This window comes from Indicator indicator, chromosome 5, assembly GCF_027791375.1.
Source record: "Indicator indicator isolate 239-I01 chromosome 5, UM_Iind_1.1, whole genome shotgun sequence".
Taxonomy (NCBI): domain Eukaryota; kingdom Metazoa; phylum Chordata; class Aves; order Piciformes; family Indicatoridae; genus Indicator; species Indicator indicator.
In genome coordinates, this window is record NC_072014.1 from 39,358,755 (window position 1) to 39,429,019 (window position 70,265).

Here is a 70,265-nt window from a genome sequence, read left to right on the forward strand (position 1 = left end):
CCCAGGTCATGGCTGGCTCTGGGCTGTGTTCACACATTGTTGGGTCATGTCCAACAAATTTTGGTCCACAGACAGCTTTAGATTCTATTTCAAGAGGAATGTGCAAGCATTCCTTAGTGGTACAAAGCACAGGATGGTGTTACCCTGCTATACTCCCACCAAACATCTACTCCAAGACCTTACATTTCTATTTTGTTCCCCAAACCTACTTCTGCCATGAGCAGCCATTTCTGGCTTGCATTTAGCAAGAGATCCCAGGCAGCAATTGCAGTCCTTCCATCTGCCAGGTGACAAAAGGGTTGCTCTGCAAGAGCATACTGAGAAATATGGGCACCTCACAGGCTGTGGGCAGCAACATGGGTGTCATTTTATAGAATGGTAGAAGGGTAGGGGTTAGAAGGGACCTCTGGAGAGCATCTTGTCCAGCTCCCATCTGAGGCACTGTTGTGCAGTCATGGTACTGGCATGGAAAGGCATCAGTGTTGTTCAGGTGTACCTCACTGGGCCACAAATGACATCATTTTCTCTGCCCTGCCAGTGCATATGCTTTGCTCAGCCATCACCTTCCTCTCTTGGAGCTGAGAGCCAAGCTTCTGCCAGCTAAATAGGGGACAAGAGAGAGGAAATCCTGAGTAGACAACATGTGATGTGACAGCAGTGTGTTGAATCTACATCCCAGAGACAGGATGGAGGGCCTGGTCAGCAGATCTCTGCAACCTCCCCAGTTCAAGGAGGACAAAAAACTACTGGAGAGAGTCCAGCAGAGGCTCCAAAGATACTGAGGGGCCTGGAGCATCTCTGTGAGGAGGAAAGGCTGAGAGCCCTGGGGCTGTGGAGCCTGCAGAAGAGCAGCCCCAGAGGGGAGCTGAGCAATGCTCAGCAAGAGCTAAAGACAGGGGGGCAGGAAGAGGCTGGGGCCAGACTCTGCTCAGTGGTGCCCAGGGACAGGACAAGGGGCAAGAGTCACAAACTGGAAGCCAGGAGGCTCCACCTGAAGATGAGGAGAAAGTTGTTTGGTGTGAGGGTGCTGGAGGCCTGGAGCAGGCTGCCCAGAGAGGTTGTGGAGTCTCCTTCTCTTCAGAGCTTCCAAACTCAGCTGGCCATTGTGCTGCTGGGCAAGCTGCTGTGGGTGCCCCTGGTGTAGCAGGGAGGTTGAACTGGATGATCTCCAGAGGTCCCTTCCAACCCTTTCTATGCTGCCATTTCCCGAACTGAGCTGTGAGGCAGAGCAGCATCATTAGAATACTTCTTTTTTCCACCCCCTCTGCAGATGCCAAACCTGGAGACCCACTTAAACACTCCCATAATCATAATGTTGGCACACTTAATAAAACCCACAATCAATTCCAGTCTCCAGAGCCTGCAAGCAGGACATTGGGCTGAAGGGGTGTCCCTAACACACATCCCCCCCACACCACCAGGGAGGGCTGTCCACAGGGGTAGTGGGGGGAGAGGGAGGAAGAGAAAAAAAGAAAAAAAAAAAAAAAACCCAGCCAAGAAATTGAAAAATCACTAATGGAATCTGGTGCAGTTTTGCTCCTGTTAGGAGCAGTCAGAAATCATCCCTAATGGAACAAGGTAGAAGTGAGAGCAGCTCACGCGAGAGAATTTAACCGCGAGGAAATGAGCTTTGAAGTGGTCCCCAGTGAGATGGGGCCCAGCTCCTAAGAGAATCCAGATGTATTCCAGAGCAGGCATTTGAAAACCACTTTCTAAAATTACACCCCCCACCCTCCCCATCATTATGGTGCATTATGGTGACACTCTCCAGTCAGGATTTTATGGGGGAAAATGACTTCTGAGTTGTATTTTTTTTTTCCCCTGTTAAATGCTTCCCCCTCCCCTTCCAGCCACCCTCTGGTATCTGAACCCCCACTTTGATGCCTTCAGGCATTTCATTACCTGATGTACACATTCCTTGGGTTTGTGTTGTAAAGAATCCCAAAATCATAGCATGGTGAGTGTTGGGAAGACCTCTGGAGATCATCCAGTCCAATCCCCCTGCTACACCAGGGGCACCCACAGCAGCTTGCCCAGCATCACAGTGTCCAGATGGGTTTGGAATCTCTCCAGAGAAGGAGACTTCACAACAAGAGGATACAGCCCCAGGTTGCACCAGGAGAGGTTTAGGTTGGACAGGACAAAGAATTTCTTGTCCAAAAGGATTGTCAATGCCTGGAACAGGCTGCCCAGAGAGGTGGTGGAGAGCTCATCCCCAGAGGGATGTGTAGATGAGGTGCTGAGGGATATGGTTTAGTGGTGACCTGGCACCGCTGGGTTAACATCTGGGCTCGATCTTAAAGGTCTCTTCCAACCTTAATTATTCTATGATTCTGTATAATGAACACCTGTAACCTTGCCCTACCATGGCAGGGCTGAAAGAGAGCCCTGCTGGCACCCCCAGGACTGCACTGAAGGCATCATAGAATCACAGAATTGTCAGGGTTGGAAGGGACCTCAAGGCTCAGCCAGTTCCAACCCCCCTGCCATGGGCAGGGACACCTCACACTACAGCAGGTTGCTCACAGCCACATCCAGCCTGGCTGCAAAAACCTCCAGGGATGAGGCTTCCACCACCTCCCTGGGCAACCTCTGCCAGTCTCTCACCACCCTCATGTTGTAAAACTTCTTCCTGACATCCAATATGAATCTACCCATTTCTAGTTTTGCTCCATTCCCCCCAGTCCTATCACACCCTCAAAAGTCCCTCCCCAGCTTTGTCATAGGCCCCCATCCACTCTGCAGCTCTGCAGGCTCTCTGCCCATCGAAGCAGCAGTGGCAGATCCTTCCCATGCCATCTGCAAGAGAAGCAATGCACTGGGCCCCCACATTTCCCAGAGGACAGGGGTCACAAGACCTTTTTCCTTCCTTCCTCTTTTTTTTTTAGCAGGTCTGACCTTCAGAAGGCTATTGATGGGTGACCCTAACAATAAGCAACTTCCCTCCCCTCCCCTCCTCTGCCTTAAGTGCAGGGAAAGCTATCAGGCAAAGAAAATTGATTCCCTTTCAGAGACAGACACAGACCTGGAGAGGGATTTTTTTTTTTTTTTATTTCCCTGTAAGGTTATTACACTCAACATCCCCATTATTTAAGGGGGTTTTGAATGGAGCTGTACTCTGTAACATCTCATTATGGAGTCAAATCAGCTTAATGATCTCTCTCTGCCAATACCCACGGCTCGCCGCCCTGCTTTCATTACCCTCGGAGATGCTCTCTGTCTGGGAGGGAGGTGCATCCATCACAGCAGCCTTGTGAGGATAGGAGGAAAAAGAAACAAACACAGGAGATCACAGTATCACAGTATCAGAGTATATCAGAGGTTGGAAGAGACCTCCAGAGATCATCAGGTCCAACCCTCCTGCCGGAGCAGCATCACTTAGGGGAGTCTGCACAGGAATGCATCCAGGTGGGGTTGGAAAGGCTCCAGAGAAGGAGACTCCACAACCCCCCTGGGCAGCCTGTTCCAGGGCTCTGTCACCCTCACTGCAAAGAAGTTTCTCCTCATGCTGAGCTGAAATCTTCTCTGGTCAAGTTTGACCCCATTGGTCCTTGTCTGATCACTGGGAACCACCCAAAAGAGCCTGGCCCCCTCCCCTTGACACCCACCCCTCAGCTATTGAGAGCCATTGATCAGATCCCCTCTCAGGCTTCTCTTCTCCAGACTAAACAGCCCCAGGGCTCTCAGTCTCTCATCACCATGCAGCAAGTGTTAGCCTTTCTCTCTGCAAAATCAGAATGGTAGGGGTTAGAAAAGACCTCCTGAGATCATCGAGTCCAACCCCTCTGCCAAAGCAGGAACACCTAGGGCAGGTCACACAGGAATGCATCCAGGTGGGTCTTGAAAGTCTTTAGAGAAGGAGACGCCACAGCCTCTCTGGGCAGCCTGCTCCAGGGCTCCATCACCCTCAAACACCCAAGTTTCTCCTGGGTTCCAGTTTGTATCCACTGACCCTTGTCCTATCACAGGACACCACTGAAAAGAGAGTAGCACCTCAACATGAGGGCCTGCCCTAGGTGACCCTGCTGTGGCAGAAGGATTGGACTTAAGGATCTCTGGAGGGGATCTGAGCAATGCTCAGCAAGAGCTAAAGGGCAGAACAAGAGGACAGTCTCAAGCTGTGCCAGGGGAGGTTTAGGCTGGAGGTGAGGAGAAAGTTCTTCACAGAAAGAGTAATTGGAAGAGTAATTGGCCATTGGAATGTGCTGCCCAGGGAGGTGGTGGAGTCACCATCCCTGGAGGTGTTCAAAATTCAAAAAAAGCATGGATGTGGCACTTGGAGCCATGGTTGAGTTGTCAGGAGGTATTAGGTAATAGGTTGGACTTGATGATCTCGAGGGTGGTTCTCCTCCCCCTATACTCTGCCCTGCTGATACCTCATCTTGAGTACTGTGTTGAGTTTTGGGCTCCCCAGTTTAGGAGGGACAGGGACCTGCTGGAGAGGGTCCATTGGAGGGCTATGAGGATGGTTAGGGGACTGGAGCACTGCCTTGTGAGGAGAGGCTGAGGGGCCTGGGGCTTTTTCATCTGGAAAAGAGAAGACTGAGAGGGGATTTAATAAATGTTTCTAAATAGCTGAGGGCTGGGGGTCAAGAGGGAGGGGACAGGCTCTGCTCACTTGCACCCTGGGATAGGACAGCAACGGATGTAAGTTGCAGCACAGGAGGTTCCACCTCAACATGAGGAGGAACTTCTTCAGTGTGAGGCTCACAGAGCACTGGAACAGGCTGCCCAGAGAGGTTGTGGAGTCTCTTCTCTGGAGACTTTCAAGTCTGGATGCATTCCTGTGTGACCTGAGCTAGATTCTATGGTCCTGCTCTGGCAGGGGGGTTGGACTGGATGATCTCTTTGATCCCTTCCAACCCCTGACATCCTGTGCTCCTGTGACCTCTGAGGTCTTTTCCAACCTGGTTGATGCTGTGAGATCCTTTGGCTTCTCGGCCATGAGGGCACATCGCCGTGCCGTGGAGCTCCAAAGCGGTACCGACGCCGCTCAAACCTGAGGGCTTCAGCGTTTTCCCACAGCTCTTTCTCAGCACAAGAAGCCTTCAGATTGCTCCAGACATGAACCATAAGCTCTGTGCTTCGGTCTGTTTGCACTTGGCTGTTTCCTTTCCATGTGGAACCCGTCAGGAGCTGCAAAGGGCTGGAGCTTGTGGTCATTTGTTTCCAGAGCGCATTACGAAGCGTCTCAGCAGCACTTATCACCCAGTAACACACCTGCAGGTCCACCTCTGTGGAACTAAAGGCAGTTCTACAAGAGAATAAGTAACACAGGACTCATGCAGCTTCTCTTAGCCTTAGCCAAGAAAGCTGTTTCAATAATCCTTTTCTTCTTTTTTCTTCCCCCCCTCCCCTTGAAAGAAGTCTTCCAACTTTGGGTTTTATAAAAATACTGCCTGGGAATGTTTGCATTTGCAGTGAAAGCTTCAAATCCTCTGAGCAAATGCTGCAAATTGTCAAAGTCTAACAGAGGAGGGGAAGAGATGCTTTGAGAGAAGGAAATCTCCAGAATTAAGTGTGGGGTTTGACCAAAAGCACCTGCAGCAAGAAGTCTTCCTTGGGAGGCAGGGGTGAAGAGGTGATGGCTTTAAACTAAAAGAGGGAGATTCAGACTAGAGAGATGGAAGGAATTTGTTACACTGAGGGTGGTGAGATACTCACCCAGGTTGCCCAGAGAAGTGGTAGATGCCATGGAGATGGAATGTCAGCTGCTTTGTCTCCAGTGTTTGGAGGAGTGGGGTATGAGCAAACAATGTCTATTGTCTGTTCATAATTGTGGTGCTTGGAATTGTGGCTGCAATTGTGAGCTGGGCTGGGCATAGGAGGTGCCAGCCTGGGTCTTTATGGGACTACAGCCATGCTGGTGCTGGTCCTCGCTCAGGGTTTGCAGGAGGATGTCACCCATGAACCCCTCTGCTGTGAGGCCAGGCTGAGAGAGTTCTTCAGCCTGGAGAAGGGAAGGCTCCAGAGAGACCTTGTGGTGGCCTTTCAGTGCTTAAAGGGCTGAGCAGAAAGCTGGGGACAGACTTTTGAGCAGGGCCTGGTGTGACAGGACAAGGGGTGATGGTTTGAACTAAAGAGGGAGATTCAGACTAGATAGATGGAAGACATTTTTAACACTGAGGACGGTGAGACCCTGTCCCATGTTGCCCAGAGAGGTGGTAGATGCAACCTATTCTAGCTGAAGATGCCCCTGCTGAAGATGATGCTGGACTAGATGACCTCTAAAGGCTCCCTCCAACCCAAACCATTTGATAATTCCATGCTTCCCAGGAATATTTTCTTTCCTACTTATTTACACTTCTCCACTTCACAACAATTTTACTTTAGAGCTTGTAAAACTACTGGAAGGAAAGCAAAGCAAAACAAAACAAAACAAAGCAAAGCAAAACAAAACAAAACAAAACAAAACAAAGCAAAACAGAACAAAACAAAGCAAAACAAAACAAAGAAAAGCAAATCATCTGGAGCCACAAATGGAAGGCTTTGGTAGGTTGAAAAGTCTCAAATCACTCAAAGAGCAACGTGAAATACATTTGGTAGAAGGAAAGGCTTAAACTCAATAAATTAATCTCCTCATGAAGGAAAAGATTAAGAGGTGACTTGGCCATAAAACCTTAACATATCTAACACATGGTGCTCTGCAGTATAACAGCAGAGTGCTGGGGAGCTGAGCAGGCAAAGCTCCATAGCTAGGAGTCAAAATTGAGTCTGGTGCAGCTTAAATTAGACAGATTAATTACTGACCTTCCACACACTTAATAAAGGGAGCGATTTACCCAGTGCAGCATGAATCAGGCATTAGGTCCAGGTCAGCATTCCCAAGGGCTTGCACAGGGGCCCTCTTCCCCTCTCCCAGCCTTTCCAACTGCAAAGAAGTCCTGGCTTTCTCAGCTTTTTTTTGCTTTCTTTCTTTCTTTTTGCTGCTAATTGAATCCTATTTCATGCAAGCCTGGCTGTATTTACAACAAACAGGGGAAACATTTCTGCACAGGCGCTGGTGCTCGCTAGAAATTTAGTCCTGCAACTCGGAACTCAAACGTGCCCCTTGCAAAGGTGTTTTACAGACCTCAGGAGGAGTAAATCCAGCACACCCTGACCCTAGAGCATCCTTAGCAGGTCATACCCCTAGCCCAGACACACAGAATGGGGGATCCCCCATCTTGAGCCCCCATAACCTGGCACTGTTCTTCCCCTCAGGGTTGTGCGTCCCCAGCGGCAGCGCAGAAATAAACTGCTCTGAAGCAGATTCATTCCTGCAGACACAGAGAGACTTTGGAACTCTTTTTTTTTTTTTTGGTAGAATCATAGAATTAGAGAAGCAGAGAAGCAGACAATCAGAGAAGCAGAGATGCAGAGAATCACAGAAGCAGAGAAGCAGAGAATCACAGAAGCAGAGAAACAGAGAAGCAGAGAATCACAGAATGAGAGAAGCAGAGAATGAGAGAAGCAGAGAATTAGAGAATCAGAGAATCACAGAATCATAGAATCACAGAATGAGAGAATCAGAGAATCACAGAATCATAGAATCACAGAATGAGAGAAGCAGAGAATCACAGAATCAGAGAAACAGAGAATCACAGAATCATGGAATCAGAGAAGCAGAGAAGCAGTCAGGGTTGGAAGGGACCACAAGGATCATCTAGTTCCACTTCCCCCCTGCCATGGGCAGGGACTCCTCACACTAGATCAGGCTGGCCAGAGCCTCACAGAATCACAGAATCATAGAACTGTTGAGGTTGGAAGAGACCTTTTCAGATCATCAACTCCAGGCACTCACCTAGAGCTCACGATCCCACTCCTACCGCTAAGCCTCTGCCACTAAACCACATCCCTCAGCACCATCTTTTAAACACCTTCAGGGATGCTGAATCCACCACCTCCCTGGGCAGCCTGTTCCAATGTTGGAGAACCCTTTCTGTGAAGAACTTTTTCCAACCTGAACCTCCCTTGGCACACCCTGAGGCTGTTTCCTCTTGTTCTGCCACTTGTTGCACGTGAGGAGAGACCAACCCCCACCTGGCTCCAACCTCCTCTGAGGTAGGTTGTAGCTATCAGGCAAAGAATCCCCCAGCAGTCTGCTGTTAGTGTGATTAATGGAAGGAGAGAAAAACTAAAAGGAGGAGAGAGGTGTCCTGTTCCTCCAAGAGCCAGCAGCCCACCCCTCTGAGTGGAGATGGATGAGGTTGCTGAATGTTGGGAAGAGGAGCCAAGCTGCAATCCCATCCCAAACCCACAGTTAATATTTATAGCTGGGCTGGAGCATCAGGAGGCTAAATCACACATGGGGTTTGAATTAGTTGTGAGTTTTCTCCACTCTGCCCTCTCCACCTCCATCAGCACTACCTCCACATGGAAGCATCCCATCTCCTCAGCCAGCCAGCTCTGCAGACAGAAAGCAATTTGCCAGTCAACACATGCATTAAACCAGGAAAAAAAAATAATAACAATAAAAATCCCCTCCCCGGGCAAAATTCCTGCATGAGGCTCCAATGAGCCACAGATAGACCTTAACAGAGTCCCCAAGCCCTCCAACAACTGGCTTTTAATAACTTTAATAACCAAAATACCATCAGCTAAAGTGAAAGATTTAGGTTTGTAGTTTTTATTGGCCTTATTTAGGTTCAGGAGTATTTGGAATAGCTTGGAAGCAGCTTTACTTGTTTTGCTTCTCAGCATGCTGGCCATGGGCTTTGCAGTTCAGTGCTCAGCTCAGTCCTCTTCAGTTCAACAACTTTTTTCCTTCTCCTAAGTGATTTAGTCCTTGAAACAGGCCTAAACTGCAAGTGGAAGAAGGAAACACAAAGGATTTGTGAGCATTTAAAGTTCCCAAGGAGGAAGGTTCCTTGAGGATCTTAAAGGTCTTTTCCAACCAAAATGATTCTATGTCCCTGTGGTTCCATGATTCTATGATTCCATGGGTCTCTGATTTTGTGATTCTATAATTCCATGATTCTAATCATAGAATTTAGGATTCTGATCATAGAATTGCCTGGTTGGGAAAGAGCTAAAGATCATTGAGTCCAAACATAAACTAACATCCCTCTGTAGACAACTCTCACACCATGTCCCCAAGCACTTTATCTTTTAGACACCTCCAGGGATGAGGACTCCACCACTTCCTCAATTCCATGATTCCATACACAGCCATAAGTTGAAGGCCACCAACAATGGTCCCCATCACCCTGCTCTGCTCTCAGGGAGCTGAGTCCAGACACCCATGAGCTGCCACCAGCAAACTCCATGCTTGTCACTGCCTCTTCATTTCCTAGGCTGCATTCAGAAGAGTGTGACCAGGGGGTCCAGGGAGGTTCAAGGAACCACAGAATCAACCAGGTTGGAAGAGACCTCCGAGATCATCAAGTCCAACCCATCACCCAACCCTATCTAATCAACCAGACGATGGCACTAAGTGCCTCATCCAGGCTCTTCTTAAACACCTCCAGGGATGTCAACCCCACCACCTCCCTGGGCAGCCCATCCCAATGGGCAATCTCTCTGTCGGTGAAGAACTTCTTTCTAAGATCCAAGCCCAAACTTCCCCCTGCACAACTTGAGACTGTGTCCTCTTGTTCTGTTGCTGGTTGCCTGGGAGAAGAGACCAATCTCCACCTGGCTGCAGCCTCCTTTCTGGTAGTTGTAGACAGCAATGAGGTCTCCCCTGAGCCTCCTCTTCTCCAAGCTAAAGAGAGGTTCTACTCCCCCTCTACTCTGCCCTAGTGTGGCCACAGCTAGAGTACTGGGTCCAGTTCTGGGCTCCCCAGTTTAAGAGAGACAGGGAACTGCTGGAGAGAGTCCAGCAGAGGCTACAAAGATGTTGAGGGCACCTGGAGCATCTCTGTGAGGAGGAAAGGCTGAGAGCCCTGGGGCTGTGGAGCCTGCAGAAGAGCAGCCCCAGAGGGGATCTGAGCAATGCTCAGCAAGAGCTAAAGGAGCTGTGGGGGGCAAGAGGCTGGGGCCAGACTCTTGTCAGTGGTGCCCAGGGACAGGACAAAGGGCAAAGGGCACAAACTGGAAGCCAGGAAGTTCCATCTGAAGATGAGGAGAAAGTTGTTTGGTGTGAGGGTGCTGGAGGCCTGGAGCAGGCTGCCCAGAGAGGTTGTGGAGTCTCCTTCTCTGGAGAGCTTCCAAAGCCACCTGCCCATTGTGATGCTGGGCAAGCTGCTGTTGCTCAGAGCCCCAAACAACCTGACCTGGAATGGCTCCAGGGATGAGGCATCTATAACCTCATCTAACCTACTCAATGTTATTAGCCTCAAAGGAATTCTATCACATGGCCATGCTGCACGCAGCAACAGGCAAAGCAAAAGCAAAACTGCAAATCCTCTCTTTTCTAACAGGAACATGTTGAGTCACAAGTTAATGAAGGGTGAGTTACAGGAGAAAACTCCATAATGAGTCTCCAGCTCTCTGAGTCAGACACCCACAGGTTGTAGGAGGGAAGAAAGAGGAGAAGAATGGCTTGGGAAAGGGTGTCCTGAGGAGCAGGACCAGAAGTAAGTGACTATCCTCCTGCCATCTGATTCTCAAGACAGAGTTATTTAGAGCATGATGAGAGATGTCAATACTTATAAAAAAAAACCCAAACACACACAAAAAAAGCCCAAAAACAACCAAAAATTGAAAGAAAGAAAATGCCAGAACTCTGCAAGCAGCCACTTGCCAGAAAAAGCAAAACAGCTGAGAAGGAGTAATCTGATCCACATTTTTTTCTCATTTTCTTCATTAATTTTAAATACCAAAACTTACTGGAACGCAAGCTCTTAAGAAAAAAAAAAATTAACTCTTTCTTTTCTGTGGAAATGAAAAAGCACAGAGGATGGCTCCCGAGGAGAGGAGAGGAGAGGAGAGGAGAGGAGAGGAGAGGAGAGGAGAGGAGAGGAGAGGAGAGGAGAGGAGAGGAGAGGAGAGGAGAGGAGAGGAGAGGAGAGGAGAGGAGAGGAGAGGAGAGGAGAGGAGAGGAGAGGAGAGGAGAGGAGAGGAGAGGAGGAATGGATTGGGTTGGGTTGGGTTGGGTTGGGTTGGGTTGGGTTGGGTTGGGTTGGGTTGGAAGGGACCTCCAAAGGTCATCCAGTCCAACCCACCCTGCAGTCAGCAGGGACACTCTCCATTAGTTCAGGCTGGTCAGAGCCTTGCCAAGCCTGAGCTTGAGCATCTCCAAGGATGGGGCAACCTGTTCCAGTGCTCCACCACCCTCATGGTGCAGAACTGTTCCTAACACCCAATCTAAATCTCCTCTTCTCTAATTTCAAACCATTGCTCCTCATCCTAGCACTACAGCCCTTTGTAAACAGTCCCTTTCCAGCCTTCTTGCAGAAGTAGGCAACTGTCACAAGGTGACTAAAGCTGAGAGCTGCACCAGCTTAGACCCCACCAGGGGCTCTAACCCAACACAGGCACATGCCTCTGGATGGAAAGATTTGGGGAAGCTTCCAAAGCATTGGACAGTTTTGTTTTCCTTTCATAGGGTGGTTTAGAGGTCAGTCTAGCTCTAAATTCCCTCCCACCACAGATATCAGGACCAGATGGTCTTCCTGAGATCTGTTCTCCACCTCTGAATGCCACAGAAATGAGTAATCTGCTATAAAGTGATTTATTCAGAGACTCTCCAGTGCAATCCAGCCTCTGTTTTGGTTTGGGACTGAGTGCAGAACCTGTCCTTCATCTGCTCACCATCTTCCTTTCCCTTCTCCTGTCTCTTCTCTTTACATAGTCAGAGGTCCCCACAGCTTGGCTAGAAACCAAATTATTGGGGTTTATTATTGGGGTTTATTCTGTTCTGCATTTCTGACAGATGCTGGAATAAGCTGGCCCTGGGGGATTTGCCACCTTTGCAGCAAGACTGGTATGAAACAAGATTATCATCCATCAGTGGAAACATCTTGCAGTAAAGATAAGGAAACTTGGATCACAGCAGAACCTGTGGCAACAAGCAACAGTCACCAGCAGTATCAGATATGCCTCAAAGGCCCCAAATCCATTGGGTGCACCAAAGCTGCAGCCTCCACCATACAGACAGGAGCTCCAGGTGCAAACAGTCATGCAAGTCCCAGACTCCCAGCCCCTTTCCAGCAAGGGAAAAAACCTCCCTGACCTTCTTATTGCCAAGAAGCTGCTTCACTGGGGACTTGCAGAGGCATTTCCTCCTCCCAGCAATAACCCCAACAAGCCCCTCCTTACCCTGTGCTTCTTGTGCAGGAGGATGGGCATGAAGATGAAACCCACATGCCTCAGCAGAAAGCAGCTGGCTTTCATCTTCCAGTGCTCAGCTCCTGTGTCTCCAACCTGTTTTAATCAGATTTCTCTTTGACCTGGCTTTTATTTCCATAAAGGTATGATGCTTCAGAGCCTATCTAAGTTTCTCTTCCATCTGAAACTCAAACCAGAGGTGCACCAAGTGAGTTGGTTAGGAGAAGTTTAAGAAACCACAACCTCTTTCCTTTCCACCTGGTGGCAAGACTTTGACCAAAGCCATGGTCACACAAATCACTTTGAGCAATGATTTCCCAAGTAGTTAGGAAGTGTCCTTACTCACTGCAGGGAGGTTGAACTAGATGGCTTTTGAAGGTCTCTTCCAACCCAAACTCAGTGATTCTATGACTATGATTCTGTGGCTCTGTGATTCTATAACTCTCTGACTCTCTGACTCTGTGACTGATTCTGTGACTCTGACTCTATGATTCTATAACTCTGTGAATGACTCTGATTCTGTGACTCTCTGACCATGATTCTAACAACTCTGTGACTGACTGTGACTGATTCTGTGACTCTGACTCTATGATTCTATAACTCTGTGACTCTATGACTCTGTGACTGTGACTATGATTCTATGACTGTCACTCTATGACCCTGTGACTCTGATTCTGTGACTCTATGATTCTATGACTCTCTGACTCTGTGACTCCATGACTCTGATCCTCTGACTCTACAATTCTATGACTCTATGACTCTGAGACTCTGATCCTATGACTCTATGATTCCATGATTCTGAGTCTCTGACTCTATGATTCTGTGACTCTGAGACTGATTCTGTAGCTCTGTGACTCTATGATTCTATGACTATGATTCTATGATTCTGTGACTCTGACTCTATGATGCTGTGACTCCGTGATTCTGACTCTGTGATTCTATGACTCTATAATTCTATGATTCTGAGTCTCTGACTATGATTCTGTGACTCTGAGACTCTGATTCTGTGGCTCTGTGACTCTAGGATTCTATGACTATGATTCTATGATTCTGTGACTGTGATTTTATGACTCTGATTCTATGACTCTGTGATTCTATGACTCTGATTCTATAACTCTGTGGTTCTATGACTCTGAATCTATAACTCTGTGGTTCTATGACTCTGTGATTCTATAACTATGTGATTCTATGACTCTATGACTCTGTGTTTCTATGACTCCTCTATGACTCTATGATTCTATGACTCCTCCACCACTCTATGATTCTATGATTCTGTGACTACAATCCTATGACTCTATGAAGTCAGAACAGAAGCTTTTGGAGTCCCTCTTTCCACATCACTCAATCCAAAAGAAAACAGAGGTGTGAGCAGTGAGGACCATTCCTGCTCTCACTGAAACACCTACTCCTCAGTGCTCTGAAGCTTGACTTTTCCCCACCCACAAAACCGCAAAGAGGAGAAAAAGGCAGGAAAGCACAATTCCTGCTCAGTATCTGTTTCCATAGAAACACCAAAATTAAGAGACTTTGAACATCCCCCAATCCATCCACCTGCCAGCACAGCAGGGAGCACCAGTCCTGGAGTTTCAAGAGCCAGCTCACACTGGAGGTGACAAAAAGGCTCTTCTGTGGCAATTTTATGGACTTACTGACCTGAGAGCCAGCCCAGACACAGCTCCACGTCACTGTGATTTGATCAGGGAGCAAACACTTCCTGTGAGCACCTCCCAAGGGAACTCCCAAGGGAAACAGTGACAGGCAGGAGACATCCTCCTGCTCGGTGCTTGCCTTGGGAGCTCGCAGATATATGGAGCTGACAAGACACATAAAAATCACTCCCTGAGCAAGGAGAGCAGGGGAGTTTATTTGGACAGGGTTAGCAGGTTTGTAGCATCCAGATGGAACACACAACTCTCCTCCAAGAATGTGAATATAATCTCTTTTTGCTGTTGTGGTTGGGTTTGGGGTGGGTTGTTTTGGTTTGGGGTTTGTTTTTTTGGAGCAAATCAATATGGGCCACGAGCCAGACTGTGTCAAGAGGAATGTTCACATAAGGGAAGCCACCACACTGCAGCCCTAAGTCACAGAACCACAGAAACATTCAGGCTGGAATGTGCTGCCCAGGGAGGTGGTGAAGTCACCATCCCTGGAGGTGTTCAGGAGGGGATTGGACGTGACACTTGGTGCCATGGTTTAGATAGTCATGAGGTCTTGGGTGACAGGTTGGACTTTGATGATCCTTGAGGTCTTTTCCAACCTTACTGATTCTGTGATTCTGTGACCCTCAGGATCATCAAGTCCAACCCAGCCCCCTGCTTCACCCCTCAACCATATCCCCAAGCACCACATCCAAACCCCTTTTAAATGCATCCAGGCTTGGTGACTCAAGCACCTCCCTGGGCAGCCTTGATAAACCATCTTTGCATTTCCCATTGCTGCTGGATTTCGTGGCAGAGCAAACAGACAAAGCAGGTTGGAGCTTTGCTGCTTGAATCCAAGGTCCAAGGATCCCTCTTTTGATTACCTCCAATCGATGGCCAGGAAGGAGGAATTTCACCTCCTCCTTTGCCTCCTCTCCTGTGAACACTTGGAAACGAAAACATCTGAACCAAAAAAACCCCAAAAAAACAACAAACCCCAAAAATCAACTCCCAAAGCATTAATGAAAACAGGATGCTACTTCTTGTTACTTTCTAAATCTGATGCATTACAGGAACAGCACTGGAAAAAAAAATGTGCAGAGGAATGTTCTCCCTCCCCCCAACCCCTCCTCCAACTCTGCTGAACTACAATGAGCTTTTTCCCTGGGAGTCTGCAACTCCACTGCCCTGCTCCATAACAACACAATAAAAATCACAGGGAGAAACACTAGAAGAGATTGACAGAGTAAAATAGGAACAAAGCCTAAACCCTACAGCATCAGGAGTAAGCTCTTTAAGTCTCTTCGTCCTAATCTTCCCAATGATCTCCTCTGCTGCTCTGTTTTATTACCTCTCAGAAGGGTTTTAGCTTTAATATCTTTGGGACTTGCTGGGGGGGAAGGAAACATTTTAAACATTGAGGCAGCCTAACTCTTTCAAGAGAGGTTTCTTAACCTTTAATCCTCCTTCCTCCACCCGCAGGCCATGCAATAAGCCAGGCAAAAGGTCAGCAGTGTGGACAAAGTCTAACCCACTTCTCTTCTACCTGAGCTGCCTGCAGGAAACACACAGCACTGACTTCTGTGACTGCTGAGGGTTGATGTGCTCAGCCCCAGCCCCAGCCCTGGAGGCTTTTCAGGCCGGGCTGGATGTGGCTGTGAGCAACCTGATCTAGTGTGAGGTGTTCCTGCCCATGGCAGGGGGGTTGGGACTGGATGATCCTTGAGGTCCCTTCCAACTTTAACAATTCTATGATTCTGTGATTAAATTCTGGCCAGTATGGGAACCAAGTGACACCATCCATGCATGGCCAAGCAGAAGACTGTATGTGCTCACCTGGGTTAGATAGAAGGGATGGAGAGGGACATGGCCAAGCAGAAGGGCAGGTGTGCTCACCTGGGTTAGATAGAAGGGATGGAGAGGGACATGGCCAAGCAGAAGGGCAGGTGGGGTCACCTGGGTTAGATAGAAGGGTGGCCAAACCAGGCCTGCAGTTGATGTGAAGCAGTTCCAATGCATCTACCTACACCATGGGGTCTTTTAGGGGGTGGATAATCATAGAATCATAGAATTGCTTTGGTTGGAAAAGACCTCAAGATCATCCAGTCCAACCATTGACCTAACACCACTATGACCATTAAACTCTGTCCCCAAGTGCCATGGCCACAGGTTTCATGAACACCTCCAGGAATGGTGACTCCACCACCTCCCTGGGCAGCCTGTTCCAATGCCTGACCACTCTTGCAGCAAAGAAATTGTTTCTGTGCTCCAACCTAAACCTCCCCTGGTGCAATTTCAGGCCGTTTACTCTTCTCCTATCACTTGTTACTAGGGAGAAGAGACCAACTCCCACCTCACTCCAACCTCCTTTCAGGGAGCTGTAGAGAGCAATGAGGTCTCCCCTCAACCCCCTCATCTCCAGACTCTCTCAGCCTGGCTATGATCAGCTCTGCCCTGTTCCCCTCAACCCTGGAGCTGTTGACCAGGCTCATTAGGTGCAATAACCCAGTGATGGACATGGGATTCTTTGCTGAGACACTAGCCATGGCTTCCTGTCACTGCTGTGCACTGCAACATTTCATCTGGGTCTTGGGATGGTTCCTGGCATGAATTTTCTAAAGTAAACACCAGCAGCAAAATCATCTCCAGAGCCTTAGAGGCTGGGCAGCTGCCTGGAATTGCTTAGCTCTGCTACAATAAATATTCAGAAGGCACTGCAGGGAGCAGTGCTTTCATTTCCTCTGCCCTTGTGGCTGGCAGGGTGACAGCCCTGCCCTGCATGAGCCACAGACACTTCCCCTACATCAGCAGCAGCAGGACCAGAGGGACAGGCAAACTCCAAACATGCCTGCCAGGCAATAATGTGCTACAAAACAGATGTACACACACCACAGCCACCCTGCCTCAATGACCTTTCAGGAGACAGTCTCTTTATCAGTTCCATAAAGTCATCCCCTTCTGCCCACACTTACATGAAATTCCATTTTTTTTCCCCATAAGGCACTTGCACACTCCAAGGAACAGCATGGACTTTGGAGGGTGTCAGGAGTGATGGGACTAGGGGGAAGGGAGCAAAACTAGAAATGGGGAGATTCAGATTGAATGTTAGGAAGAAATTCTTCCCCATGAGGGTGGTGAGACACTGGAACAGGTTGCCCAGGGAGGTGGTGGAAGCCTCATCCCTGGAGGTTTTTGCAGCCAGGCTGGATGTGGCTGTGAGCAACCTGCTGTAGTGTGAGGTGTCCCTGCCCATGGCAGGGGGGTTGGAGCTGGATGATCCTTGAGGTCCCTTCCAACCCTGACAATTCTGTGACTCTGTGATATCTGCTTACTGTTAGCATTGTGAAATAAGTGCAGCCACTGGTGGACCCAGGGACAGAGCAGCACTACCCAGCAGCTGAAGGCACCTTGCCAAAAAGCTTATTCCTGGTGAAATAGGGGTGCTGGTTGACAGCAGCTGCTGATGAGCCAGCAGTGTGCTCAGGCAGCCAAGAAGGCCAACAGCATCCTGGCTTGGATCAGCAATGGTGTGGCCAGCAGGTGTAAGGAAGTGATTGTCCCCTTGGACTGGGCATTGGTAAGACCCCACTTCAGATCCTGGGTTCAGATTTGGGGCCGTCAGTCCAGGAAGGACATTGGAGCATGTCCAGAGAAGGGCAACAAAGCTGGGGAAGGGGCTGGAGAGCAGGGCTGGGGAGGAGCAGCTGAGGGAACTGGGGGTGTTCAGCCTGGAGAAGAGGAGGCTGAGGGGAGACCTCATTGCTCTCTGAAAGGAGGTTGGAGTGAGGTGGGAGTTGGTCTCTTCTCCCTAGTATCAGGTGATAGAATGAGAGGAAATAGCCTGAAATTGTGCCAGGGGAGGTTTAGGTTGGAGATGAGGAACAATTTCTTTGCTGCAAGAGTGGTCAGGCATTGGAACAGGCTGCCCAGGGAGGTGGTGGAGTCACCATCCCTGGAGGTATTCAAGAAACCTGTGGCCATGGCACTTGGGGCCATGGATTAGTGGCCATGGTGGTGTTGGGCTGATGGTTGGATTCAATGACCTTGGAGGTATTTTTCAGCCAAAGCAATTCTCTGATCCTATGAAAATCTGAAGACAACAGAAAAGCCAAAAAGCTTTAAGAGATTCAGCTCTTCTGCTGGATTCCCACACCCAGCTGATCCACCCAACCAAATATTTGGCCCCAAAACATTCCCTCCTCACCCTAATTCACCATAAAACTTATTTTAGTTAAGGCAGAAAGGATGGGTGAAGTAGAAGCAGAAGTCTCCCTCCTCCTTTCTCCCCTGCCATCCCTTGCTCTAGAGGCTGATCAGAACAAGCTGCGAGCAGCTGAGCTGACACTGCCCCCAGGGGATGCTGCAGATGAGTTTCAGCAGGATGAAATGATGGTCTTAGCATGACCTCATGGAACTTCTTTGTCCCTCTCTGGAGAAGCCTTCAATGAGCTCATAGCTCAGATGGTTTATCACCATAGTTGGTGATGAGCAGCCTTGGAACGTGTTGGAGGGTGCTGACTCAAGATGGGAGTTTGAATATTGGAGTTCACAGAGATAGGGTTGATGAGGCCTTTTGTTGGACACCCCAACCAGTGATTTATGCTCACTGCCAAGTGGAAGCTAAAGATAGCATCTGGAAGGCAGCAGAAGATGTTGGGTCTGCTGTGTGGGGATTCCACAAAACTATAGGATGAAGAAAATTGTAAACACCTTCGTTGTCTCTCAGTGCAGCTACAGGGAACTTCTTCACTGCTTCACAGAGCACTGGAGCAGGCTGCACAGAGAGGTTGTGGAGCCTCCTTCTCTGGAAACTTTCAAGCCCCATCTGGACGCATTCCTGTGTGACCTGTGCTGGATTCTATGGTCCTGCTCTAGCAGAGGGGTTGAACTGGATGATCTCCAGAGGTCCCTTCCAACCCCTAACATCCTGTGAGCCTGTGAGGGTTGGAACAAAGATTGGTTCAGCTCAATGGATACTTCAGACAAAGCTCCGGCTGTTAGAGTTGTGCATTGACAGTGACCTTAGCCTGTATGGGAAGTGGGTGGAGATGGAACTAATGATTCAGCAGGGAATCAGTAACAGGGAGCAGCAGATTGGGGCTGGAGCATCTCTGTGAGGAGCAAAGGCTGAGAGCCCTGGGGCTGTGGAGCCTGCAGAAGAGCAGCCCCAGAGGGGAGATGAGCAATGCTCAGCAAGAGCTAAAGGAGCTGTGGGGGGCAAGAGGCTGGGGCCAGACTCTGCTCAGTGGTGCCCAGGGACAGCACAAGAGGCACTGGGCACAAACTGGAAGCCAGGAGGTTCCATCTGAAGATGAGGAGAAACTTCATTGGTGTGAGGGTGCTGGAGGCCTGGAGCAGGCTGCCCAGAGAGGTTGTGGAGTCTCCTTCTCTGGAGAGCTTCCAACCCCAGCTGGCCATTGTGATGCTGGGAAGCTGCTGTGGGTGCCCTGCTTTAGCAGAGGGGTTGGACTGGGTGATCTCCTGAGGTCCCTTCCAACCCCTACCAAGCTGGAATTCTGTGATCTGTGAATGATCCCTTCAAAAGCAGCGTTGCAGCTTGCACCCCCCAGCCCCATTTCTTCTGGTAAATATTTATCCATGAGGAAAACAGGATCAACTGGTCATTTACACCAGCTTTTATTTTTGTTGCTTTGGGTTTGGGTTTGGTGGGTTTGGTTTTTTTTTTTCCCCTTTCTAAGTCAGTCGTTTTAAAGATACTGACAAACAAAAATGCAACCCAAGCTGTGCTGAGCAAGCTTTCAGCTGTTCCTTAGCAGGCTCAGGTTTGAAGGGCAGCATGTGAAATCCACAGCATTTTATGGCTTTGTCCTCTGAGCAGGGCATTTCAGCAAGCTTCAGCCTCCCTTTGATCAAATCTTACATAGCTCATCTGTTCATAGCATAACTTTTGAAAGAGGATGTCTTGATGTTCCCTTTGGAAGTTTGTGTCAGAAAGCGTAGAGCCTTTGGGTTTTTTTAAGTCATCTTGGGAAAGGGGAAGGTTGAGACATGCAAGTTCTCAATCACTTGCTTTAGTCATCTGAGCATGAGGGGAGGAATTGGTCAGTGACAAGTTAGGAGGTTGGTGCTTGTTATTCCTAAACTGGGAGAGGAGGAAGAAGTTGAAGTTGGAGAGGTGAGCACAAGCCAACCTCAGGAGGTTCAACAAGACCAAGGGCAGGGTCCTGCAGCTGGGTCGAGGCAATCCCAAGCACAAATCCAGGCTGGGCAGGGACTGGCTGGAGAGCAGCCCTGAGGAGAGGGACTTGGGGGTGCTGGGGGATGAGAAGCTCAACAGGAGCCAGCAGTGAGCACTTGCAGCCCAGAGAGCCAAGCAGAGCCTGGGCTGCAGCAAGAGAAGTGTGGCCAGCAGGGCAAGGGAGGTGATTCTCCCCCTCTGCTCCACTGTGGTGAGACCACACCTGGAGTACTGTGTCCAGTTCTGGAGCTCCTATTACAAGAGGGATATGGACATGCTGGAAGGTGTCCAGAGAAGGGGCACCAGGATGATCAGAGGGCTGGAGCACCTCTGCTATGAGGACAGACTGAGAGAGTTGGGGCTGTTCAGTCTGGAGAAGAGAAGGCTCCCTGGAGACCTTCTTGTGGCCTTCCAGGATCTGAAGGGGGCTACAAGAAAGCTGGGGAGGGACTTTTTAGGATATCAGGTAGTGACAGGACTGGGGGGAATGGCATAAAGCTGGAAGTGGGGAGATTCAGGCTGGACATGAGGAAGAAGTTCTTCCCCATGAGAGTGGTGAGAGCCTGGAATGGGTTGCCCAGGGAGGTGGTTGAGGCTCCATCCCTGGAGGTGTTTAAGGCCAGGCTGGATGAGGCTCTGGCCAGCCTGCTGTAGTGTGAGGTGTCCCTGCCCATGGCAGGGGGGGGTGGAACTGGCTGAGCCTTGTGGTCCCTTCCATTCTATGACTCTGTGATTCTATGATCCTATGACTCTGTGATTCTATGATTCTATGATTCTATCACTCTATGATTCTATGATTTGCTCCTAATACCCAGGACAAAAGCTGGCAGAAGGTTAAGCATCACTGTGGCTGATTTCCTCAAGCTTCCAGCCAGGAGGTTTGGTGAAGCTCTGTACTTTTTCACAGAAAGGGCCATCAACTGTCCTAACCTAGCTGCCAGAAGAGACAACACTATCACAACACCCCACCCCCCATCCCAACCCCCTCAAAGTGGGGAGGTTTGTGAGAGCTGCTTTGACACACAGCCAGATGCTTCCTTCTTTCATTCCCTGCCAGACAGGAACAGTCTCACAACTGGTGGGCAACACAAGATGCCAGATTGTGTTCAATACCTTTATCATTGACCTGGCTGAGGGCATTGAGAGTACCCTCAGCAAGGTCCTGATGATGCAGCACTGGGGGGGTTGGCTGACACCCCTCAGGCTGTGCTGCCATCCAATGTGACCTGGACAGGCTGAGAGCTGGCTGCAGGCAAACCTCATCAAGTTTAATAAGGACAAGTGCAGGGTCCTGCATCTGGGGAGCAATAACAACAGCACCAGGACAGGTTAGAGGCTGCCCTGCTGGAAAGCAGCTCCACAGAGCAAGACCTTGGAGTGCTGGTGGGCAGCAAGTTCTGCATGGAACAACAATGTGCCCTGGTGGCCAAGAGAGCCAATGGGATCCTGGGGGGCAGCAAGAAAGGTGTCCAGCAGGGCTGGGGAAGTTCTTCTACCTCTCTACTCTGCCCTGCTGAGACCACAGCTGCAATCCTGTGTCCAGTTTGGGGCTCCCCACTTCAAGAGAGACAGAGACCTGCTGGAGAGAATCCAACAGAGAGCCCCCAGGATGCTTAGGGGACTTGAGCATCTCCCCTGGGAAGAGAGCCTGAGAGCCCTGGGGCTGTTTAGTCTGGAGAAGAGAAGCCTGAGAGGGGATCTGATCAATGGCTCTCAATAGCTGAGGGGTGGGTGTCAAGGGGAGGGGGCCAGGCTCTTTTGGGTGGTTCACAGTGATCAGACAAGGACCAATGGGGTCAAACTTGAACAGAGAAGATTTCAGCTCAGCATGAGGAGAAACTTCTTTGCAGTGAGGGTGACAGAGCCCTGGAGCAGGCTGCCCAGGGGGATTGTGGAGTCTCCTTCTCTGGAGCCTTTCCAACCCCACCTGGATGCATTCCTGTGCAGACTCCCCTAAGTGATGCTGCTCTGGCAGGGGGGTTGGAGCTGATGATCTCTGGAGGTCCCTTCCAACCTCTGATGTACTCTGATCCTGTGATAAACCGTTTTTTGTTTTTGGGGTTTTTTTTGTTTTATTTTTTTTGAGACATAACTTCATAACCATGAGGGGTCCAAAGTATGACCCCCATATGTTCATAAGTTTAAGAAACAATAAATGAGGAATCTAGAGGAGTAAGTACCCCATTAGACATGGCCCCCTGCTCAAGCAGGAATTTGGGCTTCTCAAAGTTTCTAACAGAACACTTGCCAGATGGAAAAATATTTCCCCACCCAATAAAAAGATGGATTTTGATACACTTCTGATGGGAAGCTGTCTCCTTACTTGCTGCCTAGCACATCTGGCCTGCAGACCCAGAGCCTGAGAGACCACATTTCAGAGCAGATGCATGGCTGAGGAACACCACAACCAACAGCCTGAACTCAGAGCACACCTGCTGAGCCAGATCAAGGAGGAGAGCTCCATCTCCTCCTCCTTGCAGATCTCTCCATCCAAGACGTAGAGCCTTGGTCCATGTGAACAGCAACACTCAGGTGTAGACCTAATGGAAACCAGTCCCTTCTCAAGTTTAAGTTCAAACCAGTCCCTTCTCAAGTTTAAGTTCAAGGAGTAGATTTAGACTGGATCTTAGGAAGAAGTACTTCAGTAGGAGGGTGGTGAGACTCTAGAACAGGTTGCCCAGCAGGTTGTGGATGTCCCCTCCATGGAGGTGGTCCAGAGCAGGTTGGATGAGGCCTTGAGCAGCTGAGTCTGGTTGAGAGTTGTCCCTGCCCATGGTGGGGAAGTTGGAGTAGATGATCTCTGAGGTCCCTTCCAACCTAAGCCATGCTATGAGTGTACAACAAATGTAGGTCACACTAAAGTCAGTCCAGACTACTTCTGGCCTCCAACCTTAGTGAGAGACTCAGCACTGAGTCTCTGATACCTAAAAAATGTGGATCAGCAGTGCTGTGACCAGCAGGACCAGGGCAGTGATTGTCCCCAGGTACTGGGCACTGGTGAGGTCACACCTGGAATACTGGGTTCAGTTTGGGGCCCCTCACTCCAAGAAGGACATTGAGGGGCTGGAGTGGGTTCAGAGAAGGGCAACGAAGCTGGTGTGGGTCTCACTCTCTACAACTCCCTGAAAGGAGGTTGAAGTTTGGTCTTTTCTCCCAAAAACAAGTGATAGGACAAGAGGAAATGGCTTCAGGTTGCTCCAGGGGAGGTTTAGGGTGGACATGAGGAACAATCTCTTCCCCAAACGGGTTGTCAAGGACTGAGAGAAGCTTCCCAGGGAAATGGTGGGGTCCCCATCCCTGAAGACATTGAACAGCTGTGGAGATGTGGTGCTGATGAACATGATTGAGTGGTGACCTGGCAGTGCTGGGTTAATGGTCGGACTTGATAAGAGCCTTTCCAATCTAAACAGTTCTGTGACTCTGTGATTCTAAATCCCCTATTTGCTCTCAAAATAAAGCAGATTCAGAGCAGGACATCTCCCACCCATAAATGTAAATATCTCCTGAAACAGGCACACTGCAAACATTCCTACCCCACTTTCTAGGCAGCCTGCCCAAGCTGGCATCCCAGGGGTGCTGGTAGAAGCAAAAACTGGAAAGAAAGGAGACAGGAGTGCCCTCACTTCCCCCCTGTGAGTGGCAAGGGCTGAAGGCAGGAGCAGTTCATGCTGCCACCTCAGGAAATAAATGCCTGTTTAAGTCCTATCAGGCAAATTATAAAGCTTTTAAAGCTCAACCTCCCCCTCTTCAGCCAAATGTTCAAAGCTACAGTAAGAATTGAGGCGAATTACTGCCAGTCTTACAGCTTCAGATCACACAACCACAGAGTCCCAGCATGGTGGGAGTTGGAACAGAGCTCTAGACATCATCCACTCCAACCCACCTGCTAAAGCAGGGCATCCACAGTAGCTTGCCCAGCATCACAATGGGCAGGTGGCTTTGGAAGCTCTGCAGAGGAGACTCCACAACCTCTCTGGTCAGTCTGCTCCAGGGCTCCAGCACCCTCACAACAAACAACTTTCTCCTCATCTTCAGATGGAACCTCCTGGCTTCCAATTTGTGCCCATTGCTCCTTGTCCTGTCCCTGGGCACCACTGACAAGAGTCTGGCCCCAGCCTCTTGCCCCCCACAGCTCCTTTAGCTCTTGCTGAGCATTGCTCAGCTCCCCTCTGGGGCTGCTCTTCTGCAGGCTCCACAGCCCCAGGGCTCTCAGCCTTTCCTCCTCACAGAGATGCTCCAGGCCCCTCCTGGACTCTCTCCAGTAGTTCCTTGTCTCTCTTGAAATGGGGAACCCAGAACTGGACATAATACTCCTCACCAGAGTAGAGTAGAGTGGGAGGAGAACCTCCCTTGACCTGATCCACCCCAGGCCTTCTTGGCCACAGGGGCACATTGCTGGCTCACAGAGAACTTGTCATCCACCAGCACTCCCAGCTCCTTCTCCACAGAGCCGCTTTCCAGTAGGTCAACCTCTCATCTGCACCGGTGCAGGAGGTTATTTCTCCCTAGGTGCAGGAGATTATTCCTCCCTAGGTGCAGGAGGTTATTCCTCCCTAGGTGCAGGAGGTTATTCCTCCCTAGGTGCAGGAGATTATTCCTCCCTAAGTGTAGGACTCTCCACTTGCCCTTGTAGAACTTCATGAGGTTCCCCTCTACCTAACTCTTTTGGATAACCACACACCAGGGCACTTACAAGAAAGCTGGGGAGGGACGTTTTAGGATGTCAGGTAATAATAGGACTAGGGGGAATGGAAAAAAAATAGAAATGGGTAGATTCAGATTGGATGTTAGGAAGAAGTTTTTCCCCATGAGGGTGGGGAGGTTGCCCAGGGAGGTGGTGGAAGCCTCATCCCTGGAGGTTTTTGCAGCCAGGCTGGATGTGGCTCTGGGCAACTTGATCTAGTGTGCGGTGTCCCTGCCCACCGCAGGAGAGTTGGAACTGGATGGTCCTTGAGATTCCTTCCAACCCTAACAATTCTATGATTCTATTTGAAGGAGGTCACCTCATCTGGAAATAGCACATCCCACGTGAACAGGGTTGAGAGTTTTCTCTCTTTGGTGAAAATGTAAACTGGTAGTTTACAGACAGAGGGGAAGTTATGCTGGTAAAGGATTTCCAGCAGAGCCCCCCAAGCTCCAGCAGAATCAATCCCAGGCAGTCATTGAGGAAATGCTCATTTCCTCCCCTGTCCATTTGGATGTTCCTTCAAACAGGCAGGCGAGTTGGACAAGACACAGAGCAACGCCCCGAGATAAAGGAGGAAATCCCTTTCAGGTTCACAGAAAGAGATCCAGCAGGGGGGTGTCTTTACCAAAGAGAATACAAATCATGCTAAGACTTATCTTGTGCATTTTCAGCACTTACTAAAAAGCCTCTTTCCCCAGTGGTAGCAAACAAATCTCTCAAAGGCTAGTATCTGGAAAGGCCAGAAGAAAAAGATTGTTCGTATAAACACACACATTTCCAGGGGAAGTTTACTCTTCCTGTAGCCAGAGGATGTTTACTTTTCTAAAAAATGAAGAAATAAAAGGAGTGTGTTAAAACCTTTCTTCCCTTCCACTTCATCACCATTTCACTGGCACTTAGGAGCAGACATTCCTCCTTTCAAACACAAGGTTTAGCAGGTCAGCCGAAGGAGGAACCCGCAGTTGTATATGCAAGACAAAATAAATATGGGGAATGAAATGAATAAACAGAGTCTGAGGTAGAGCTTAGAAATGAGTTCTCTGAGCAGGGCAGTTGACATGGGCAGGCAATGTGATGGCTGAAGACTGTCAACTCAAAGAGCACAAGGTTAGGGCTGAGCACTCCGGGTCAGAACCACAGAGTGCTCCTAAGCGTCGCAGGGACCACAGGCTGAGATCCTCTTCCCTCCCTCTGCCATTACTCAGGAACAGCTTTTGATCCACAGGGAGTCACAGAATCGGTGAGGTTTGAAAAGACCTCTCAGATCATCAAGTTGAACCATCAACCCAACGCCACCTTGGCCATTAAACCATGTCCCAAAGTGCCATGGCCACAGGTTTCTTGAACACCTCCAGGGATGGGGACTCCAGCAGTTCCCTGGGCAGCCTGTTCCAATCCCTGACCGCTCTGCGGAATTTATTATGAACCATCTTCAAATCCACTCCTTGCCATTCAGTGAATTTTCTCTGTTCTGGGAATGGTTAAGTTTAGGAGTGGCCACATCTCTACTCATGTTTTGAACACTTCCAGGGATGGTGACTCCAGCACTCCCTTGGGCAGCCTGTTCCAATCCCTGACCACACTGTGGAATTTATTATGAACGACCTTCAACTCCAGCTCTTTTCCACTTGCCATTCAGTGAATTTTCTTTGTGCTGGGAATAGTGAAACTTGGGAGCAGCCACATCTCTACTCATTTTTTTAACACCTCCAGGGATGGTGACTCCAGCACCTCCCTGGGCAGCCTGTTCCAATGCCTGACCATTCCTTCAGTAAAGAAATCTTTCCTAGCATCCAGCAAGAACAACATGCCATGAAAGTCAGCTGGCTTCTGGTATGCTCAGTTACTGATTTGCTGGGAGCAAGTTTTAGAGATCAAAAATCAATGTCAACGATTTGAACTCCAGTTTAACCAAGTCCTAATGAAGTTTAATGGAAGCCATTAGGTAAATGGCAAGCCCCAGTGCTGTCCAGCATGGGGCAGAAAAAGAGATGCCTTAAGAACATGTTTTAAGGTTTCTTTTCTAAGTACAATAAGAATAGAGAAGATCTCCTTATTTTTATGACCACTTAGGAAGCTTCTGCAATGCTAAGAACCTACAAAGGAAAAACCACTGCCCTCCTAATCAGGTACAAATCCACTGCCTTCAGATGAATCACACCTAGCTCATCTGGGCCATACAAGCAGCAAAAAGCCACCTTAAAGATGAAACTTTGGCTCTGGGAAACTCTAAAGTTTATGGAAGAGTTCCAAAATACTCTGTTTGGCTTTAAAAAAAAATATTTTTTTTTTCAGCTAATGGCTAAAGATGGAGACAAAGAGGTTTTGATTAAGGTCTTGTTCCTGCATGGTGAAGAGGAGAGGAGAACAGCACTGCTGAGACCACACCTCGAATAGTGGGTTCAGTTTTGGGCCACTCACACCAAGAAGGACAGTGAGGTGCTGCAGCAGGTCCATACAAGGGTCACAGAGATGCTGAAGGCTCTGCTTGCCTTAGGCTCCAAAGCAGCTTCTCAGAGGCACCTCCGGCTTAATTGCGTGCAGACCAAGGATCCAGCAAGCATGGGGAAGGTGAAGGAGAACATTAACCAGGGCTAGAGGTTGGTTCTCAGGCAGAGGGTGGTGGTGACCAGAAAAGTTCCCATTCCCCTCCCTTTTGCTCTGAGGCTGCTGCAGCTGCTGAGACTCTCCCCCATGCTCCATTCAAACTGCCAAGAGGAAGCCACTGTCACCCCCCCTCCACCCCCAAAAAAAAAAGACTGATAAGCCAAAAGAGGAACAGGAAAAGCTGGTTGTGAGCTTGAGGTTTCATTGTTGTAACAGCAGCAGGTTCTTGGTCAGAGACTCTTCCTTCCAACTTTGTGGAAAGAAAAAGTGTCCAGTTAACTTCAGAAAAGACTTTAAAATCAGGTAGCACCTTGGGTGTGTTCCTTCCTCTCCCCCAAAACTGAGAAAAGGAATCTCTGAGGAAAAGAATTTAATCCAAGCCAGCTGCTACTTACTTTCCTGACACCAGGGGAGAAGAATGTTGGCATCTGAAAGATCTGGAAGATTTTCATGATTAAAATTTGATATTAAATCTGTACTTGGATCACTTGATTTTTCACAGCCTCCTTTGAACAGAGGTAGAAACTTCACTGAAATGAATCTCTCTGAATTCAGTCCACCAACTTCAGGGGCTGATAACTCCTTGATTGATTTGAGCATCTTGAAGTGCTAACCCTGGTGAGAAGATAAATTGGGATTGCCTAAGGACAAGGCAGTACAGGGTGAACGTAATCCAGAGTGCTTTCCTATTAAAGAAAATAGATTACACTCTGTAAAGAGTTAAAGTTGAATTTCTCTAGCCCCCTTCTCCCCCTTTTTTTTTATAATTTACTTTTTTTGCTGTTGAAGTTCAGAGATTAGACATTAATAATTCATTTAAAAGCAACTGAGAGTTAAGTGTGCTAACATTGAATGAATAAAACAGTTGAGCAGCCACAGTGAGCAAACGTTGGCATGAAATAAGAGGAAAACCCAACCTGTGACTTTAGAGTTGTCTAATACACTGTATTGATTAGAACAGGATATAAGAATTCTCCCTTGATCCTAATAAAATAAAGCAGAAGTTCCATTAAATGCAATAGGGCTGAATGTTATTGCTGTGAGCAACAAAACCAATTTTTTTTTGCTTTGATTTGGAGTTATGTATTGAAACCTTTAGAACTCGTTTATGCTAATATCCCAGCAGGAAAGAAAGGGGGGGAAGGGAAGGGGGGGGAAATAGTAAAATTGCCCAGAAATATCTGGTTTATAACTAAAGTAAATTAAAGGCCATGTGCACATCCACTGAGGGAGCTGAAGGCTTGATCTTTTATTTTGCCAAGAGATTAAAGTTCTCTTTCCTCAACCACCGTCGCTGCTTTGAACAGACTGCAAAGAAACAGCAAAAAAAAAAAAAAAAGGAATAAAAAAGAAATAAAGCAGCTTAATCTGAGTATTCCAACGTGGCTCATGTGCATTTCCCCTCTGCTGCAGAAGCAAAGAGCGATACAGCTCTTTTATAAGAGCTTTAAAGAAGATTTGGGGTTGGGTACCTCTCCCCTGATAGTTTTTTAATTCAGCATTTAAATAGTTGCATTAGTATGCACAGCACTTTCCACCTATGCAAGCAAGGGAGGGAGTTTGCCTCAAAGAACTCCTCATCTAAATTAAATCACAATATTGAGAAAAGGAGGGGAGGGGGGAAAAAAAAAAAGGGAAGGGGAAAAAAAAGCAACCTGAAAACAATACTGAGTCTTAAGCTAGCTACAAAGCTTTCTCCCTGCCCCTTTCCAGCACTGCCAAAGATTTATGAGAAGGCAAGAAGCAGAGGGTGAGAGCCTGTGCTAGGCAAACAAAAAAAGGCTGAACTTGAAGACAATGATAATGAGGTTGTTCAGCTAGTGGAAGGCTGGCTTGGACTAAGAATCAGGATTTTGGTAAAGACAGCTCTGTTAGAAAAGCTGGGGAAGGTGCAGCACAGGGAGGAGTTAGGGATTTGGAGGATATGGTATGACAGCTAAAGAGGCTGATGCAGACAAAGGAAAATAAAACAAACACAAAGGGACTGTTTACACAGAATGTTAGGGGATGGGAGGGACCTCCAAAGATCATCCAATCCAATCCCCCTGCCAGAGCAGGATCACCTAGAGCAGGTCACACAGGAATGCATCCAGGTGGGTTTTGGATATCTCCAGGGCTTGTAGTGATACGACAAGAGGGAATGGATCTGAGCTGCAAGAGGGGAGATTTAAACTGGAGATTAGGAAGAAAGTCTTTCCAGTGAGGATGGTGAGACACTGGAGCAGGTTGCCCAGGGAGGTTGTGCATGTCCCCTCCCTGGAGGTGTTTAAGACCAGGTTGGATGAAGACTTCAGCAACCTGGTCTAGTGGCAAGGGGGTTGGAACTGGATGATCTTGAAGGTCCCTTCCAACCCAAACCATTCTACAGAATCTACAAATCTATAAAAAAGGAGCCAAGATGATCCTTTCTACCAACACACTTCAGGACAGAGCAGGAGACACATATCACGTTCCAGGTGACATGAAAACCAAGAGGACAGCAGTTTGAACCCAGGTTATGTACTGGAAAGGCAGTAGAATTCTAAAAAAGAAGAGGGAGCACGTGCAGGGACTCCACACATGCACAGGGACATGGATTTGGAATCAGCCTTCCTGATTTAGTGCATCTGTTCAATTTACATCCTGTGGGCAGTGACCCACCCAGCAGAACCCAGAGTCAGCAGGGCTCCACACCAAACATCAGATACCTTCTATTGGGGCAACAAAAGCTTGCCCACAAACACAGCTTGGAGAACCTTCAGTCACAGATGAGGGGAGGGGAGTAACATCATGGGGTGAGGGGAGTAACACCACGGGGTGAGGGGAGTAACACCATGGGGTGTGGGGAGTAACACCATGAGATGAGTGAAGCAACACCATGAGTAGAGTGAAGTAACACCATGGGGTGAATGGAGCAAAACCATGAGGAGAGTGGAGTAACACCATGAGGTGAGTACAGTAACAATATGAGGTGAATCGAGTAACACCGTGAATGGAGTAACACCATGAGTGGAGTAACACCATGGGGTGAGTGCAGTAACCCCATGAGGAGAGTCGAGTAGCACCATGGAGTGAGTGGAGTAACACCATGAGGAGAATAACACCATGGGGTGAGTGGAGTAGCACCATGAGGAGAGTGGAGTAACACTATGGAGTGAGTGGAGTAACACCATGGGGTGAGTGGAGTAAGACCACAGGGTGAGTGGAGTAACACCATGGAGTGAGTGGAGTAACACCATGAGGAGAATAACACCATGGGGTGAGTGGAGTAGCACCATGAGGAGAGTGGAGTAACACTATGGAGTGAGTGGAGTAACACCATGGAGTGAGTGGAGTAACACCATGAGGAGAGTAACACCATGGGGTGAGTGGAGTAGCACCATGGGGTGGGTGGAGTAAGACCATGATGAGAGTGGAGTACAACCATGGGGTGAGTGGAGTAAGACCATGACTCTAGAGCACTGGAGAATCCTTCTTCAGGAGGCTTCCAGCCGCTCCTGCCCCGAGCTGCTCCATCGCCACACAAAGCAGAGGGGTCTCAGTGCACACATCCACACTGGCACGAAGAGCTGCTGCAGCTAATGAACTTTCCGTAGTGGTAAACGTAGAAACGAACCTTTTAGAGCTCAGCCCATAGAATCACCTCAGACTGGCTCACAATGGAAAAGTTTAATTTAAATCCATCTGCCTTTTGGGGCCTAATTGGGATCACCCCAGCTGCCAGTTAGTTCCAAGGAGAAAAGGTGGCGAAATGAAGCTTTTCCACAAAGGAAAATAAAAGAAACACAAAACAAACACACACACACACACCCCCAACCAACCAAAAAACAAGAAGAAAAAGCCTTCGGTTCGTTGAAGAGTTTTATTCTTACATCGTAGAACAACTATTTAAGAAAACCTTGAAGGGCCAAGCAGTTTTGTTGGCAGAAGTGGCACTCGAGCTCCCCGTCCTCATCGCCTTCCAGCCTTTCGCTGGCCGAGAAGCTCTCCCTCCATTTTCTTCAATAACAACACCCTTTCTTTTTATTAATTTTCGACTTTATTGTATTCACCGGCCCCAGAAAGCCTCAGCCGAGGGACAGGGGAGAGGATTATGGTGTAACCGCAGCCCGGTTCTCGTTCCGTGACTGACTCCTGGTGCACTCCGCGAGTACTGCATCAGGCGAGCCGCTGCTGAGACCACGGCTCTGAGGAGCCCCCGCAGGGGCCCTTCGGCGTGCTGAGGGGAAGAGAGAGCCCAGCTCCGGCTGCAGCGACCTCGACACTCTCCCTAAGGACCTCCCCACCGCCCCACACGGCCCCGGCTGCTCCTCTCCGGGCCTTCCACCGCCCCGTCTTCAGCCCCAAGCAACTGATCACAGAACGACTCGCCCCGCCTGTCTCTGTCTGCACACTCAATGGGCTTAATCGAGGTGTCGGTGGATCGACTCGTTCGGCTTGGGGGCGGGCGCGGGTGCGCCGGCAGGGGGCCGGCGGCCGGCGCCATTTTGCAGGAAGAGGTGAGCGGTGCGAAGGGTTTGTTGCTGCCGCTGTTCCCCCTTCCATCCCGTCGCCTGGAGCTGGCAGCTTCGGGCCTGTAACGAGCGGGCAGTGCCGCGCTGCCTTTGTGGGACCGTTGTTGGGAAAGCCAGAGGGTGATCGGCCCCGCCGGTCGGGGTGAGGGGCGGGAAGTGAGGCTGGGCAGTGCCTCGGAGACCAGTGCGTTCCCTTCTCTTCCAGGACAGCCAGGCCTTTAGGCGAGAGAGAGTCCAGCGTCTGCAATGGCCAGTGTGAGTAACGCAGGTCCCGTCTGCCGAATGTTGTGGGCAGCTTTCCCTCCGGCTTGCAGGACGGGGGTGGGTGTAGAGCCGGTTCTTGCCTCGTCCCGATAGGCAGACCGGCGCCGTCGGAGCAGAGCAAAACACTTCGGCGGTTTGTTTCCCCTTTGAAAACTATCTTTAAATCATTGCGCTTATGAGGGAGACGTTGATAAACATCTGAGTTCTACCAAGCTGCATTTTTATTAGTAGGCAGTGATACTGTCATCGCTCCATCTAAACCAATTTCTGTGGATTATCGTGGGAACGATCGAATTGAGGCTTACCTAGGCTGTGTTTTGGGTTGGCTTTTAAGGTCATGCGTTTAGATTAAACACGCAGTTTCACCAGCTTGCTTTCCAACTAAGCAGTCAAAAACACCTTTTATTGATTTTTAATGTTGTCCTGGAGATAGGAATAACTTACTGAGTTCAGAATTCTTCCAGTTGTGTAATGCTCAGTATATAAATATTTGCATGTCAGCACAGCCAACACATCTGTAATTAACACAAACATCTCCATCTTAACTGATGCTAATTATAAGAAAGAAAAATCCAACCAAGCAATTTTTCTTGTAATCATGTCGGGTGTAATTGTTTACTTGTTTTATCTGCAATATGATCATTATTCAAATATGAATTTCGAGGGGGAAAAGCATTTCGGGGGGACTCAGCAGACTTTTTGTTGTTACAGGGACCTTTTAAAACTGGAAGTGGTGTAGAATTAGGCAGCTTAAGGGTTCAACTGTAAATACTTGATTTAAGTCAAAAAAAGTCAAGCATCTCAGTATGCATCTGATGCTTGTAGAGACTTTGTGTGTAAGGAGCTGATGCTTACTGATGTAGATCCTGATCTTTTGAACAGAGCATTATTTAAAACATGTAAATAATGCCCCATCCTCGTTTAGTTTTTGAAGCAACCCTGCTGTACATCTTTAGTGTATACATGGATAAACCTTTATAGACTCAAGAAAACAGCACTTAGGGAATTTTTTTTTTTTTTTTAATGTCAGTTTCTCAAAAGATCTTTCCCTCACCTGGAAAATACAGTTTTAGGACCTGCAGACTTAATAGTGCGTGCTTTTGTGCAGCTGTAGTCAAAGTTATTAGTAGTTTTGTGCTAGAGTGAAGCCTTTTTTCAATTATTTCTTGTTAAATTACCCTTCACACTATGTTTTGAGTGTGTGATTCGTTATTTTTCAGTGCAAATGCACCCTGACAATTGTCAATCCATTTAAAAAGTATAAGAACTAGATCAACAGTTTCCACTTCACTCATATGACTTGGACATTTCTTTAAAAAAACAGAACAAAACACAAACCCAACAAGAAAACTTCAGTAACAGGTCCTCATATTCCTACTTTGGATGCTGCCATTGAGCAGAGTCTCAAATCCTTGTGGCAGGGAGCCACTGTTTCTTTGGAACCCTGTTGCTGAGCATATTGGCATGCTTGGGCAGATAGCATTGCATCATTTTTCTGTTTGCTGTGTGGCTGAATCAGTTTCTGTTAGAATCATCTTCAGCAGTTGGAAGTTACGTTGACAGCAAACTCCGTAGTATGAAGCAGATTTTTCTGGTGTATGCCAAAACCACAGAATTCATGAAGGTTTCATGGTTTATTGGTGTTTTTTGGCTACCATACTGATGATCTGCTTGCAGTTACATTTGTTTGTAAATATGGGAGTGGACTGAGCTTGCAAATCTAAAGAACACTGGGCTGTGCTCACTGGTGGAGTTTTGCACATGTTTAATGCTTAAAGATTTGTAGAAAGAAGCTGAAGTGATCCCACCTAGTTGTATTGATACACATATTGTAGAATCATTCAATGGTTTGGGTTGAAAGAACCTTTAAAGCTCATCTAGTCCAACCTTCCTGCAGTCAGCAGGGATATCTGCAACTAGAGCAGGTTGCTCAGAGCCACAACCTGACCTGCAGTGGTACCAGGGATGAGGCTTCTACCACAAATCTGGGCCTGGGTCTCACCACCTTCAGTGTCAAAAAATCCTTCCTTCTCTCTAGGCTGAATCTCCCTCTTTTAGTTCAAACCATCACCCCTTGTCCTGTCACAACAGGCCCAGCTCAGAAGTCTGTCCCCAGCTTTCTGATCAGCCCTTTAAGTACTGAAAGAAGGTCTCCCTGCAGGTTTGTCCAGGCTGAACAAGCCCAATTCTCTCAGCCTGGCCTCACAGCAGAAGGAGAATTACATGAAGCAAACATCTTGCATGTCAGCATTTACTTAGTAAACAACATTTTTGGGGATTTCTGATAATCATTTCTGTGATTGAATTGTGCCAGGCATGGAACTAACAATGGAAACAGTCCTCATCCATAACTTAGTTTAGGTTGTGGAGTTTCAGTGGTACTATTTAATCTTTTCAGGTTGGGGTTTGTTTTTTTTTTTCCCCTCACCAGGAGACCTTTCAGTAAGTGTTTTTGTGGCTTTATTTACAATCTTCCTGGTAAAATAGAAAAATAATAATGAAATCCTTTTAAATTGGGGCTTTACACAAACACCATTGATCATAATTGAAAATGTCAATTAATTAAGATTGAAAATTTCTCTTGTAATCCACAAAGCTGCACTTCAACTAGTATTTTTTGCTGTGTAATACTTACTGTGTTTTTCTCTTCTCAGGTGCTCTGTAACAGAGCAAGATTGGTCACCTACCTGCCAGGGTTTTATTCCTTAGTCAAAAGAGTTGTAAATCCCAAGGCTTTTTCTACAGCAGGTTCCTCTGGCTCAGATGAGCCTCATGTTGCTGCTACACCTCCTGATTTATGTAAGAAAAAGCAAATTCATTTTCTTTGAGTTCGTGTGCTATCCCAACTTTGCACCCCATTTAAATGTGGGAGTTCTGAAATGTGCTTTTTATGTCAGGGCCCTGACTTGTGCACTGTGGTTGATTGTGATCAAATTCAGATACTTGGCATGGGAGAGGGGTTTGGTTTGGTTTCTTCTTTTTTTTTACTTATTCCTTTCTTCTTTAGATGTGATGACTAAAGCAAGGCCTTGACTTTTACAGGTCCAAGAACTGTCTGGCCAGATGAAGTAATGGGTCCATTTGGTCCTCAGGACCAGAGATTCCAGTTGCCTGGAAATATTGGCTTTGACTGTCACCTAAATGGCACTGCCTCTCAGAAGAAAAACCAAGTTTCAACAAGTCTGCCTGATGTATTAGCAGAGCCTTCTGCAAGTGAAAGGCATGAATTTGTCATGGCACAATACATGAATGAATTTCAGGTAAGAACAGGTTTTGTTGTTTGTGAAACTGGTATTTCTTGTCTGAAGTGAAACATAACTAAACTTTATTCCTCGTTAAAGCAAACAAAAAAAAAAAGATATTCTTGTTCTTCTGGGTGGTTTTGAAAGGTGAATTTCCACTGGGGTGAGCAAGAGATTACACAGAGCCTTAGCTGAAGTGCTTTCATATAGGAGAAAGAAATGTTTTAGGCAGTGGAGGGGGGTTATTGACTTAGCCAAACAGCATTTTAGTAGTGACCTAATTATGTGGGAAAAGAAAACTTGAGTTTCAAAACTTGTTGTTTACCAAGTCTCACCACCTTGTACCAAATGGGATTGGTAGTTTGTTCAGTGTTTGATTTAATGGATCTGGATTTACATAGTTTGGGCAGTGTTTATATCTTGATCTTGGAGTGATAGGATATGGAGCAATGGCTTTGAGCTGGAAGAAGCTGGATTTGAATTAGACATGAGGAGGAAATTATTTCCCACGAGGGTGATGAGACACTGGAACAAGTTGCCCAGTGAGGTTGTGGATGCCTCCTTCCTGGAGGTGTTCAAGGCCAGGCTCTGGTGTCCCTGCCTATGGCTGGGGAGTTGGAACTAGATGATCTTGAAGGTCCCTTCCAACCCAATCCATTCTATGAATCTGCCTTTTTAGTTCTCACAATCACTGAGTCTACACAGGAGAACCAGATCATGGTGCCTGAACCTCAGGTCTGACAGTAAGACTGTATTTTCATAGAATCATAGAACCATTGAGGGTGGAAAAGACCTTCAAGATCATTGAGTTTTGAAGGTCTTTTCCAACCAGAAGGGTTCTGTGTTTTTGGCCAAGGCAGAGCTTGCAGCAGGTTGATGCGTTATTGACAATGAGCAGCTCAGTAATTGCTAGCCTGATCACAGCAGGCCGACTGTGGAATGCCACTAGCTGCTGCCTCAACTTTCCAGGCTCTCCCCAGTCTGTTAAATGCTCAGATGTTGGGAGTCAGCTTGCAAATTGTGAATGTCAGAAAACATAAGCTGGTGGTGAGCTCCCCAGGTTGTGTTTCCAGGTAGTGTGGGTCACACTGGCTGTTGAAAGCCCGACAGAAAATTCCAGTCTTTTGTTTGTTTAGTGCAGATCAGGTGTCTGCCACTGACTGCATGGCTGCTTGCTAGCAAGATCACTTGTGTCATCAAACACCCAGTGCAGCTGCTGTCCCAAATGGAAGGGAGAAACTGGAAACAGCAGAGGCAGTCTGCCCAGGTGACCAAAAAGGCAAACAGCATCCTGGCTTCTATCAGGAATAGTGTGGCCAGCAAGACCAGGGCAGGAATCTTCCCCCAGTACTGGTGAGGCCACACCTTGAGTACTGGGTTCAGTTTTGGGCCCCTCACTCCAAGAAGGACATTGAAGTGCTAGAGTGTGTCTAGAGAAGGGCAGCAAAGCTGAGGAAGGGTTTGTAGAACAGGTCTGGTGAGGAGCAGCTGAGGGAACTGGGGCTGTTTAGTCTGGAGAAAAGTAGGCTGAGGGGAGACCTCATTTTTGACATCTCCCTGAAAGGAGGTTGGAGTCCAGGTGGAGGGAAAGGCTGAGAGCTGTGGGGCTGTTTAGCTTGGAGAAGAGCAGCCCAAGAGGGGATCTGATCAATGCTCAGCGAGAGGATGTGGCCAGACTCTTCTCAGTGGTGCCCAGTGATGGGATGAAGGGACAGCAGGCACAAACTGGAACTCAGGAGATTCTATCTCAGGAGAAACTTTTTTGGTGTGAGGGTGCTGGAGCCCTGGAGCAGGCTGCCCAGAGAGGTTGTGGAGTCTCCTTCTCTGGAGAACTTCCAACCCTGGCCATTGTGATGCTGGGCAAGCTGCTGTGGGTGCCCTGCTTTAGCAGGAGGTTGGACTGGATGATCCTCAGAAATCTTTTCCAATCCTCACCATGCTGAGATCCTGGGATTCTGTGGTGCCCACAGTCATCATTCCTGTTATGTTAACTAATGCCAGAGTTTCCATTCTCCTGTTTTCTCAGGGTGCTGATGCTCCCCAGAAACAGCAAATCAATAATGCCGAAAGCTACTTCGAAAACGCAAAAGTAGAGTGCGCAGTGCAAGCTTGTCCTGAACTGTTACAAAAAGGTACATGTTCATTTCTATTGACAGCTGAGAACTGTATCTGTTGCATATGGAAAGCTTGGGAAGGGACTTTTACAAGGGCTTGTAGTGATAGGATGAGAGGGAATGGATTGAAGCTGGACGAGGGTAGATTTAGACTGGAGATTAGAAAAAATTCTTTACAGTGAGGGTGGGCAGACACTGAAACATGTTGCCCAGAGGGGCTGTGGATGTCCCCTCCCTAGAGGTGTTCAAGGCCAGGTTGGATGAGGCCTTGAGCAACCTGGGCTGGTGGAAGGGTTCCCTGCCTGTGGCTGGGGGATTGGAACCGGACAACGTTTAAAGTCCTTTCCAACCCAAACCATTCTGTGTACCTTACAGAATGTGTAGCAGAAGAGGGTAATGTAGAGTTAATATTTTACAAAATGCATACTCTAAAATGAAAACTGAAACTTCAACACCCTTTGCATTCAAGATCAGCTCGGACAGGCAGTAACTTTCATCTGCAGGTAAGTTCTGGGGCTAATGTACTCCATAAAAAAACATTTTTTGACAAATCTTTCAGCACTGCTAAATAGCAAATTGAAATTAAGAAACTTCTGGAAGTACTGTGTATGTTTTAAGTAGTTCAAGCATTAAAGATTGAAGTTAAACTGGAGTGAAACCTTCTAATTTTTAATGGCTTACTGAAAGAGAAGAGACTAAAATCTGTCTGAAACCTCAGTCTAGGTGCTGAAGAGAGCAGACTTTTCAAATGGACCTAACCACTTTTAACTCTGAAAAGTGCCTTTTTTTTCCTCCCCCATACTGAAAACAGGACTTTAGTGCTTCACATGCATTCAAGTTTGTAGTCCAATAGATTACTTAGAGAGAAAATGATGATGGTTTTGGAGCAAACTCCACTCTTGAGTTGTTTTTAACAGCACCTTGGCTACATTAATTTCCACACAAGCCAGGTCAGCATTTCAAACCAGAGTGTCATCTGCTGGATCTGACGTGAGAAACACACACACATCTTGGATTTAAATGAAAGGAAGGTTCTAAAGTAGGGTCTCAAGGTGAAAAACCATAAGTTGAGTGTCAGGACAAGCCGTCACATGCTCATTTTTCTTTCCTGTAGACTTCCAGTCGATGTTTCCAGAGGTGAATGCCAACCGTTTAACAGTATTAACTGTCACCCAGAAGACTAAAAATGATATGACTGTGTGGAGTCAGGAAGTGGAGGATGAGAGAGAAATGCTGTTAGAAAATGTAAGTAGCTAACAGCACCATCACCACCTTTTTGTTTCTAGGTGAAGCTTTTGCTAATTGTGCACATTTCCATCCATTTCTAGCTCTGTGTTAAGCTTTTAGAGCCTTCTGAAGCTGATCTTGTCTTCTCTTACTGGACATAAGTTTTTTCCAGCTTTTGGAGTGCTCTACATAAATGTTAAGTTCTTTCTAGTGGGATGAGTCAAAAGTGGGCTAAAATGTGGTTAAAAATGCTCCAGTAAGTTACTACAGAGACTTAATTGTTCTTTTTGTGGTTAAGATGAGAAAACAATTGCTGCCCTTTCATTCAGATTTAGTACAAAGGATTTTGTAGGATTTCACTGCTCTCTTGTGTTTCTGAGGAAACTGATTGCAGTATGGAGGTTGTTGGTGAGTGCATCTTGCTTGTAGTATTGGTTGCTCTGAGGGGTTTCTTCCCGTTCTGAAAATGGGTCAGGGCTGGGCTGGCCACCAGAGAAGTGCCAGAGGCTCTCCATGAAGCCCTCTGCCTTCCCAAAGGGGAGAGAAAGGGAAGAAGGGAGAGAGCCTGATGGGATGGGAAAACAAGTGAACCAGCTGGGATGGAAAGAAGAACAATGGCATGGAAGAGAGACAAAGAGACACAAACCAACATGGAACCCAACCCCTGATGGCAACGAGGGCACCATTGGCACCACTGATGCTGGGGGCAGGCACTGGGCAAGTCCCAGACTGGCCTCAGCAGCAGATGGGAGCTGAATTCTGGAACTGCATTCAGGAAGACAGGGATGGGGATGGAAGGTAGAAGGGATAGAGTCCTGCTGGGACACCAGCTATGGAAGAAGAGGCTTGGTCCTGGGCATCCCTCAGCTTGCTGCTGAAGATGCCATCCATGGGCTGCAATCCCTTGTTGGGCACTTGAGGCTCCCCTGTCCTGGCTGCTCCTCCCCACAGCTGCCACCTCTGCCTTGCTGCCCCCCAAGGTGTGGCACAAGCTGTGGCAGTGCCCTTGGTGTGCAGAGGAGCAAGGCTCAGGCAGAGCCTTTCTGCAGCCAGCCCTTGGCAGGACCTCTCCCTATCAGCTTCTCCCTGCTAGAAGCAGCCCCTGGCTGTGCCACCCTGCCCTGAACTTCAGCAAGAGCCTCACTGAGCAGAGATGGAGCTGGGAAGTCCCAGCCCTGAGCAGAACTGATTCTGCTCTAGCTCAAACCAGAGCAGTCTGATTAATGCTTTTAGCCTGTGAATGATATTTATTGTATCTTGGAACTTTTATCTTCTTGCTCTGTTGCCACTAGAGGTCTCTGGAAATCACTTTATTTCACCCTCTTACTTCATTTTGGTGTGCACTCCAGCAGGTGTCAGTGTCCTCCACTACATCACTTCTGTAAACAATTTGTTAGAATTTTTCCTAAAACTGTTTAAAATCAGCCTGTGATCTTTTCATCTGTATAGTGAGTGTCATCTCTGTGTTTGAAAACAGTCTGGTGGTGGCCTTTTCAACCTGGAAATGACAAATGTGGCCTATGTCAGACAGACAAAACAGGAAGAAGCAGTCTGATGGATCAGCATAAGGATCACACACAAATTAAAATTCCCTTCGTTTTCGTGTGTTCTTCTCTTTGAATTATTTCTGGTCTGTTGGTCTTTGGCATTGTAATCTGGTCTAATTATATGTTAATTGGCATCTTTCTTCCTTGTGCACCTCCCTGTCAAGTCTAATATAGTCATTGTAGGGGTGTTAGGATGTTGGATGTAACCTCCTGGCCTAAAGGTTACTAACAGCAAATTCACAAGCAAATGGTCTGTTTGTTTTGCTTCAGAAATGGTTAGAAGCAACCTTTAAAAATGACTAATTTAATGTGAGAGGCTTGTACTGAAGTAATGAGGGTTGTGTACAGCCCAATCTCAGTTCACAGTGGTGCATCTCAAGTGTTTATTAAAACCCCCTCCCCTAGGGGGTTGTTCCAACAGTGGATCAAAGATGGACTGTGTCAGAAATGTGATGCCTCAAATGTTGTCTTCAGGTGGCTTTTATTTCTGACTCCATTTACACTTGAACTGGAGTTAACCATCAGAGCCATCAAAATACAGAGCAGGTTACTGTAAAGGATGATGGTAGAGAGCAGAATACTGTGAAAGATTCCTTGGTTTGGACTATTAGTGGCCTGAAGCTGAGCATCTCTAATGATATTTCTATCAATTTGAAACCTTGAGCTGCTGAGGGCATTAATTCTAGAGTACAATCCATTTTTTTGTGCCTTCATTATTCTGAAGGTGGAAATAATTTCTTTTATGTGACATAAGGGAATTTCTTTCAGGTTTCAAGGAAGCAATGTGAATTCTATTTGCCCTTTTCTCTGGCTCAGTGGATTCAGCTGCTCAGATTTTTTCCACTTGGGACATGTTTAGAGTCCATGGATGGTTTTAAAACCATCACACATCTCAACTTCACTGGGATTTTTCCTCACTTGCATTTGCAGCTTTCTTCAGCAGTTTTCTATGGGCTTCTGCTGACCCTCACAACATGGGCTGAAAACTGTTGCTGTGAGTGATTAAAAGCACATTACCTGAGGTCTCCTGTTGGTGCTGATTTATCTGTGGAAAAAACATGCTGTGGAATCTGTAGGTTGTGTAACATTTTGTGCCCTGTGTTGTGAAGTCAGGGGAGAGGAGCACAGATGGTTGGATCTTGTTCTGTATCTGACAGGTAACAGCAGCTCAACCCCAAAGATGAAAGAAAAAACCAAGCCCTTAATTTCTCCTTAATTTAGCTGATGTGAAAAGTTGGCTTAAAGAAAGAAAAAGAAGTAGAGTCTTTTAAAGTGTCCCTTCAGAGGAGGAAGAGTTTTGGTGATGTGGAAATTAGTGGCATGTTGCTAAATTGAAAATGCTCTTTTCAGGAGCAGCAGCTGCTGTCTTCCAGTGTAACTGACACATCACCTACAACTTTGGTTGTGGGAGAGCTTGAAATCATCCTTCATCCTGACCACAAACTCATTGCAAGAGAACTGCTGTCAAAGTGAAGTGTTCATGGAGCTGTTCAGACTGGGAATCTCTTCCTGAGTGGCACAAGGAACACTCTTAAACCTCACATGATTGAAATAGCCCTAATGTGTGCCACTAATTCTGATCCTTTTCATGTTATTAATATTTTTATTAGAGGCAGGCTGAATTTTTCCTTTATTAGTAGAGGCCAAAGGAAGTCTGTGCTTCTTCCTTGTCAGAATGTGCTGTCTGTGCTCTGGTGTGTTTCTATCTGTAACAAAAATCTCACTCCATATCCTTCCCTCCCTTTTTTTTCTCTTCAAGTTCATTAATGGTGCCAAGGAGATTTGCTATGCACTTTGTGCTGAAGGCTACTGGGCTGACTTCATTGATCCATCCTCAGGACAGGCAGTAAGTTATGTGATGGGATGTGTGGAATATGCAGTGAACACTGCTGTGTCCTAACCAGCAGTGCTGTTTGCAGATGACACCAAGCTGGATCCATCCGGAGGGACTTGGACAGGCTTCAGAGGTGGGCCAAAGCCAACCCCATGAAGTTCAACAGGGCCACATGCATGGTCCTACACCTGGGTCAGGGCAGTCTCAAGCATAAAGAAAAGCTGGAGGAGAAGGGCTTGGGGGGTGTCAGTTAATGACAAACTCACCATGAGCCAGCAATGGTCAGGCAGCTGTGTGCTGGGCTGCATCCAAAGCAGGAAGAGCAGCAGGACAGGGAGGGGATTATGGCCCTCTGCTGAGACCTCACCTGGAGCACTGCATCCAGTTCTGGTACCCCCAGCACAAGGACATGGAACTGCTGGAGAGGGTCCAGAGGAGGCCCAGAAGATCATCAGAGGGCTGGAGAACCTCCTCTGTGGGGACAGGCTGAGAGAGTTGGGGCTGGAGAGTTGGGGAGGGACTTTTTAGGATCTCAGGTAGTGACAGGACTGGGGGAAATGGAATAAAGCTGGAAGTGGGGAGATTCAGACTGGATGTGAGGAAGAAGTTCTTCCCCATGAGAATGGTGAGACCCTGGAATGGCTTGTCCAGGGAGGTGGTTGAGGCCCCATCCCTGGAGATGTTTAAGGCCAGGCTGGATGAGGCTCTGGCCAGCCTGATCTAGTGTGAGGTGCCCATGGCAGGGGGGTTGGAACTGGATGATCCTTGTGGTTCCTTCCAACCCTGACTGATTCTATGATTCTATGTTCAGTGGCTCTGGGGTGACCTTAGAGCAGCCTTCCAGTACCTGAAGGGGGCTGCAAGAAAGCTGGGAAGGTTCTTTTTTGTAGTGACAGGATGAGAGAGAATGGATTTAAGCTTGAGAAGGGCAGATTTAGACTGGAGATTAGGAAAAAATCTTCACAGTGAGGGTGGTGAAACACTGGAACAGGTTACACAGGGAGGATGTGGCTGCCCCCTTCCTGGAGGTGTTCAAGGCCAGGTTGCGTGAGGCCTTGAGCAACCTGGGCTAGTGGAAGGTATCCCTGCCAATGCCAAGGAGGTTGAACTAGATGATCTTTAAGACCCCTTCCAACCCAACCCATTCTATGAAATCTTATATGGGTTAAATCCAGCTTTTTCATGTGTTCCAAAAGCTGTAATTCCTAGGATGGTGACCCTGAGCCAGTCTCCATACTGTGTCAGTTCTCAGTGCAGCTGGCACTTTGAAGAACATGATTGAGCAATGAAGTTGAATTTTAGTTGATAGTAGAAGTCTTATGCCCAGAAGCTCTTGGTCACTGCACAATAGGCTGATTATACACCCCTGAGGTAACTTGGAAGTCCTGACACCATGGTAGAGGGTTTTAAGCACTCTCTTTGCACTAATTAATGATATCTTTGTTACACAGAAAAAAATGAAGAGCTTGTTCCTATCCAACAGCTTTTGGCATTCATTATTGGATTGCTGCAGCTCCCTGGAGGAGCTGACAGGTTTCTTAACAAGACATCTGTGAAACAGAGAGAGTCTTAAAATTTAGCAGAGGGAATTGAGAAAGCTTCTGTCAAAGCATGAGCAGATTTTTGACAGAGAAATAGCTGTTAAAAGCATGTTTGGACATAATCATGGTTTAGGTTGGACATGAGGAACAATTTCTTCCCCAAAAGGGTTGTGAAGGCCTGGACCAGGCTGCCCAGGGAAGTCCTCATCCCTAGAGGGGTTTAAAAGCTGTGTGGATGTGGTGCTGAGGGATGTGGTTTAGTGGTGGACTTGGCAGTGCTGAGTTAATGGTTGTACTTGATGATATTAAAGGTCTCTTCCAACTAAAACAACTTCATGATTCTGTAGCCAGAGCTGCTCTGCTTTGTTTCCTGTGTTGATTTCATAATTAAAACTGCACATAACATTTCCTCCAAGTGTACCTGGTACCCCTGAGCTTAGGTTTTGTTTTAAAAGGGGGTAATTCATAGAATGACAGAAGTTGGAAGAGCCCTTAAAGGTCATCCAGTTCCAACCTCCTGCCATGAGCAGGGACATCTACAAGATCAGGTTGCTCAAAGCCTCATCTAGCCTGGTCTTAAAAACCTCCAGGGATGATGCCTCCACCACCTCCCTGGGCAACCTGTTCCAGTGTCTCACCACCCTCATGGAGAAGAACTTCGCAAAATCACAGAATCCAGGAACTGCAAGGGTTGGAAGAGATCTCAAGCATCATCCAGTTCCAACCTCCTTGCAATAGGCAGGGACACCTTCCACTAGATCAGGTTGCTCAGAGCCACATCCAGTCTGGCTTTAAAAACCTCCAGGGATGAGGCTTCCACCACGCCAGTGTCTCACCACCCACATGGGGAAGAATTTCTTCCTAACACCCAATCTGAATCTCCCCATTTCTAGTTTTTTTTCCATTCCCCCCAGTCCTATCACTACCTGACACCCTCAAAAGTCCCTCCTCAGCTTTCTTGTAGCCCCCTTCAGATACTGGAAGGCCACAAGAAGGTCACCTCAGAGCCTTTTCTTCTCCAAACTGAACAGCCCCAGTTCTCCCATAGGAGAGGAGCTCCAGCCCTCTGATCATCCTCATGGCCCTTCTCTGGACACATTCCAGCACCTCCAGATTTTTCTTGTACTAGGAGCTCCAGAACTGGACACAGTGCTCCAAGTGAGGTCTCACCAGAGTAGTGCCAAAGGGGAGAATCTCTTCCCTCCACCTGCTGGCCACACTTGGTGCAGCCCAGGATACGATTGGCTTTCTGGGCTGCAAGTGCACACTGACAACTCACATTGAGCTTCTCATCCATCAGCACCCCACAAGTCCTTTCTGATGTTGCTTGCCATGAAACTGTCTCTTTCCTTTCCCCTCAGTTTTTTGGCCCTTACACCAACAACACCCTGTTCGAGACAGACGAACGCTATCGCCACTTGGGCTTCTCCATCGACGACCTTGGCTGCTGCAAAGTGATCCGGCACAACATCTGGGGCACCCACGTGGTTGTAGGAAGCATTTTCACCAATGCTGACCCTGACAGCCCCATCATGAGAAAACTAAGTGGAAACTAGGAGCCAGCAGGGCTTGGCAAGTTCTTCTGACCTGGTGCTTTCTTCTGCTCGATGATTCTCTCCAAGCGTTGTCAGGAAATGCCGCCCGTTGAAGCAGATAATAAAGTAGCTGTTATTTATTTTAATCTCTCTGAGTATGTGTTCACCACATCTGACTTAGGCTATTAATTGATGACATTCAAACTGATGCTTTTGATGTGCCATATGAATTTTTGAGCTGGGAGCTTTCCCTCCCTCTTAAAGGAGTTGAAAGCTACGTGCACGTAGCTGCCTGTGTTCCTTTTTTTTTTTTTCTTAAAGGTACCTTGCAAGCCACACTTCTTAACCAGTTTGTCTTACAGTGTCTGACAAACCTCTGCCCCTAGGATTAAAAAAAAAAGCTTGATTTTTTTTTTTTTTTCATTCTCATCAGGATTTTTGATTTTCATTCTCATCAGGATTTTTGATTTTCATTCTCATCAGGATTTTTGATTTTTCACTCTCGTCAGGAGTTTTTATTTTCATTCTCATCAGGATTTTTGCATTTTCATTCTCATCAGAATTTTTTATTTTCATTCTCATCAGGATTTTTTATTTTCATTCTCATCAGGATTTTTTATTTTCATTCTCATCAGGATTTTTTATTTTCATTCTCATCAGGATTTTTTATTTTCATTCTCATCAGGATTTTTTATTTTCATTCTCATCAGGATTTTTTATTTTCATTCTCATCAGGATTTTTTATTTTCATTCTCATCAGGATTTTTTATTTTCATTCTCATCAGGATTTTTTATTTTCATTCTCATCAGGATTTTTTATTTTCATTCTCAGGATTTTTGCATCTCATTCTCGTCAGGATTTTTTATTTTCATTCTCATCAGGATTTTTGCAAGTTCATTCTCATCAGGATTTTTGGATTTCATTCCCATCAGGATTGTTGCATTTTCACTCTCAGCAGGATTGTTGCATTTTTCACTCTCAGCAGGTTTGTTTTTTTCCCCTGAGGTTTCAAGAGATTTTGCCACAAATTGGACTAAGTAAGTTGAAAATTGTGGAATTAGTAATAAAATTGTTCTCCCAGGATATAGAACTTAATAAAAACTGCAGAAATTAACACTGAATTCATTTGCTGCTCTAAAATGAGAATTGTGAGATGACCTCTGAGTGATCTCAAGTAATACTTCAGTGTTCACTTGTCTGCTACATCCACTCAGCCAAAAGTCTTCAAGTTACTCTAGAATCAGTCATCTCTTCATGTTCTTTTGTCTCCATGTTGCTTGGGATTTTATTTTCTCAGTGTTAGCTAAATATATTTAATTAGTTTATGTAAGTGCAATTTCAAGTTGCTTTTGTAACTTTCTTAGGTCATTAAATACATTGTAGATTGGGGGAAAAAAAAGATAATAGGGCAATGCTTGGATATCATCATTGTTTTTCTGTACTTGGATGCAATTTAGACTTGCCTCTGTGGAACTGAAATGCCTGAGCAAAGAGTAATTATTATCAATTATTGCAATTATGAAAGTATTTCAACAGGGAGGTTTCTGTAAACCAGTCAGGCTCTTCAGGTATCTCCAAAACAATCAGGTCAGCTGAAGTTACTGAAGGAAGAAGAGTGAAGAAAAAAATGGAAGGCACCTGAAATACCCAACCCAGCAGCTGCCTCACTGCAGAGAGTGAGTAATAAACCAGATTTTAATCTTATCACAGTCACTTATCAGGGCCATTTGGAAAATTCCCCACTGCAGCAGCTGTGCCAGCTCATGCACTGACTCCTTAAGTCTTGACTCCATCAAAATGTGGTGCAAGCATTGTCTGGGTAATGGCTGCACCAGCAAATGAGCTGGGAGGTTTTAGCTTCCTGTCAGATAGCTCAGGATTTCACATACTGTGTCTTTTTTTTTTCCTCCCACCATTAACAATTATGGATTTCAAACTTGCTCTAGGTTTGTGTAGTGTTTCTGTTCCCTGCTCAAGGCCTAAGCCTGTTACCACCAAAGTTTTTGTTGGCTTTAATGGGTTTAAAACCAGATCCTTTCCCAAGTGCCTGTATCTGTCCTTGCTGATGATTGCTGCAAGCACACAATTTTGCTGGAGCATGGATGTGGAAGCAAGGAAGACTTCCATGGGAGAAGTGAGTGCTCTCTACTCTGAATTCCCTCTCTGAGCCAGCAACTCAGAATTCAGAGGTTATCTCCCTCACCTACCATCACTGTCTTCACTGTTGGCTCTAGCCTGTGCACATTCCGAGGTTGAAGTGTGTGGCTGTTGAAGCAGGATTTGATTATCACTTTGTCATGGAATTTGTGCTGTATTTCCAGAGCCCAAGCTCTTAACCTCTGCTCTGCTGTCCAGGAAAGCTGTATTTGTTTCCAAAAATCTATTGGTTTGGGTTTTGGAGTTTTTTTTTTTTTCCTTCTCCTTCTCATCAAGAGGATTAAAAAGCTTGAGAAGCTGTGCTATGTCTTGTCTGTTTGCAGAATATTTTGCAGAACACAAACTGGCTCACTTGATAAAAGCAGGTTAGGATCTTGTGGGGCAAGAGCATACACTGGTGTGGGGAATTTGGTTGGATAAATGCTAGAAAAACAAATTCTGGGAAATGGTTTGCATTTTAACTACTTTAAAGACTCTTGATGCTGTCTTTTCTTCAGGTGACTTGGCAATTTAGGCCTCTCTGTGCTTCAGACAGGGTGGGAGCTCTTGGGCAGCTATCCAGATTTAAACTTGGGATGCTAGATTTTGAGTTCACGTTCTTGAAAGTTGCATCTTGGCTTTTGAAATGGCTTCAACCTGAAGCAAAAGTTTCACTGGAAATAGTGGGAGTTTGGCCTTGGCTTTCACAATTTCTCATGTTTTGTGCCAGGGTTTGAGGGAGGTATGGTTGATTCCCTGTTTGTCCTGGGAGGGTACTCAAAAGAGGCTAGAAACAGGGTTGCTCTTCTCCAGGCTCAACAGCCCCAGGGCTCTCAACCTTTCCTCCTCACAGAGATGCTCCAGGCCCCTCAGCATCTTTGGAGCCTCTGCTGGATTCTCTCCAGTAGTTCCCTGTCTCTTGAACTGGAGAACCCAGAACTGGACCACAGTACTTGAGCTGTGGCCTCCCTAGGGCAGAGTAGAAGGGGAAGAAAACCTCCCTTGACCTGCTGCCCACATACTTCTTAATGTGCCCCAGGAGACCATTAGTCTTACTGGTCATGAGAACACATTACAGGCTCATGGGATCATGAGACACTGGAACAGGTTGCCCAGGGAGGTTGTGGATGCTCCCTCCCTGGAGGTGTTCAAGGCTAGACTGGATGAGGCCTTGAGCATCCTGGTCTAGTGGGAGGTGTCCCTGCCCATAGTGGGGGGGTTGGAACTAGATGATCTTTAAGATCCCTTCTAACCCAAATCATTCTATAAATAATGAATGAATGAATCTCATTGTCCATCAGCACTCCTAGGTCCTTCTCTGCCTGTAATGGTGCATGAGGTTGTTCCTGGCCAAATTCTACACCACCATAGTCTCCTACACAGCTGGTGCCATCAATGCTAAGGCCAGTAATGGTGATAATATTTTAAGATAAAAATGAAAAGCCAAGCAGGCAAAAGAGCTCTTAGAGCATGAACAGTGAAGAGCTCCCTTCTCTTACCAGCAGCCACCTGGCCGTTGAAAAGCCTTTTAAACAAGCCCCAGGGTCAGTGGTACCTGCTGGGGGAGAGGGCCTCTTTCTTTGCCACCTGAGCTGCAGGCTCATTGCCCTTTCTTGCTAATGATGGTGTCATTCACAACGGGTGCTCTGGTTCACCAACCCTCACCAAAGCTTGGCTGTAACTTTAGACAGCTGCAGGCAGCTGAGCCAGAAAGGTGAGACTGCAGGATGGGACCTGCTCTGTCACTGTAACACATAAAGCATGGTCTGTGAGCTTGGCTTGCCCCAAAAGCTTCTGCACAGTCAGGTTAACCTGGAGGAATATGGGTGCAGAGTGGGAAACCACCTGCACTATGGCACTCTGGGACATGGTGGTGTTTGGTTGGGGGTTGGACTGGATGGTCTTAGAGGTCTTTTCCCACCAATGCAATTCTGTGGTGCTCTGATGGTGATTTGGGAGAAGGGAGGCTGTGTTAGTGCTGTTGCTCAAACAGTTTGAAGTGAGGAAGAAGCAGCAGCACCATTTGTATACTCAGAGTGACTTGTGGGAGCCACAAATATGGAACAAATGTGCCACAAATGGAACAAAACTAGAAAGGGGTAGATTCAGATTGGATGTTAGGAAGAAATTCTTCCTCTTGAGGGTGGTGAGACACTGGCACAGGTTGCCCAGGGAGGTGGTGGAAGCCTCATCCCTGGAGGTTTTTGCAGCCAGGTTGGATGTGGCTGTAAGCAACCTGCTGTAGTGTGAGGTGTCCCTGCCCATGGCAGGGGGGTTGGAACTGGATGATCCTTGAGGTCTCTTCCAACCCTGACAACTCTATGATTCTGTGATCTAAGACATCAGGGTATGTTTCCTCTGCTCTTCTCCCTCAGCTGAACCTGGAGTGGAGCAGCTCTTGGAGCACTTCTGCTGCAGGACTGACAGAAAAGGCAAAGGTTCTGACTCCAAACAGCCGTGGTTTGGGTTGGAAGGGACTTCTAAAGCTCATCTACTCCCACCCGCTGCAGTCAGCAGCGACATCTCTGGCTTGAGCAGGTTGCTCAGAGCCCCAAGCAGCCTGACCTGGAATGGTTCCAGGGATGGAGCTTCTACCACCTCTCTGGGCAACCTGGAACAGGGTCTCAGCTCCCTCTGCCTAAAAACATTTCTTGTTCTTTGCAGTCTGACTCTTCCTCTTTTAGTTCAAACCATCACTTCTTGTCCTGTCACCACAAGCCCTGTTCAAACGTCATGCTCCAGCTTTCCACTTGGCCCCTTTTAAGCAGTGACAGGCCCCAAGGAGGTCTCCTGAAACTTTCTCCAGGCTGAACAACCCCAACTCTCAGCCTGTCCTCTAGAAGAGGTGCTCTAGCCCTCAGGTGCTCAGCACCACCTCTCCATGACTTTTCAATCTTTCCAGGGGTGCCCTGGGCAGTCCAGTCTGGGCCATGACGGCCCTTGTGGGGAAGAAATTGTTCCTCATCTCCAACTTAAACCTCCTCTGACAAGTTCCACCAACTAGAGCTGAGCCTTCCTGTGCTTGGGCACATGGAGGAAGGTTGAACATTGCCGTGCACGCTCTCTGCTCGCTGTTGAAGGTCAGCTGAAGCCTTCCATGCCCCTCGGTTTCCCTGCAGCCTGGCACTTGCACAGGGGAACTTCTCCCTACACGTGGAAGCTGCCCAGGAGCTACATGCCCATATGCACACACACAGCAGCTGCTTGGTGACGACAATGACAGCTTCTGTCAGCTGCAAGAATCAGTCCTGTGTTGGCTTTTCCATGGGATCCTGCTCTCTTGGGCTTCTCTTTGTTTCCTCAGGGAGTAACAGCATCTGGCAGTGCTTTGTGAGGAGCCAGGGGACATGTGAAGCCTTGCTGACATGGACCAGAGGTCTGGTTTAGAGGTGCAAAGCTTGGTTCTGCCCTGTGAGGCTGTGCCCTGTTGATGCACAGGGTTTAACAGAATCACAGCAGCATGTGGGGAGCTTTACGTTGGACATGAGGAATGATTGCTGCAAGAATGGTCAGGGATTGGAACAGGCTGCCCAGGGAGTCCCCATCCCTGGAGTTGTTCAAGAAACCTGTGGCCATGGCACTTTGGGATATGGTTCAATGGCCATGGTGGTGTTGGGTTGACGGTTACAGAATCAAGGCTCATCCAGTTCCAACCCCCCTGCCATGGGCAGAGACACTTTCCCCTAGATCAGGTTGCTCACAGCCACATCCAGCCTGGCTGCAAAAACCTCCAGGGATGAGGCTCCCACACCTCTCTGGGCAAACTGTGCCCAGAGTGAGACTCTGGTGCCAGTGTCTCACCACCCTCATGGGGAAGAACTTCTTCCTGATATCTAATCTAAACCTCCCCTCCTCTAGCTTGGATTCATCCCCCCTAGTCCTATCACTTGCTTGGACGTGATGATCTTGGAGGTCTTTTCCACCTCAAACAGTTCTGTGATTCTATGAGTCTGTGATTCAATGTGGACATGTACAGATGCCCCATGGACTCAGGTCAGGTTCTGTGATGAGCCATTGAGAAAGGAATCCTGGCCTCACCTGGAGAAAAGCCAAAAGCTGATGGTGAAGCTTTGAGCTCATCATCCAAATGATACAATCATAGAATCATAGAAGTGTCAGGGTTGGAAGGGACCTCAAGGCTCATCCAGTTCCAACCCCCCTGCCATGGGCAGGGACACCTCACACTACAGCAGGTTGCTCACAGCCACATCCAGCCTGGCTGCAAAAACCTCCAGGGATGAGGCTTCCACCACCTCCCTGGGCAACCTGTGCCAGTGTCTCACCACCCTCATGGGGAAGAGTTTCTTCCTGACATCCAATCTGAATCTACCCATTTCTATTTTACCCATTTCAAGGGAGGTGATTCTCCCTCTCTGCTCAGCTCTGGTGAGACCCCACCTGGAGTACTGCATCCAGTTCTGGAGCCCCTAGTACAAGAGGGATCTGGACATGCTGGAAGGTGTCCAGAGAAGGGCCATGAGGATGATCAGAGGGCTGGAGCTCCTCTGCTATGAGGACAGACTGAGAGAGTTGGGGCTGTTCAGTCTGGAGAAGAGAAGGCTCCCAGGAGACCTTCTTGTGGCCTTCCAGGATCTGAAGGGGGCTACAAGAAAGCTGGGGAGGGACTTCTGAGGGTGTCAGGTAGTGATAGGACTGGGGGGAATGGAACAAAGCTGGAAGTGGGGAGATTCAGACTGGATGTGAGGAAGTTCTTCCCCATGAGAGTGGTGAGAGCCTGGAATGGGTTGTCCAGGGAGGTGGTTGAGGCCCCATCCCTGGAGGTGTTTAAGGCCAGGCTGGATGAGGCTCTGGCCAGCCTGATGTAGTGTGAGGTGTCCCTGCCCATGGCAGTGGGGTTGGAACTGGATGATCCTTGTGGTCCCTTCTGACCCTGACTGATTCTATGATTCTATGACTCTATGATTCTATTCAGTCCTATCACTCCCTGACACCCTAAAAAGTCCCTCTCCAGCTTTCTTGTAGCTCCCTTCAGATACTGGAAGGCCACAAGAAAGTCTCCTGGCAGCCTTCTCCAGACTCAATCCACATGAAACCCTCAGTCCCCATCAAACCCCAACAGTTGCCAACTGCTTGTGGCTTTTCTCATCTCTGGGCTTTACAGCAGCCTCCCTTCACCTTGGCAGTGGCAACTCTTGCTTTAATTCTTCTGGTTTTGTTTTTCTGCAGGCAGGCTCAGGCTGCTCTTTCAGGAGCTGCACAAACACAAAGGTCTCACCGGCGCAGGGTCTGGCAGGGGAAAGCTAACAGGATTAGGAGACTGAAATTTCATGGAGCTGGGTGTTCTGCTTCACTGAGAAAGTAATCCCGCTGCTGCTAAAAAACCCACAGCAGGTTGGAAAAAGCTTGGAGAAAAGCTGAGGGTTGGGCTTTTGGGGAGGGGTTGGTGTCTTTAAAAAAGAGACACAGGCACAGCCCCTAGAGATGAAGTGGTCCCTGGTAGAATGTGCTAAGAGGTGAACTTGTTTGTTTCTGGGGGAAATGGACAGAGGAAATTGTTCTGGAGGGGAAAAAAAAAACCCTAACAACAACAAAAACCCCAAACAAACAAAAAAAAACCCAAAACAACTGAGTTTCATGGAGAAATCTCAAAATTTTGCTTAGTGAGCTGTTTCCATAGAATCACAGAATTGTTTTAGTTGGAAAAGACCTTTAAGATCGTCCAGTCCAACCCTTAACCCACCCCTGCCAGGTCACCACTCAACCATGGCCCTCAGCACCACATCTACAGGGCTTTGAGACCCCCTCCAGGGGTGGAGAATCCACCACTGCCCTGGGCAGCCTGTTCCAGACCTGAGAACCCTTCTGGGGAAGAAATTGTCCTGATGTCCAACCTAAACCCCCCCTGGTGCAACCTGAGGCTGTTTCCTCTTGTCGTATCCTTTGTTACATGGGAGGAGGCACCAATCTCCACCTCCCTCCCACCTCTCCTCAGGGAGTTGTAGACAGCCAGAAGGTCTCCCCTGAGCCCCCATTTCTCCACACTAAACCCCAGTTCCCTCAGCTGCTCCTCACCAGCCCTCTTCTCCAGGCCCTTCCCCAGCTTTGTGGCCCTTCTCCGGAACCCCTTCAGCCCCTCAATGTCCTTCTTGGAGTGAGGGCCCCAAAACTGACCCCAGAATTCAAGGTGTGGCCTCCCCAGTGCTGAGTACAGGGACAGTCACTGCCCTACTCCTGCTGGCCATGATATTGCTGACACAAGCCAGGTGACAACCCATCATGAGGGGGGTGACACCTCGCTGTTGAGCTGGTGATGGCAACAACCTGTTGGTATCAGACACCTCAGGCATCATCTGAATCCTTAGAACCTTTATTTGTACAAATGTACAGCATTTACAGCAGTTAAACAGGCATTGAGGAACACCACCACGTACAGGGAGCCTAAAAAATAAATAGGGTGCAGCTCAGCATTTGTGTGCTTCACAAAATAAACCCCAACAGCTCCCTGGCCACACCAACCTGCTGGCACAGGGACAAGTCCAAGCCAGCTCCCCACTTGATCTCCATGTCCATAATCCTCATACCACAGCTGGAGGTAGCAGCTCAACTGGGCAAGTCTGCAGGTGGGGCCTCAGCAGAGCACAGCAGGGGGGCAGAATCCCCTCCCTGCCCCTGCTGGTTTCTAAAGGACAGTTTGAGTGAGGTCATTGAGCCTTTCCCCAAAAATAAGGCCACAGACCTCAAGACAGCACCTTGGATGCTCAGATCTGCAACCTTCTGACAATTAATGTTGTCCAGCACAGATGGTGCTGGATGAGGGCTTGTCAGTATCTTTAGGAGCCCTTCACAAAGCTTTGGTGTCCTTCATCTACTTCTCATTTCTCAAAAGCCAAAAGCACTTTCAGAGCCCAGGGCATGCTGTCACTTGGTAAATCACAAGTGACCTGAGAGCAGGAGGAGCCAAAAATCAACTCAGGAAAGAAAAATTGACTGTGGTGGATTAAAAAAAAAAAAAAATTAAAACAACAAACCAACAACAACAAAAGAAAAGCCAACCCCCAAAAACCTCAACCCCCCCCAAAATTTAATTATTAAAAGTCCATGAGATGCTGCTTTCATTACTGACCTGCAAAATAAAGTTGCTTTGTTTCCATACATGATGCAAAACCTTACACCTGTATCTATTTAATGATCATTTTATCTATCTCCCACTTGCAAAACAACCTTTTATTACTTTTTTCTTTTAACCTGGCCCATGGCAGCCTTTGAAGGACTCTTTGAAGTGCTTCAGATCCTACCCAACACACAAAAATAAATATAGCAGCCCTCATTTCCCAGCAAAACGAGCAGCACAGGGTCCCCAAGGTACAGCTGTGGCTGCTAGGAGGCCACACTCCAAAGAGGAAGTTCCTTAATCACAGAATGCCACGTTGGAAAGGATCCCCAAGGATCATCTGGTCAGAAGTGGGTCAGGATGAAGTCTCAAGCTGTAGGACTGGGTTTCCATCATATGAAAACGTCTGGGGAGGGGCTTTTTAGGATCTCAGGTAGTGACAGGACTGGGGGGGGATGGAATAAAGCTGGAAGTGGGGAGATTCAGACTGGATGTAAGGAAGAAGTTCTTCCCCATGAGAGTGGTGAGAGCCTGGAATGGGTTGTCCAGGGAGGTGGTTGAGGCCCCATCCCTGGAGGTGTTTAAGGCCAGGCTGGATGAGGCTCTGGCCAGCCTGATCCAGTGTGAGGTGTCCCTGCCCATGGCAGGGGGTTGGAACTGGTCCCTTCCAACCCTGACAATTCTGTGATTCTATGATCTAAAGCTCCTGGGAAGTGGGAACCACTTGGGCACCGGCATCTCAAACTGGACACCCACCAGTTCTCCAGACCCCTTCCTCCTCCCTACTGAGGCTCAGGGACTCCATGCCCACCATTAAATAAAGTACCAGAAGTTATTCAGGATGAATTCTCAAGCTGTAGGGCTGGGTGCCATCATATGAGAACATCTGAATCACAGAATCACCCAGGTTGGAAAAGACCTCAGAGATCATTAAGTCCAACCTATTACCTAATACCTAACACCTCCTGACAACTCAACCATGGCTCCAAGTGCCACAGCCAAGCTTTTTTTGAACACCTTCAGGGATGGGGACTCCACCACCTCCCTGGGCAGCACATTCCAGTGGCCAATTACTCTTTCTGTGAAGAACTTTCTCCTCACCTCCAGCCTAAACTTCCCCTGGCACAGCTTGAGACTGTGTCCTCTTGTTCTGTGCTGGTTGCCTGGGAGCAGAGACCAACCCCCACCTGGCTACAACCTCCTTTCAGGTAGTTGTAGAGAGCAATGAGGTCTCCCCTGAGCCTCCTCTTCTCCAAGCTAAACAGCCCCAGAGCAGTGGGAATCAGCTCTGTAGGTACCAGCATCTCCCCATGGACACCACCAGCTCTGCAGGCACCAGGATCTCCCCATGGACACCACCAGCTCTGTAGGTACCAGCATCTCCCCATGGACACCACCAGCTCTGTAGGTACCAGCATCTCCCCATGGACACCACCAGCTCTGCAGGCACCAGGATCTCCCCATAGACACCACCAGCTCTGCAGGCACCAGGATCTCCCCATGGACACCACCAGCTCTGTAGGTACCAGCATCTCCCCATGGACACCACCAGCTCTGCAGGCACCAGGATCTCCCCATAGACACCACCAGCTCTGCAGGCACCAGGATCTCCCCATGGACACCACCAGCTCTGTAGGCACCAGGATCTCAGCATGGGCACCACCAGCTCTGTAGGTACTGGCATCTCAGCATGGCCACCCACCAGCTCTCCAGACCCCTTCCTCCTCCCAGCTGAGGGTCAGGGGCTCCATGCCCACCATGAATTCTCAAGCTATAGGACTGGATGCTATGATATGAAAGCATCTAAACCCCCAAAGCACTGTGAAGCAGTTGGCTCTGTAGGTACCAGCACCTCAACATGGACACCACCAGCTCTCCAGCCCCCTTCCTCCTCCCAGCTGAGGGTCAGGGGCTCCATGCCCACCTCCTGCCCTCTTCTCACACTTCAGGAGCAGAGCTGTTAGAGTTGCTCTGGTTTGATTTAAACCACAGCGATCTTCTGCCCATCACAGTGCGCAGCGTTGCAGCATTGACTGCTGCTGGACAACCTCAGAGGAAGCACCTGGCCTGATCCAAACTGCTGCTGCTCCTTTGGCCTCGCCCCTTCCACACACTGCTGTGCTCTCCAAGAGGAGCAGGAGGTGAGGGGAGGACATTCTGAGTCTCTGTTATTTCCTGTGTGCTCTGGAAGCAGGTTAAGGAGACGCTGGAGTTAGTGCTCTGCCAAGTTGCAAGAGGAAAGGTTCAGGTGAGTAAGTGCTACTAGCAGCTGGCAGGGGCAGAGTGCTTTTAAACAACATTTCTTCACAGAGAAAAGAACAGACATTGAAGAAAAAGGGATTCACTGCTCTCCCCTGTGGATTCTGGGAACGTCTTGCATGAGGTTCTTCAAAGAACAGAAGAGAAACCTGTGGTGGTTTGACCCTTTCCAACTTAGGTTAGCTGTTCCCAGCCATGGATTCATTGCCCTCAGCCATGGATTCTGGGAAGGTTTTGCATGAGTTTCTTCAGCAAACAGGAGACAAAATGTGTGATGGGTTTACCCCCTGCAGCTAGGTCTACATCCAGGCTCCCTTGTTCATCACCAACACAAAATAAAATAAGAAGGGGAAAACTCCCAATCTTTCCGAGACGGCTCCGAGGCGCAGGCTCCAGAGGGTGAGGCAGAAGGTTCACGCAGATGTCCTCACCCAGATGGTCTCAGCTGTCCGTGCCCCAGTGCTGTGACATCAACCCCAGCCAGAGACAGGCTGTGGTCAGCAGGATGGGATGTGAGAGTCTCTGTGTTTTGTTGAGGGGGGAGAGGGTGGTGAACACGGCGTCCGTTGTGTTCCGCGGCAGTGGCAGGTTGCAGATGCTGCCTTCACAGCAGGAGGTGCAGATCTGAAAGAAAGTGGCTTCTGAGCTTCCTCCCCCCCAAAAAACCCCACCAATTTCATTGAAGAAAGATGGGTACTGACCTTAAACACCGATCTCCCTGAATCAAGATGGGTTCTGACCTTCAAAAACATCGGTCTCCCTGAATCAAGATGGGTTCTAGCCTTCCAAAACACCAATCTCCCTGAATCAAGATGGGTTCTGACCTTCCAAAACACCAATCTCCCTGAATCAAGATGGGTTCTGACCTTCCAAAACACCAATCTCCTGAATCAAGATGGGTTCTGACCTTCCAAAACACCAATCTCCCTGAATCAAGATGGGTTCTGACCTTCCAAAACACCAATCTCCCTGAATCAAGATGGGTTCTGACCTTCCAAAACACCAATCTCCCTGAATCAAGATGGGTTCTGACCTTCCAAAACACCAATCTCCCTGAATCAAGATGGGTTCTGACCTTCCAAAACACCAATCTCCCTGAATAAAGATGGGTTCTGACCTTCCAAAACACCAATCTCCCTGAATCAAGATGGGTTCTGACCTTCCAAAACACCAATCTCCCTGAATCAAGATGGGTTCTGACCTTCCAAAACACCAATCTCCCTGAATCAAGATGGGTTCTGACCTTCCAAAACACCAATCTCCCTGAATCAAGATGGGTTCTGACCTTCCAAAACACCAATCTCCCTGAATCAAGATGGGTTCTGACCTTCCAAAACACCAATCTCCCTGAATCAAGATGGGTTCTGACCTTCCAAAACACCAATCTCCCTGAATCAAGATGGGTTCTGACCTTCCAAAACACCAATCTCCCTGAATCAAGATGGGTTCTGACCTTCCAAAACACCAATCTCCCTGAATCAAGATGGGTTCTAGCCTTCCAAAACACCAATCTCCCTGAATCAAGATGGGTTCTGACCTTCCAAAACACCAATCTCCCTGAATCAAGATGGGTTCTGACCTTCCAAAACACCAATCTCCCTGAATAAAGATGGGTTCTGACCTTCAAAAACACCAATCTCCCTGAATTAAATGGATTCTGACCTTAAACACCAATCTCCCTGAATAAAGATGGGTTTAACCTTCAAAAACATCAATCTCACTAAATAAAGATGTGGGGCAAAATAAAATGGTATTGACAAAGGAGCAGAGTGGCCACTCTGATTTCCCCCCCCCCCCCCCCCCTTTTTCTTTGTTATTGTCACAGCACCATGAAATTCTTTTGGTTGGAAAAGACCTTTGAGATCATGGAGTCCAACCGTAGTCTAAGTCTGCCAAGTCTGGGGCTAAACCATGGCCCTCAGCACCACTTCTCTGCCTCTTGGAAACACCTTCAGGGATGGGGATTCTACCACCTCCCTGGGGACCTTATTTTATTTTTTTCCTCCCTTTTTTCTTTTTTTTCCTTCTTTTTTCCTTTTTATCCTCATTGTTAAAATTTTCTTTTCTTTATTTTTCCCCCTTTTTTTTCTTTCAATCCACTCACTGTGAGAACCTCACCCATGCAGGAGCACTACCTTGGCTAAAGCAAGGAGGCCACATCCATTTTAAAGAGGTTACTTGTTGGTGATATGGACAGTGGGATCAAAGCAACCTCAGCAAGTCTGCTGCTGACACCAAGCATTTGACATGTTGGAGGGATGGGATCCATCCAGAGGGACTTGGACAGTCTTCAGAGGTGGGCCCAAGCCAGCCTCATGAAGTTCACCAAGGCCAAGTGCAAGGTCCTGCACCTGGGTTGGGGCAGTCCTAACCATAAATATAGGCTGGGTGAAGAGTGGCTCAAGAGCAGTCTGAAGGAGAAGGACTTGGGGGTGTTAGCTGATGACAAACTCACCATGAGCCAGCAGTGGTCACTGGCAGCCCAGCAGGCAGCTGTGTGCTGGGCTGCAGCCAAGGCAGGGAGAGCAGCAGCACAGGGAGGGGATTCTGCCCCTCTGCTCTGCTCTGCTCTGCTGAGACCCCACCTGCCATACTGTGCCCAGCTCTGGTGCCCCAGCACAAGAAGGACAATGGAACTGTTGGAGTGGATCCAGAGAAGGCCACAGAGATGATCAGAGGGCTGGAGAACCTCCTCTATGGGGACAGGCTGAGAGTTGAGGCTGTTCAGCCTGGGGAAGAGAAGTCTCCAAAGAGACCTTAGAGCAGCCTTCCAGTACCTGAAGCGGGGTACAGGAAAGCTGAGGAGGGACTTTTTGCAAGGCTTGTAGTGACGGGATGAGGGACAAGGGCTTTGAGCTGAATGAGGGGAGATTGAGACTGGAGATGAAGAAGAAATTGTTTCCAGTGAGGGTGGTGAGACACCACCTTCATTGTCCTTCTCTGGACACACTCCAGCCCCTCAATGTCCTTCTGGTGAGTGAAGTCCCAAAATCAAATGAGACACTGGCACAGGTTGCCCAGGGAGGTGGTAGAAGCCCCATCCCTGGAGGTTTTTGCAGCCAGGCTGGATGTGGCTCTGAGCAACCCCGTGGCAGGGGAGGTGGTGGGAGGGGGTTGGAACTGGATGCTCCTTGTGAGTTCCCTTCCAACCCTACCAATTCTATGATTCTATTCAAGGCGTGGAATGACGCTGTCAGGATTCTGGTGGAGGGCAGAAGAAGGATTCTGGTGGAGGGCAGAAAGATTCTGCTCACTTTCCAGAAGAGAAAAAGGGTTGTTTGGTTTTTTTTATTATTATTTATTTATTTTATTTTTTGGTTTGTTTTTAACTTCATACCTTGTATTCTTCATGCTTCACATAGGTGCACCCCGTGGACAGGCAGTCCTCTAGCGGCACACAGCGCTTGGTGACCGACACGCTCTCCCCGGTGGCTTTCATCATGTGCTGGCTAAAGCAGTACCTTGTGTCTAGAAAGACAAGAAAACCCAAACCAAAAAAAAAAAAAACCAAAAAAAAAAAACCCCACAACAAACCTTCCTCTGTCAAATCTGGCTTTGGTGACAGCCTGAAAACAGCAAGGAATAGGCATTTTAGGCAGGGCTGAGCGAGGCTGCCAGCAGAACGTGTTACTCGTGAGGCAATAAAACCCTCCAGACCTCTCTCATATCTTTGACCTGCTCTTAACTCAAGAGTGATAGCCACAGCAAGCAGACTTGGCTTATCACCAGAGGCTGGAGGCTCCTGGTGTGCTGGCTTCCTTCAAACTTCCTTCAAAAGGCCTGCAGCGTGCAGCCCTCCCTGGTTTTTCCAGGTTCTCCTGCAGCCAGAGGGGAAGCTCACAGTTTTTACTCCAAGGGGAGCACTCTGCGTGATGGCTTTGAGCTTCTCCCACGACCTTGCCCAGAAGTGGGAGAGCTTCTGGTGGCCTTTCAGTGCATAAAGGGAGCCTTGAAGAAAGGTTGGGACAGAGGTTTTTAGCTGTGAAAGGACAAAGGGTGATGGTTTGAACTAAAAGAGGGAGATTCAGACTAAAGAAAAGGAAGAAATTTGTTACCTTGAGGGTGGTGAGACCCTGTCCCAGGTTGCCCAGAGGGGTGGGAGATGCCCCATGCCTGGAACCATGGCAGGTCAGGTTGTTTGTGGCTCTGAGCAACCTGCTCTAGTTGCAGATGTCCCTGCTGAGTGCTGGGAGGGGGGTGTGTGTGGATTAGATGACCATGAAGGGTCCCTTCCAACTCAAACCATGCCTGGGACCATCCCGGTCAGGTTGTATGGGGCTCTGAGCAACCTGCTCTGGTTTCATCTCCTGGCTTTGCTCCCACTTCAACAGAGCCTCAAAGCCCTTCTGCCCAGTTCCCTGCTGTGCTGCAACACGGTGATTGCTGTCTCAGCAGTTACACCTCTGTGACCACTCTTGCACTGGATGGGTCTCTGGTCTCACCCCCAGAGGGGTGGTGGGAGGGAGAGGGGAGTTTCACAGAATCATAGAATCAACCAGGTTGGAAGAGACCTCCAAGCTCATCCAGTCCAACCTATCACCCAGCCCTATCCAATCAACCAGACCATGGCACTAAGTGCCTCAGCCAGGCTTCTCTTGAACACCTCCAGGGATGGTGACTCCACCACCTCCCTGGGCAGCCCATCTCAATGTGCAATCTCTCCCTCTGTGAAGAACTTTCTCCTCACCTCCAGCCTCCCCTGGCACAGCTTGAGACTGTGTCCCCTCCTTCTGCTGCTGGTTGCCTGGGAGCAGAGACCAACCCCCACCTGGCCACAACCTCCCTTCAGGTAGTTGTAGAGAGCAATGAGGTCTCCCCTGAGCCTCCTCTTCTCCAGGCTGAACACCCCCAGCTCCCTCAGCCTCTCCTCACAGGGCTGTGCTCCAGACCCCTCCCCAGCTTTGTCGCCCTTCTCTGGACAAGTTCCAGCATCTCAACATCTCTCTTGAACTGAGGAGCCCAGAACTGGACACAGTACTCAAGGTGTGGTCTAACCAGAGCTGAGCACAGGGCAGAATGACCTCCCTGCTCCTGCTGGCCACACAATTCCTGATGCAGGCCAGGATGCCATTGGCCTTCTTGGCCACCTGGGCACACTGCTGGCTCCTGTTCAGCTGCTGTCAACCAGCACCCCCAGGTCCCTCTCTGCCTGTCTGCTCTCCAGCCAGTCTGTCCCCAGCCTGTCCCCACAACTGCCTGGGGTGGTTGTGGCTGAAGTGTAGAACTTAGCCTTGCTGAATCTCATCCCATTGGGCTCTGTCCCACCCATCCAGCCTGTCAAGGTCCCTCTACAGGGCCCTCCTACCCTCCAAGAGATCCACACCTGCTCCTAACTTGGGGGTGTCATCTGCAAACTTACTGATGATGGACTCAATCCCCTTGTTCAGATCATCAATAAAGATACTGAAGAGGATGGGGCCCAGCACTGATCCCAGGGGGACACCACCAGTACATATTGATTACATTCCATACCTTAGATGGTAGTTTTGCTGGCTTCATTTACTTTCCCACTGAGCTGCTCTGGCAATTTTATGTTGGGGTGGGGGAGGAATTTTAACCCGCCACATGGGGCAGCCTGGGCACTGAGGTGCTGTGCCTGGAGTACAACATGATCAGATCCCTCCAGGTTAGAGGAGATAAGAAGCCCTCTGGGCTGAAGACTAAAGGCAGATTTGGATTTCCAGCTCCTTCCCATCACTGAAAGCCCACAAAATAAAGATCCCTGAGTGCAGAGTGGGTGTTGGTACAAGCAGGCAGGAGGGATGGTGACCAGAACTAGCAGCTCTGGGCTGGCTGAACACAGCTGGTGAGTTACAGAGAGAATCACAGGCACTGGAAGGCCACCAGAAGGTCTCCTGGGAGCCTTCTCTTCAACCCCAATTGTCTCCATCTGTCCTCATAGGAGAGCAGCTCCAGCTCTCTGATCATCCTCTGGACACCTTCCGGCATGTCCATATCCCTCTTGTAATAGGGGCTCCAGAACTGGATGCAGCACTCCAGGTGGGGTCTCACCAGAGCTGAGCAGAGGGGGAGAATCACCTCCCTGGCCCTGCTGGCCACACTTCTCCTGATGCAGCCCAGGCTCTGGTTGGCTTTCTGGGCTGCAAGTGCTCACTGCTGGCTCATGTGAGCTTCTCATCCACCAGCACCCCCAAGGCCTTTTACTTCTGCACCAGCATGGGCATCCCCTCCCCTAAACAGCCACTAGGTACAAGCTCTGCTCTCCAGACCTGGAGACCCAGAGGTCTGATGAGCAACAAATTCACTATAAGCAAGCAGTGTGCCCTTGTGGCCAAAAATGGTCTCCTGAAGGTGCACTAAGAAAAGTGTGGGCAGCATGTTGAAGAAGGCTCTCCTCCCCCTCTACTCTGCCCTAGAGAGGCCACATCTGGCATCCTGGGTCCAGTTCTGGGCTCCCCAGTTCAAGAGAGACAGGGAACTGCTGGAAAGAATCCAGTGGAGGCTATGAAGATGCTGAGGGGCCTGGAGTATCTCTGTGAGGAGGAAAGGCTGAGAGCCCTGGGGCTGTGGAGCCTGCAGAAGAGCAGCCCCAGAGGGGAGCTGAGCAATGCTCAGCAAGAGCTAAAGGAGCTGTGGGCGGCATGAGGCTGGGGCCAGACTCTGCTCAGTGGTGCCCAGGGACAGCACAAGGGGCAAAGGGCGCAAACTGGAAGCCAGGAGGTTCCATCTGAAGATGAGGAGAAAGTTGTTTATTGTTAGGGTGCTGGAGGCCTGGAACAGGCTGCCCAGAGAGGTTGTGGAGTCTCCTTCTCTGGAGCCTTTCCAACCCCTCCTGGATGCATTCCTGTGTGGACTACCCTCAGTGATCCTGCTCTGGCGGGGGGGTGGTCTCAATGATCTCTTGAGGTCCCTTCCAGCCTCTGATACAATCTGATCCTGTGATCCTTGTGGTGCCTCCAAACTCAGGATTCTCTGATTCTTGATGCCTTGTGAGTGTCTCAAACAGAGAAATGGTAAGGGAGGGGGAGGTCTGTGGATCTCACTGACACATGGATCTGCTCTTTGGGTGCCTGTATTCCAAAGTCCCCTCTGAGCTGCTCCCAACTTCAGACTCCAGTGGGAATTCTGAGCCCAAAATACAACCCAAACATAACCCCATGCCAGCTGAAAAGAGGCAACCTGGGCTTGTGCCGGGGGGGGGAGGGAAGTGAACAAAGCAAAGAGACTGCTCCTGCCTCAGCAGTAAGAGAAACACAACCCTTAAGCCCATGTCAGCCTGATTTAATTTCCAGCTGAGCTAGAGGAGGACGGGGAGGAGATGAAAGACCTCAACTTCATCCATCCAAAGGGACAGCAAAGCTTAAAGGATTACTCCTATCACTTACACACCGCTCCCCTCGAGGAGGCTTAGCAGGGGGAAAGCAGCAACCCCCAGCATCCCAGGAGGCTCCCTGGGAATAATGGGAGCTCAGTGCTGTCCCGTGGGGTGGGGAGGGCAGGGAGGGGTTGCTGTCAGGTGGGGGGGTCAAGGCAAGCACTAAGCTTGCAGCTGGGTTACCTCTTGGACAATAGACATCGGGAGCCCATCGGTTGCACTCGTAGTTATCCGCTGCCTTCTCGCAGGTGAAGCACTTAAATCCCTGAGGATACGGCGTGGCTGCAAAGGAAGAGGCAAGGTGCAGGTCAAACAAGGCAGGAAATCCTGTTCTGCCCTGCCTTGGGGAGGCACCCAAGGTCCTACAGCTGGGGAGCAATAACAACAGGCACCAGGACAGGTTAGAGGCTGCCCTGCTGGAAAGCAGCTCCACAGAGCAAGACCTTGGAGTGCTGGTGGGCAGCAAGTTCTGCATGGAACAACAATGTGCCCTGGTGGCCAAGAGAGCCAATGGGATCCTGGGGTGCAGCAAGAAAGGTGTCCAGCAGGGCTGGGGAAGTTCTTCTGCCTCTCTACTCTGCCCTGCTGAGACCACAGCTGCAATCCTGTGTCCAGTTTGGGGCTCCCCAGTTCAAGAGAGACAGAGACCTGCTGGAGAGAATCCAACAGAGAGCCCGCAGGATGCTTAGGGGACTTGAGCATCTCCCCTGGGAAGAGAGCCTGAGAGCCCTGGGGCTGTTTAGTCTGGAGAAGAGAAGCCTGAGAGGGGATCTGATCAATGGCTCTCAATAGCTGAGGGGTGGGTGTCAAGGGGAGGGGGCCAGGCTCTTTTGGGTGGTTCCCAGTGATCAGACAAGGACCAATGGGTTCAAACTTGACCAGAGAAGATTTCAGCTCAGCATGAGGAGAAACTTCTTTGCAGTGAGGGTGACAGAGCCCTGGAGCAGGCTGCCCAGGGGGGTTGTGGAGTCTCCTTCTCTGGAGCCTTTCCAACCCCACCTGGATGCATTCCTGTGCAGACTCCCCTAAGTGCTGCTGCTCTGGCAGGGGGGTTGGACCTGATGATCTCTGGAGGTCCCTTCCAACCTCTGATGTACTCTGATATTGTGTGATACTGTGACACAGAGACTTTTGTTCCCTTCAGACAGGGCTTGCTACGTTGACACCTGTCAGCCTCGGCAGGTTGGCCCTGACATGTAAAAAAATCCTCTCAGCAGCAGCGGGAGCAGGGGAGTGGTTGTGCCCTTTGCTCTGCACACCCAGAGTGCTGGGTTCAGGTTTGAGGCCCTTCACTCCAAGAAGGACATTGAGGGGCTGGAGTGAGTCCAGGGGAGAGCAACAAAGCTGGGGAAGGGTCTGGAGAACAGGGCTGGTGAGGAGCAGCTGAAAGAACTAGGGGTGTTCAGCCTGGAGAAGAGGAGGCTCAGGGGAGAGCTCATTGCTCTCTACAGCTCCCTGCAAGGAAGTTGAGTGAGGTGGGGGTTGGTCTCTTCTCCCTAGTATCAGGTGATAGAATGAGAGGAAATGGTCTGAAATTGTGCCAGGGGAGGCTTAGGTTGGATATGAGGAACAATTTCCTTGCTGCAAGAGAAACCTATAATCTCTAAGAAGGTTCAACAAGGGCATGAAGACTTTGGCTTTTGCTCACAAAAGCTTTTAGCTCACAGCTTTCAGCCAAACCCAACAGCCTGGAGAAGAGGAGGCCAAGGGGAGACCTAATTGCTCTCTACAGTTCCCTGAGAGGAGGTTGCAGTGAGGTGGGGGTTGGTCTCTTCTCCCTAGTACCAGGTGATAGAAGGCAAGAAATAGTCCCAAGCTGGACTAGGAGAGCTTTGGGTTGGAGCTTAGGAACAATTTCTTTGCTGCAAGAGTGGTCAGCGATTGGAACAGGCTGCCCTATTCCAGGGTGGTGGAGTCCCCATGCCTGGAGGTGTTCAAGAAACCTGTGGACATTAAACCCCCTTAAGATGCTGGAAAGTCACAAGAAGGTCTCCTGGGAGCCTTCTCTTCTCCAGACTGAACAGCCCCAACTCTCTCAGTCTGTCCTCATAGCAGAGCAGCTCCAGCCCTCTGCTCATCCTCATGGCCCTTCTCTGGACACCTTCCAGCACCTCCAGATCCTTCCTGTAAAAGGAACTCCAGAACTGAATGCAGGTTGGTCTCACCAACATTCTGTTTTCACCTCCACTTGCTTTGATGAGTTCCTGGGACATTCCTTTAAGCTTTGCTCAGCTACCCTCTGCCCTCCCCCCACCCCCAGCCCCCCTTGCTGTTCCTGCTGCCGTCCCAAGGGTCTCTCCCTCGTCCTCACCCCCACGCCCATGGCTTTGCAGCCCTTGTGGAGGTGGCTTACTGGAAGGGTGGAGGTAGATGATGTCCTTGATGGTGAAGTCCCTGGGCTGCACGGCTGGCAGGCAGCTGGTCAGCAGGCTCAGCAGCAGCAGCTGTGCCAGCGAGGGCTGCGAGGCCATCGCCCCGCCAGGACCTCCTCCTGCGCTGGGGCCGAGGAACTCACCTGGGTGAGAGCAGAGAACCAGGTGAGCAGAGTGAACCCCCCTGAGGAGCTTGGCCACCAGCAGCCCAGCAGGATCACAGGATGGGTGACACAGCCCTGGAACAGGCTGCCCAGGGGGGTTGTGGAGTCTCCTTCTCTGGAGCCTTTCCAACCCCACCTGGATGCATTCCTGTGCAGACTCCCCTAAGTGCTGCTGCTCTGGCAGGGGGCTTGGACCTGATGATCTCTGGAGGTCCCTTCCAACCTCTCATATACTGTGATGGTAGGGGTTGGAGGGACCTCTGGAGATCACAGTGGCACAGTACCTTTGTTCCCATTTGTTTTGAATTATGAGAAATCCTTTGGGTCTTAACACCACTTGTCAACTTGGCCTGATAGATGAAGACTCCCAAGGGGTTTAACCACAAATAACTCAAGAGTATCACAGCATCACAGTCCATGAGAGGTTGGAAGGGACCTCCAGAGATCATCAGGTCCAACCCCCCTGCCAGAGCAGCAGCACTTAGGGGAGTCTGCACAGGAATGCATCCAGGTGGAGTTGGAAAGGCTCCAGAGAAGGAGACTCCACAACCCCCCTGGGCAGCCTGCTCCAGGGCTCTGTCACCCTCACTGCAGAGAAGTTTCTCCTCATGCTGAGCTGAAATCTTCTCTGTTCTAGTTTGACCCCATTGGTCCTTGTCTGATCACTGTGCACCACCCAAAAGAGCCTGGCCCCCTCCCCTTGACACCCACCCCTCAGCTATTGAGAGCCATTGATCAGATCCCCTCTCAGGCTTCTCTTCTCCAGACTAAACAGCCCCAGGGCTCTCAGGCTCTCTTCCCAGGGGAGATGCTCAAGTCCCCTAAACATCCTGCTGGCTCTCTGTTGGATTCTCTCCAGCAGGTCTCTGTCTCTCTTGACCTGGGGAGCCCCAAACTGGACACAGGATTGCAGCTGTGGTCTCAGCAGGGCAGAGTAGAGAGATAGAGTATCACAGTATATGAGAGGTTGGAAGGGACTTCCAGAGATCATCAGGTCCAAGCCCCCTGCCAGAGCAGCATCACTTAGGGGAGTCTGCACAGGAATGCATCCAGGTGGGGTTGGAAAGTCTCCAGAGAAGGAGACTCCACAACCCCTCTGGGAAGCCTGCTCCAGGGCTCTGTCTGTAATGAAGTTTCTCCTCATGTTGAGGTGAAATCTTCACTGTTCAAGCTTGAACCTGTTGTGTCTTGTCTTATTGCTGTGCACCACTGAAAAGAACTCTGAAGATCATCAAGTCTAACCCACTGCCAGAGCAGGACCACAGAATGTAGCACAGGTCACACAGGAATGCATCCAGATGGGTCTTGGAAGTCTACAGAGAAGGAGACTCCACAGTCTTTCTGAGGAGACTGTCCAGTGTCAGAGAAAAAAAAAGGAGGAGGGAAAGGAAAAGGAGGAGGGAAAGGAAAAGGAGGAGGGAAAGGAAAAGGAGGAGGGAAAGGTAAAGGAGGAAAGGAAAAGGAGGAAAGGAAAAGGAGGAAAGGAAAAGGAGGAAGGAAGCGAAAAGGAGGAGGGAAGGGAAAAGGAGGAGGGAAGGGAAAAGGAGGAGGGAAGGGAAAAGGAGGAGGGAAGGGAAAAGGAGGAGGGAAGGGAAAAGGAGGAAGGAAAGAAGAGTCCACAGACTGATCCTTACCTGTACACTTTCCTGGATCTTTAGGTCTAAATCCCACCCAGTTCAGTGTCCTCTGCAGACTTAGTAAGGGTGCAACTCAACTCCCTCATCCAGAGCATTGATGCAGATGTTATAGAGAACTGGCTCCAATGCTGAGCCCTGCAAGAGAACAGGCTGCCCAGGGAGGTGGTGGAGTCCCCATCCCTGGAGGTGTTCCAGAAACCTGTGGCCATGGCACTTTGGGCCATGGTGGTGTTGGGTTGACAGTTGGACTCTATGATCTTAGAGGTCTTTTCCAACTAAAGTAGTTCTCACCCAACCCAGGATGAGCTTTCAGCTGTCCTCCCGTCAGCTGTCCTCCCATGGGGACAGTCAGCAGTGTGGTCATTGTGGCTCAGCTTCAGAGAGCTGAAAACCATCTCCAAAAAGGATTTGGCAAACCTTCCCCTGGCCACAGAGCTGTTGATGGGAGCTGAGGGGAAGAGTGGTTGGGTTTGTCATTGCTTACAATTTAACTGGTTGGTGACTGGCTTGCAAAAACCTCAGGAGGTCATCAGAGTCATCAGACACTGAACTGCTGCAGGATTTAACAGCTTCTTTCAGAGAATACTGGGAAATTGCTGCTTTAGACCAGGAGGAAAGGAAATGGAGCAGCTGAAGACCCACTGGGATGTCCAGAGGAGCAGTGAGAGGACTCCCAGACCCAAACTCCAACACAGACTCATACCCTTCAAAAATGCACCTTTTGAGCTAACCAGAAGCTCCACCTGACTTTCCACATCTCCCAGCAAATGTGAGGATGCTTCAGGTTATCTCCACCTCAGCTGGCTGCTGTTAAGACTGGCTGCTGCTGCTTTGCTGTGAGGGTGGTGAGACACTGGAATGGGTTGCCCAGAGAAGCTGTGGACACCTCATCCCTGGAAGTGTTTAAGACCAGGCTGGATGAGGCTCTGAACAACCTGGCCTGGGGGGAGGTGTCCCTGCCCATGACAGGGGGTTTAGAGCAAGATGATCCTTAGTGGCCCTTCCAACTCAAGCCATTCTGCGAATCTATGAAGACCATGAGGTGGCTTCCCTCATCCCATGGTGAGGCTGGTGACAAATGATGCACCATATTTGCATGAAGGGCATTAAATTCAAGCAGAAACAGATACCCACTGTGGTACCACTCATGAAACCATCCCCAAACCAGTAGCTTCCAAGAGTAATCATTGAATCATAGAATCAGTCAGGGTTGGAAGGGACCACAAGGATCATCCAGTTCCAACTCCCCTGCCATGGGCAGGGACACCTCACACTACATCAGGCTGGCCAGAGCCTCATCCAGCCTGGCTGCAAACACCTCCAGGGATGGGGCCTCAACCACCTCCCTGGACAACCCAGTATCCCAATCCTTTAGCCTGCAGGAGCAGACAACACCAACACATCATTAATTACAATCCTTGTATTACTGTATCCCAATTCCTGAAAAATGGAAATGTGTCTTAAAAACCAAGCAGGACAGGAAAGCAGCAAGGGCTGGAACACCTGTGCTGTGAGGATAGGCTAAGGGAGCTGGGGTTGGTCAGCCTGGAGGATAGAAGGGTCTGGAGGGACCTAACAGTGACCTTCCAGTACCAGAAAGAGGCTACAAGAAGGCTGCAGAGGGACTGTTTCCAAAATCCTAGAGTGATAGGATGAGGGACAATTGATGCCCAGTGACAGGACAAGGGGCAATGGACACAAAGTGGAATCCAGAAGATTCCATTTGAAGATGAGGAGAAACTTATTTGGTGTGAGGGTGACTGAGCCCTGGAGCAGGCTGCCCAGAGAGGTTGTGGAGTCTCCTTCTCTGGAGAGCTTCCACCCCCCCCTGGCCATTGTGATCCTGGGCAAGCTGCTGTGGGTACCCTTGCTTCAACAGTGGGGTTGGACTGGATGATCTCCAGAGGTCCCTTCCAACCCTCACCATGCTGAGATTCCGAGTAATTAGAGAAGAGCAGATTTAGATTGGATGTTAAGAACAAATTCTTTGCCATGAGGATGGTGGAACACTGGAACAGGTTGCCCAGGGAGGTAAGTCGAGGACTCATCCCTGGAGGTATTCAAGGTCAGGCTCTACAAGGCTCTGAGCAACCTGATATCCCTGCTGACTGCAGGAGGATTAGACTGGATGACTTTTGGAGGTCCCTTCCAACCCAAACCATTCCC

General features: G+C 48.8%; 2 protein-coding genes across 2 annotated transcripts; one reads left to right on the forward strand and one right to left on the reverse strand.

The window, feature by feature from the left end:
• The first annotated feature begins 31,997 nt into the window (after positions 1 to 31,997).
• Positions 31,998 to 45,506, forward strand: MMADHC (metabolism of cobalamin associated D). The gene is made up of 6 exons (XM_054381079.1): positions 31,998 to 32,073; positions 35,125 to 35,342; positions 37,351 to 37,456; positions 38,553 to 38,683; positions 41,972 to 42,058; positions 44,949 to 45,506. Exons 2-6 carry the CDS (start codon positions 35,154 to 35,156, stop codon positions 45,141 to 45,143), a joined length of 708 nt encoding a protein of 235 aa, XP_054237054.1. The 5' UTR covers positions 31,998 to 32,073; positions 35,125 to 35,153; the 3' UTR covers positions 45,144 to 45,506.
• An 11,525-nt stretch (positions 45,507 to 57,031) lies between these two features.
• LYPD6 (LY6/PLAUR domain containing 6) lies at positions 57,032 to 66,397 on the reverse strand. The gene is made up of 4 exons (XM_054381271.1): positions 66,280 to 66,397; positions 64,110 to 64,208; positions 59,928 to 60,058; positions 57,032 to 57,214 (listed from the first exon to the last, which is right to left on the reverse strand). Exons 1-4 carry the CDS (start codon positions 66,395 to 66,397, stop codon positions 57,032 to 57,034), a joined length of 531 nt encoding a protein of 176 aa, XP_054237246.1.
• Between the last annotated feature and the right edge of the window lie 3,868 nt (positions 66,398 to 70,265).

Excerpts from the sequence above, each read along its gene's own strand:
- MMADHC (XM_054381079.1), top strand. The coding sequence starts at position 35,154 with ATGGGTCCATTTGGTCCTCAGGACCAGAGATTCCAGTTGCCTGGAAAT. Across the intron at positions 35,343-37,350 it reads AATACATGAATGAATTTCAG|GGTGCTGATGCTCCCCAGAA; the intron begins GTAAGAACAGGT and ends CTGTTTTCTCAG. Across the intron at positions 42,059-44,948 it reads ATCCATCCTCAGGACAGGCA|TTTTTTGGCCCTTACACCAA; the intron begins GTAAGTTATGTG and ends CTTTCCCCTCAG.
- LYPD6 (XM_054381271.1), bottom strand. The coding sequence starts at position 66,397 with ATGGCCTCGCAGCCCTCGCTGGCACAGCTGCTGCTGCTGAGCCTGCTG. Across the intron at positions 64,209-66,279 it reads CATCTACCTCCACCCTTCCA|CCACGCCGTATCCTCAGGGA; the intron begins GTAAGCCACCTC and ends CTTCCTTTGCAG. Across the intron at positions 57,215-59,927 it reads TGAAGCATGAAGAATACAAG|ATCTGCACCTCCTGCTGTGA; the intron begins GTATGAAGTTAA and ends ACTTTCTTTCAG.